This window comes from Nothobranchius furzeri, chromosome 15, assembly GCF_043380555.1.
Source record: "Nothobranchius furzeri strain GRZ-AD chromosome 15, NfurGRZ-RIMD1, whole genome shotgun sequence".
NCBI lineage: Eukaryota > Metazoa > Chordata > Actinopteri > Cyprinodontiformes > Nothobranchiidae > Nothobranchius > Nothobranchius furzeri.
The window spans coordinates 42,971,292-43,043,380 of record NC_091755.1 but is presented as its reverse complement, the minus strand read 5'-3'; the positions used below and the strand labels follow the sequence as shown (position 1 = coordinate 43,043,380).

Sequence of the window (72,089 nt, the reverse complement as noted above, 5' to 3'; positions counted from 1 at the left end):
AAAAATCTAGGTAATGCATTCCATGCAATCATAGCTTTATAGTGAAAAGATGGTTGAATTTGATTTGTTCTACTGCGTGGTAAAACACATTTCATCTCATTTATCTGTCGTGTATTTTAAGTATGATTATCTGAAAAAAACAATAATTTGCCATATATAATTTTTGGTGTTTTTGTAATTATTATTTTCCTCACAGTTGTTACCAAGATGTTTTCAGTCCTTTTTCTTCTCTTAACTCTCACCTATTATTTGCAGCTGTCTCACTCTACGCAGCCTCTCTCCTCCATCGATTATGTGTCAATTGTTTCTTCATCACTTCTCTATTTCCTTTCCTTCTGCCTGCAGACATGCAGCTTATCTGTTCGTCTGACGTCACTCAGAGCCAGCTTTATGAACAATGATCAATCAGAAAGGAAGGTTCTCTCAGGGCAGTTGTTCTCATTTTCTGTTGGAATGAAGAGAAAAAGGCAATAACCACAGTGTTGCTCCTGCAATGTTCAATTATTTCGTATTTCTGCTTCTTAACAAATTTACAACTACGTTTAACATTTTGATATAGAATACAACATGATACCGGTAATAATTGTCTATTGGTTGGATAAAGGTTGAACTATAGAGAAGAAGAAGATATCATTTCTATAGCGCCTCTCAAGCTAAAAATCCTGAGGCGCTTCACAAAAACTAAACATGTAAAAATATAAAAAAGCATTTAGAAAATGTTTTAAAATATATTTTACATGAGCAAAAATAGACGATTGTGATTAAAAATGCAAAGAAAGAGAGAGAGTGAACAGGAAAGAGGGAAACCAGTGGATCCTGAGGAAGGTGGAATAGGTGGGGAGAGCAGAATAAAGAGAGAGAGGTGAAGAAGGTCATACAAAAGCCAGCTTGAACAAGTGAGTCTTCAGCTGCTTTTTAAAGGAGACCACTGAGTCCACTGATCTCAGGCTCAGGGGGAGAGAGGTCCAGAGTCTGGGGGCCACAGCAGCAGATGATCTGTCACCTTTGACCTTTAGCCTGGTGCTGCACAACCAGTAGGCTTTGATCACTGGACCTCAGGGGCCTGCTGGGGGTGTAGGGACTAAGAAGATCACCAATGTAAGATGGTGCTTGTCCATGTAAGGCCCTATAGACCAGAACCAGGACCTTGAAATGAACCCTGAAGTTGACTGGCAGCCAGTGAAGCTGGAGGAGAAGCGGGGGACAGAGGACATTCACTCCCAACTCATTAATACATGCAATGAAACGTTATTTATCCTTGGTAGACCAAGTTTGCAGGGAGAAGCTAGGGAATGTTTTTATGTTGTCTTTAGCTGCAACAATCAAAAAGAAACCATCATTTTAATCTGATTTTTCTAACCTGGCTTGTGAGTGGTAAGCTTCCATTTGCAAGTCATGCTAATTAGAGCTAACGTGTTTTTTTCTAACACAAACTCGGCACACTTTCTCAAAGTAATCCCCTTTTCCCCTAGCAGCCACACGAGGCTGTTTAGCTGCCCTTTGTCACGTTCTGGTTAGGAGGAGTAGGACCCAATATGCAGAGCACCAGACGACATGAGGCAGGAGTTGATATAAAGTAAAAGAATCCTTTTATTGTAGGATGAACAAAAATAAATCCAAAGGCATGGAGCCCAAAATCCAGAAACCCAAAAGCAGGAGAACAAAGCTCAATCAGAGCACAAACTGGGGACTAGACAGGAAGCTCACACAGAGCACCAAAGAACAACGCTGACAAACAACAATGGACCGACAAGAACAATGAGACAAGGAGGGCTTATATAGACAGGGAGGAGCAATTAGGGAAACAGGAAGCAGGTGTGTGGAGTGAGGCTGGAGGGAAGGCAGGTGACAACAATTATCTGGATGGGGAAGAGAACCAGTGGAGGGCAGATAAACCTAACACTATATGAAACACAAAACTTAACCTAAAGACTAAGGGAAGGACTCACACAAACACACACACAAACTCATACACACATACAATGAACCGGGGAACAAGAGGCTGGGGCTACAACTTAAGACACACAACAGAGATGCAGACAAAGGACACATGAGGGCGCTAAGAGAACACAAAAGGAGAACCTGGAGTGGGAACTGGAGGAGCTGGGGAACAAAGGGACACAGAACATGGCACACTTGGGAGTGATGCAAGTCGCCTGAGTGAAATTCACTGTTGAATTCAAGTCAGTTGGTGTAAAAGTGTGTCCAATTCTGACTTAATGTAGACACACAGTTAGGTAACACTAGCATAGCGTATGCAGATGTATGTTTAGGGATTTTACAGGGGCACAAACAGGAACAGGGACCAAGGGTAATCACAAGTCATTCATGGGGATTTTGTACAGGGATGCTTAGAGATACATATGAAGGTAACTCTAGGTAAACCAACACATTCTCACACCCAAAGCATCGAAATATGACGATCAGGGTGCCCCAGCACATCGGGAGAGGACGCGTCCGTGACACGGACATTATTCCTCGAACCTCTCGCGATTTAACCTTCCCCTCACCCCCGTCCTAACCTTAACTCAGTAATTTTCAATTAAGCTTTGCATGCGCAAGCTGGTTAAGGTTAGAATGGGGTTGAGGGGAAGGTTAAGTAGATCACGACTCGGTCAAATGTCCGTGTAACCGCAGGCGTCGGATACCGACACTCTGGGACAGCGCGTCCTCTCCTGACGTGCTGGGGCACCCTGATCGTCATATTTCGACGCTTTGGGTGTGAGAATGTGTTGGGTAAACATAAGTGTGTAAAGGGTGAGAACAGGGTAAATAGGGGGTGTGTTTGAGAACACATACCACCTTCAGGTAATAACCTGAGAAGAATCTAGTCCCACCCTGTAATGGGGTTACTACCTTTCAGATATGAAAATAAGTTTTTTTTTGTTGTTTTTTTTTTATGTTTTATTTTCATTTATTGACATTAAAATGAAAATACAATCAGAACTAAATTGCTGCAAGCCAAAATGAAAAAGGGGACAGAAAGAAGAAAAACTTATGTTGTCTGCCCCTTTTAACTAAAATAATATTAATACAAATGAAATAATCACATGATTCTTAAAGAAATTGAACAATATAGTTCCTGGACCTGTTGGCCGACAAAATCTCAACCCATGAATTTGAGAAAAAAAATAGAAAAAGAAAACAATTTACACAGAAAGAAGCATTAAGTTACAGATCTATATACATACATATGTACACATACGAATACATACTAGTTTTTTTTTTCCTTTCATCCCCCCCACCCCCCTCCCCTCACACATTTATGTAACGGATCTATATAAGTTAATCGTTTTATTTTTTATCTCTTTTTTGAAAGTCAATATTGTTTTTGCATTCTTGAGTTCAGTATTCAATTTATTCCACAGTTTAACTCCATATGTGGAGACACAATGTTCCTTTACGAGTATCCGATGTCTAGGTATGTTAAATAATTCATGTCCCTTTAAATCATATTTGCTATGTCTTTTTGTAAATCGTTTAATTAATCCTGCAGGTACGTTCCTTTTGTTTGCATTATACATAAATTTTAAAATATTGTTGTCCACCAGATCGTAGAATTTTAGTGTTTTTAATTTAATAAATAATGGATTGGACGGATCTCTGTAGTTGCTCCTTGTGATTATTCTGATTGCTTTTTTCTGTAAGATGTAAATGGAATTTGTGTAAGTTTTATATGTTGTTCCCCAGATTTCAATGCAGTAGTTCAGGTACGGTATGATCAGTGAGTTATATAACAAATATAATGAATTATTGTAAAGCTACCCTTTAGCTCTATGTAACAGTGCAACAGTTTTAGATATTTTAGTTTTGACACTGTTTATATGTAGTTTCCATGACATTTTTTCATCAGTGATGACTCCCAGATACTTGACTTCTTTAACTCTTTTAATATTAATCTCATCTATATTTGATAAAATTTCATCATTTGAATGTGTATTACTAAATATCATAAAACAGGATTTATCACTGTTTAATGATAGTTTGTTCCCATCAAAACATAGTTTAATTTTTTCATCTCTGTTTGTATCACTTCTATCATCTGCTCAACATTATCTCCTGAATAGTAGAAAGTTGTATCATCTGCAAATAAGGTGCATTTTAATACTTTGGATGCCTCAACAATGTCATTTATATAAATGATAAATAGTTTAGGGCCCAGTTACCCCACCACAGCCTCTCGGGGCTGTGACCCCCCCCCCCCCCCCCCCCCCCCCCCATCGAGTGCGTGTGCCAAGTCCAAATGTGACTAAGACTACTCTGTGACTGGAAGGTCTGAGCTGTAAACCAGAGAGGCCTAGATACAGGGTGGGAGCGAGCGTAACAGAAACCAGAGAACAGAGACACATACAGGTTGATCGGTGAAGTTTAGTTCTTTGTATTCCCCACAATAATCCACGAGATGGTGATGAAAAAAAAACGTTAGTAAGACTAATATTTGAAACAAATTAAGAAAAGTTTATTTTAAAAGTTAGCATGCAGACAACAAAGAGATCATTTAAAAAAGTCCAAACGAGTCACAAGACCATTCACGTCCTTAATCATGAAGCACCACAGGGAAGGCTCCTCTCGAGGTAACTCTTGTTCCTCCTAGCAGAAGGTCGCAGAAGGAGCTCTCCATCGACACCTTTGGCCGTCTCTCCCTGGCACCCTCCTCCTGCAGCAGTGACTGCGGGTCACAAAACACTGGGTAGAACCTTTGGTCGTGGCAGCAGCCCGTTAAAGATCCTCCACAGGATCTGCCCCTATGGAGCTTCACCCTTCAAGCAGCAGTGGAAGCGTTTACTCACGCAAGTGAGCAGAGGTCCCCCCTCTGTTGTCAATCACACACGTTGCTTCACACACGTCACTGCTCCAGCTGCAGGAATGGGACACTTAAACTCGTCTCAGCATGGGTTGCTCCACTTTTAAAACTCAGCTAATCCTTCTGCCTTCTCACTGGCTTCCTGCAGGCTGCTCTCCCTTTCATGTCCTCCCAGCTCTGTTGGCACCTAATTGGCAGTCTCAGGACAGGTGACTGTCATTTAGCAGAAATGTCCACAAAGTCCACAGTGGATCAAGCGCAAAAACACAGAGAAACAAAATGCAATAAACATCAAGCTCAAAAGCTAAAATCATGCAAATAAAACAAAACTGCTCAAGTAATTACACAGAATATACCATTTTTCCACTGTGTGCCATCCCTCCACGTTTTACCTTGTGACAGTCCCTGGCACATCATTCGGATGACATATACCGTGCTGGTTTCTGGCCAAGGTTAGACCTTGCAGATCGGGTTGCATTGACAATCCAACACAACGGCAGCACATTGAACAAATTTTAAACAAATTTTGTAAGTGGTCAGAAACACAGCATTGTTTTTCTTGTGAAATTCCCAATCAAATCAAATCAAATCAACTTTATTTGTATAGCACTTTTCAAACAAAAAAATGCAACTCAAAGTGCTTCACAGATTAAAATGGCCCCATAGATCCCATATCCCCATCTCAGCCTCCCTCCCCAAGTATAAAACATTTGACAATTACACTTCCCCTCCCGCAGCCAATTTCCAAGGTGTACGTACACTCACCCACACACACACACACACACACATGCACACGCAAACACACCCACACACACACACACACACACACACGCACACACACACACGTGAACAGAGTAAACAATAGGCTGAGTTCAGACGGGTCAGGTAATGGACGACACATCATCAGCAGAGCCATCTGCCTCGACAGCAACAGATCCGTGGCAGCAGCCAAGACACTGGCCCATGACGCCCAGGGAGGGAGGGCGGAGACCCCACCACTGCTCGGGCACTACCCAAGGAGCGCCCCGGTCGCCGCCGCCGACCACCGGCCCCAAGGCAGAGGGCTCCGCAGAGGAAACACTGGAGGATTAAAATATATAACAAGTAAAATAACAAAAGCTAATATGGATAGAAAGTAACTGATAAAAAGTGATTATAAATAAACAAATACGACAAGTGATTCAGTTAAACAGACTAGATAAATAGTAATCAGTTAAAAGCTAAGCTAAAAAGGTGGGTATTCTTAAAAGCGTGGACGTTCCCTTCGGCCCTGAGGTCCTCCGGCAGCCCGCTCCAAAGGCGAGGGCCGTAGTACTTGAAGGGCGCCTTGCCGTGGGTGTGAGTCTTAACTTTAGGGATAACTAGGAGACGGCTGCCAGAGGAGCGCAGAGACCGTGAGGGTTTATATAGTAAAAACAGTTCTGAAAGATAAGAAGGCCCGAGACCATTAAGACACTTAAAAACCATTAAAAGAACCTTAAAATCGATCCTGAAACATACGGGGAGCCAGTGCAGTGATTCTAAAACCGGAGTAATGTGCTCCTGCTTCCTGGTCTTCATCAGGACACGTGCTGCTGAGATTTGTAAAAGTTGTAAACCTGAGATGTTCTTTTTGGGAAGACCAGAAAGCAGGGCATTGCAGTAATCAATTCTACTGGTTACAAAAGCATGCACTAGCGTCTCCGTATTGGCCCGAGAGAGAATGGGCGGACTCTGGCGATATTCTTAAGATGGTAAAAACCTATTTTTGTGACGTTTTAAATGTGGGGAATAAAAGTCAGCTCAGGGTCAAAACTAAGACCCAGATTCTTCACTTGTAGTGATGGAAAAAAAGAGATTGGTTGTAGTTTAGGTAAAAGTTTCTCTCTCTGGGCCTCAGGACCGATGACTAAAACTTCAGTTTTGTCTTGGTTGAGCTGGAGAAAGTTTTAAGTCATCCATGATTTAATATCTAAAATCCAGTTAAAAAGTGTTTCCATTGGCTGTGCGTCATCAGGAGACACAGAGATGTACAACTGTGTATCGTCAGCGTAACTGTGGAAATTCACCCCATGTCTCCTGATGATGCTGCCCAGAGGGAGCATCTAGAGATTAAAAAGCACTGGGCCTAGAATTGAACCCTGAGGCACACCGTATGTGATGCTGTGGACCCCAGAGGAACAGGTATCCAGACTCACCATAAAAGTCCTGTCTGTGAGGTAGGAAGCGAACCAACTGTGAACAGCACCGGAGAGGCCAATCTGTTTTAAACGGGTTAAAAGAATAGTGTGGTCTACTGTATCAAAGGCAGCGCTTAGATCCAGCAGAACCAACACTGTTGCCCTCCAGGCATCATAATTTGTTCTAAAATCATTTAAAATCTTCAGAAGAGCCGTATCAGTGCTGTGGTTCACCCTAAAACCAGACTGCAGTTTCTCTAGGACATGTTGGCGGTTGATAAAATCTTAAGTCAGGGGTCTGACTACCGCCCGTTTAAAAGCAGCAGGAAAGACCCCCGTCTGAAGGGAACAGTTCATCTAAGTTAAAATCTCATCTCTAAATGAGTCATAAAATTGTTTGAAAAACCTAGTGGGATGCAGCGTGGTTAACTACTAGAACGAATGCTGTTTGCTATCAGCTTTGTTAGATTCTGAAGAAAAGATCGGACATTAGCATATGAACTTATATTATGCACAAATATCTAGGATATTAATGCAGTCGATAGAAGTTCATACACTAACTGTCTTGGTCTATATTTTAATCCAAAGATTAATGTTTAATTTAAGATAATTACATTTAATAGCAAAAGTTTATTTATTTAATCAGAAGTTAAAGGAATCTGCTTTTTCAATAACCAAGAATACACCATTCTGTGTTTCATTTCAAAGAAGAGTCAGAGTTTTAAAAAGTTAAGAATTTATTACTAACACTTTTGAAAGAGGGTGCATGACAGTCGCACATTTTGGCTGATTGGCTGCACCTGGCGGTAAGGCGTTTCCTGTTTCCTGTTTTCAGTGTTGCACTCCGTGTAGCTGTTTGGTGTTTGGGGCTCGCTAAAGCTGATTTAATTTCTCTGTACTTGGATATCTCTGAGGTATTGTAGCACAAAAGCACGCTAAAACACACATTTTCTGTTGTTCCACCTAGCTTTTAGGGAACCATTTGAGTTTGCACGCAGTTTATTTGGTGTTGAACAGTTTGCTCGTCCAGTTAGCTTAGCCTCAGCACGGCTATGGCTACTTCTGTCTCTGCTCCTCTGTCTCCTATCGCTTGCTCTCTGTGTCAGATGTTTAGTTACTCCTCTGCCTCCTTTAGTGATAATGGTACGTGTAATAAATGTAGCATTTTTGTAGCTTTGGAGGCGAGGGTGTCGGAATTGGAGTCCCAGCTCTGCGCTGTTGAAAAACCCGTAAACAGCCGTAGCTACTTAGCTAGCGTGGGGCTAACTAGCTCAGAACCACCCCGTAGCTGTCCTCCAGCAGAACCTGAGCAGCCGGGACCTTAGGCCGGCTGGGTGACGGTACGCAGGAAGCATAGAACCCAGCCCGTGGGCCACCACCAACCCGTCCACGTTTCTAATAGATTTTCCCCGCTCAGTGACGCACCCACTGACAAGCCGACTCTGATCATTGGCAGCTCCATAGTCAGAAACGTGGCATTAGAGACCCCAGCAACCATAGTTAAATGTTTACCTGGGGCCAGAGCGGGCGACATTAAATCTTATCATAAACTGCTGGCTAAGGATAAGCGTAAATACAGTAAGATTGTTATTCACGCTGGCAGTAACGACACCCGGTTACGCCAATCGGAGGTCACTAAAATTAATGTTGCTTCGGTGTGTAAGTTTGCCAAAACAATGTCAGACTCCGTAATTTTCTCTGGCCCCCTGCCTGATCGGACCAGTGACGACATGTTTAGCCGCATGCTGTCCTTCAACCGCTGGTTGTCTAGGTGGTGTCCTGAAAACAACGTGGGCTACATTGATAATTGGAAAACTTTTTGGGGAAAACCTGGTCTGATGCGGCGAGACGGCATCCATCCCTCTTTGGATGGTGCAGCTCTTCTTTCTAGGAATATGGCCAGTTTTATTAGTCCTCCATGACAACCCAGGGTCCAGACCAGGAAGCAGAGTCGTAGTTTAACACACCCCTCTGCAGCTTCTGTACTGTTACCCACCCACTACCCCATAGAGACAGTGTCCTGCCCACGGCCAAAATCACACAGATTAAATATCAGGCTTAATAAAGCAAATCATGGAAATCTCATAAATATTAGAACAAATTCAATTGAGCAGAAAATTAGAAAAATTAAATGTGGGTTGTTGAACATTAGATCCATTTTTTCTAAGACTTTGTTAGTTAATGACTTGATTTGTGATAATCAGATCTCTTTGCTCTCTCTCACAGAATCCTGGCTGCAGCAAGAGGACTATGTTAGCTTAAACGAGTCGACTCCTTCAAATTATTTAAATCATCATATTGCTCGAAGTACAGGGCGAGGAGGAGGAGTAGCAACCATTTTTCATTCGGACTTATTAATCAGTCCCTTACAGATTAATAGTTACAGTTCATTTGAACATCTTATTCTTAGTTTTCCTGATCCAGATTGCAAAACTGTAAAACCACTCTTGTTTGTAGTTTTATATCGTCCACCAGGCCCTTACTCTGAGTTTTTGGATCAGATCTCTGATTTTTTATCAGATTTGGTGCTAATTACTGATAAGGTCATTGTAGTGGGGGATTTCAACATTCATGTGGACATTGAAAATGATAGCCTCAATGTAGCCTTTAGTAATATCTTAGACTCAATTTGTTTTACTCAAAGAATACATAGCTCCACCCACTCCTGCCATCATACATTAGACCTTGTGCTGACTTATGGCATAGAGTGTGAGGAAATAACGATCTTTCCACATAATCCAGTCCTCTCGGACCACTTTCTGATAACCTTTGAGTTTTTTATAACTGAGTTCTCGAGACATGAAAGTAAATTTCACTATAGTCGGCCTCTATTTGACAACGGGCTTGAGCACGTTCAACACAGGTCTTAAGACTATGGTGGGCACTTAATGCACTGTGATTTATTATTGTGTGATTGTTCAGTTAAACAATGTTGATTATATATTTCTTCATCAAGTTGACGCAGCGATAGCTTGATCTTGTTGTATTGTTGTTGTGTCCCTTTTGTTGTTGTTTTTGCTTTATTTTTTTATCTCTTTCTGCAGGTCTAGAAGCAGAGTCTTGTTCATTATTGTTCATTTTTGTGGACCCCTCTCTCCCCACCTTTTGTCTTTTCCTTTCTCTTTCACCTCTGTCTCCGTGTCTGGTCGGAATTACAAAGCATTCAAAAACAACAACAATAAAGTTTTAAGTATCAGGCGTGACATTAAAAGCAGACGCTTTGATGCTCCACCTGAGAGTAAATCTGTAAGGCTTGTTACCAGCATTCAGACATCAATTCTGTTTGCTTCACAGCCAGACAGGACACGGAGAAAAAAAAGAGATCAGTAAATGAGCGTAGAAGGGGAGAATCTTAAACAAGGATAGGAGTGATTAAGAATTTTTTTTAATGAGAAAACACCACAAACAAAATAATCCATCTGGTGCCACAGCACTTCTTTTGTTATTGCTTCAATAATGTTTGGTTGATTATTACAACTCAGGCATTTACACTTGCAGATCAATAACAAAATAAGCAGAAGAAGACAGAAAATGCTGGAAATATTCATTTGACCTGCTCTGGGCTTCACGGTTAACTCTACAAGGTTTTAAAATGTCATTTTCTTTCCTCCTCGTTCCAAATCACAAGCACACAAACACACAGGATGTGCTGAGAAATATCATTATCCTGTCACACAACAGAATGTGAAGATGGCAGAGGCTCCTGCTGAGTGTAAGATGGAGACAGACTGACAGGATCACAGGCAGCGTGGTGAACGTGTTCTGACAGAATATCTCACCCAGACTGGGTCTTGTCACCAGGGAGTGAGCTGTTGGCTTCCTATTTCAGACAACTCTTGTGGACTTGTGTTGAGCGGGTCCTTGTATACAGTATGTGTCTGTCCCTCTGGGCCTGGCCTCTTACACCACACACAGCAGCTGTTGGAAAGCCACTCTCAGATCACATCTCTCCTGTGTTGTGTTATAACAACTAAAACCACCAAAACTAGCTTCATATGACAATGCAATCAATCATTGATATGCAAAGGTGCATTTTACCTTTGAAATCAAAATTTAAACCTGGTTTAAAACTTTGAGATCCCCTCAAACTATGACATGGACCAGCGGACACATGCAACACATTTTGAATGGACATTGTGAAGAAAGCTGTTCAGATGATAACGTGATTAAATTGAAGTGATTTTCAAATAAATCAGAACATTGTTGTGTGTAATAAAACATAACTTAGACACGGGGGGGGGGGGGGGTAAACAATGAGATTTGGTTTTGTTTTATATTTTAATGACGGACACATTTGATCTGCATTAATAAAAGGCTTAAGCGTTACCAGTCCCCCCTGCATGGTCAGTGTCTCCCTCCTTCTTCGGCACGATGCCACGCACACTTGCCAGTCCGTGTACTGCTGAGATCCTAACGGCGAGCGGTGGAGGATCAGAGGTGCCAGGGCCTCCTCCAGTGGCAGACACACTCTGGCAGTGGCAAAACATAGTTTTTTTTTTTTTTTTTTTTTGCCTCCACCTTCAGATCGGACCATTTTTTTAAATATCCCCCTCAGGTCTCTCTGAAGAACTCACAACATTGACAGCTTCAGTAACGCTGTGCCACTCCATGGATTTTCTCTTATTTGTTTTGCAAAAGCACTTCCTTTCATTTCTCCACCTCACCCAGAATTTCTGCTTTGGTGAAATTGATCTTCCTTGATCTGCAGTCGCTATCGTTAATGGTGAAATGCTGCAACGAGTCGGCTTATGTAAATGCATGAGATCCACAAGGCCTTTGCATTGACCATTTATGGCAGTAAGTGGGCGTGTTGAGGACGGGATGTGATCCAGAAACACCTGAGAACCTCTCTAGTTAGTCTCTGATTGATTTGGTGATAGACATAAGTTTGATAATTATAGACCAATCTCATTGCTTTCTCGGTTTTCTAAAGTGCTTGATAAATGGTTGTTCAGAAACTAGATAACTTTATTGAGAAGGAAAACCTCCTGAGTGAGAGTCAGTATGGGTTTCGATCACATAAATCTACATCCCTCGCTTTATTGGAATTAAATGAAGAACTTTCATCAGCAATAGAAAAAAATATATACAGTGGGTTTGTTTATTGATTTTAAAAAGGCATTCGACACAATAGATCATAGTATTTTACTCTCCAAGCTGAGGGATTATGGGATACGTGCAATCGCCCATGACTGGTTAAGTAGTTATTTGACCAATAGAAATCAATTTGTACAGTTAGATGATGAAATTTCAGATTCACTAGAGATTATGCACGGTGTCCCACAGGGGTCAGTGTTGGGCCCTAAGCTTTTTATTCTATATATAAATGACATTTGTGATGCGTCCAAAGTATTACAGTTCATATTGTTTGCTGATGACACGAATATATTTTGTTCTGGAAATGATTTAGAAATTATTATTCAAAATATGGTTTGTGAAATGTCTAAACTTAAGAAGTGGTTTAATGACAATAAATTATTTCTCAATTGGAATAAAACAAAATTCATGGTTTTTGGTAACAGAAAAACTAATGATTTAGTTACGTTGTCTATTGATGGTTTTTTAATTGATAGAGTAAATGAAGTCAGATTCTTAGGGTTCTCTTGGACCATAAACTTACTTGGAAATCCCGTATAAAATATATAAAACAAAAAATATCCAAAAGTGTTGGAATTTTAAACAAAGTCAAAGGTTTTCTAGAAATTTCAATGCTTCAGACATTACATTATTCATTTATCTTACCATACTTAACTTATTGTATTGAGGTTTGGGGCAATACATATAAAACAAACACTAATCCTTTGTTTCTGTCACAGAAGAAAGTTTTGCGAATTCTATATAAAGCAAATCCGAGATAACATACTAACAAATATTTTGTTCTATCTAAAATTATGAAATTCAAAGACTTAGTTAACTTGAAAATTTTACTAATTATGTTTAAGGCTAGAAATAATTTACTGCCAATTAATCTACAAAGGTTCTTTGTTTTGATCCCAAAAAATGATAAGAGTAGAAAGAAACCAGAGTTTAAAAGGATATTTGTTCGTACTACATTAAAGCAAATGTGTATTTCAATATATGGTGTGAAATTATGGAATAACCTGGATGATGAATTAAAAAATGTACAACTACTGATCAATTAAAAAAATGTGTAATGATAAAATGCTAAAATCGTATGATTTGGTGAGTTGAGGATGGGGGGTTAATGTTTTAGTAGTGATATTATTTGTGGAAGTAAGAGAGCGGTTTATTTTTTGTGTATAAGGCTACTTTGTACTTTTTGTTATTTATCTTGTCTTAGTTAAAGGGGGTAGGTCATATAAGATTTTTTCTTCTTCCTCCCCGTATTTCACTCAAATGCTTATATTCTAATTTGAAGTTGTATATTTCAACTTTGAGTGAAATAAATTATTGAATTGAAATTTATGAAGCGGAGATTGCGTGCAGCTGTGCGTACTCCATGTTTGATAGATCACAAACCTACTTGGCGTAGTAAAAAAAATTTTTTGCTGAGCTTAAGTACGGTTTTAGTAAAGATTCTACGCAGTGTTTTATAAATGAGACCCCAGCAACTGTATAGCTCCTTTTAGAGTCAGAGAAAGCCAAAGCGCTTTACACTACAGTGAATTATTCATCCATTCACACCATGGACATAGTTTTTTACACGTCCCCCTATACGCTGTATTAAATAGACTCTAGTTGAGCACTAGGACCAAGTGGAAAACAACCCTTTGTGTCTGTTTCCTATTAGAACCGTCCATAAGCTCATCTATTGGCTCTGCTGATACTTCCTAACATGTGATTGGCCGTTCCTGCTGTCACTCCACATTGTAAACAGGACATGCACACCTTTTTCTAGTTTGCCAACTGCCGGGGGAGGGGGGTTCCAGTTCCAGAAAGTGAGTTTGGAACATCGGGGATATCCTGATAAATCTCTGCTTCACAAAGAGAGAATGGCAATGAAAGTAAAGGTCAGTGCCTCGTTCTTCATCCAGAAGGAGCAATAATCATTAGGGCTGGGGTAAACGATTATTTTCAAAACGATTATTCTGACGATTATTTTAACGAATAGTCAACTATTCTAATGACTATTTAGACAATTAATCAAATAATTATTTTTCTATTGCACAGTTAATAAAAACCAAAAAATCTCTAATAAATTCCTCAAAAAAATTGATAAATTGTTACTGTAAGAGAATAAACACTATAGGCCTTCAATTTTGTATAACACTGCTTTTATTGTGTTGGTTGGTTATGTTCTGGTGACGTGTAGAACTTGGGAGAGCAGGCTGCTGCCTGAGAGGTGGTTGGAGACAGGGTGTCTCCATGCTGCTTTGTTTTGGTCACTTATGTGCGTGAGGCGAGTGGTGTTACGGCCCTTCCTGGGGAGTTTGGATGGTGTGTAAAAAGGAAGGGACAATAACGGGGGATTTAAAAGTTAAAATGATGATCAGGTTTATTTACAACTACAAAACAACAATATACTATTTTGGAAGTATTCCCTACCCGTGGATTTATATACAGTTTTGCTCCTGCTTCAAATTATTACCTCCACGTGGATACCTTAATACTCTGCTGACTTGTGTGCTTCCAAAGGGATTATGCGAGGCTGTTGAAACCGTAGACTGTTCTTCGGAGTGGGGTTCGTACCTCACCACTTTGGCCTCTTCCTGGGGAACTGTACCTTCCCCTGTCGTCGGAGTCCCTTTAGGACTCTACCATACCATTGCCATACCAACTTTACTTATAAAGCACATTTAAAAATGGCATGGCAGCCGACCAAAGGGCTGTACAGAATAAAAAGTAAAAACTCAATATAAAACAATACACGGTCAACAATAAAATACACAACAAAGCAGATAATCACAGTCAATAAAAAGACACATAGTAAAATAATAAAAGTCAGGGATTTAAAAATGTCTGGTCGTTAAAGTGAGCCTTAAGTGGCGACTTGAATAGATGGAGGGATGGTGCCAGCCTCACTGAAAGAGGAAGATCATTCCAGAGTGTCAGAGCAGCATAGACAAAAGCACGCTGCCCCCGTGTTTTGTATTTCATTGTTGGAACGCGAAGCAGCAGGCAATCATTAGATCTCAGTGCCCGGTTTGGCACAGAACGAGTGACAAGATCAGACAGGTAATCCAGAGCCAGTCCATTCAGGGCCTTAAAAACAAAAATCTGGATTTTAAACTTGACTCTATAGCCAGTGGAGCCGCGCCAGTACAGGTGTGATATGGTCTCTTCTAGGGGTGTTTGTTAAAAACTTGGCTGCCGCGTTTTGTACGATCTGAAGTCTGTTGAGAGCGGAGGCAGGTAAACCAATTAAAATGAATTTGCGTAATCCAGTCGGGAGATGATAAAAGCATGAATTTTGGATTCCAGGTGTGCTCGTTTCAGGGTCGGTTTTAAGCAAATTAGTCTGCGCAGCTGGTAAAAACACAATCTGACCACTGTGTTAATCTGAGGGCCCATGGAAAAGTGTGTATCCAGTTTCACCCCCAGGTTGGTAACACACTGCTTGAGGTCATATGGGAGAGTGTCCAAATCAGAAGATAAATGTGTGGTTTTGTTAGCGGTCATGAGGAGTGCCTCCGACTTAGAATCCTTCAGCTTAAGGAAATTGTTGGCAAGCCAAACCCTCACTTCAGCCAAACATTGGTCCAGAAGAGAGAGGGAGCCTAGTTTGTTCAAAGCCAGGTAGATCTGGCAATCATCTGCATAAATATGATAGCCCAGGCCACATTTCCTCAGGATGAAACCCAGGGGGAGGATGTAAATTGAAAACAGGAGAGGCCCAAGCACAGATCCCTGTGGGACCCCCCATGAAAGTGGAAGGAATGTAAACTCTGGTTTGTTCAACACCAGGTTGTCTCTGTACAGACCACCGTACCATTGAAAAGGGGGGATATGTAACTGAATGAAATTACTGTTTTCCACCAAAAGTCATTTTCCCCCTCTCCCCTGACACAGAACTAGTCTGCTTAAGATATGGCCTCAAGGTCTCATGCATTTGTTATAAACTGCTTCTTTCCAGCTCAAGAGAAGAATGAAGAAAGGACTCTCTCCTTTTAATAAATCAAGAAACTATTTTTAATAAAGCTTACCAAACAAAGTGTTTGTCGACAATAAGATGTGAGCAGTCTGTGAAATCAAAATATTAATTACTTTATTATAATCCTATAGAACCTTTCAAACCCCCGTATCCACTTTTCCCATTGTTGTGGCGTGGAGAAATCAAACTGTCAGGAAGCTGGATGGTGAATGTAGCATTTGGGAGTAGATTCGCGTTTGCATAGTTGCCGTTTGGTTGCTGGTGGGGCGTTGACGTACGAGGCTGCGTGGCTGCTGCGCTAGCCCCCGCTTCTCCGTCTGACATCCTTATGTCTCGAGAAAACTTTCGATGATTAAGCTCTTACTGCTGATCCCACTTCTGACACCATGTCGTGTGTTCGTGCGTAAGGATTCAGTCGACATGTTGTAGAGCTTCTTAGCTTCCAGCGTTAATCATTTTCCGTTTGTTCCCAAAACCCCTTCAGGGTTGAACCCTTTCACAATAAAACCGGTTACAATACGGTGAACCCACCACAGTGGGAACAACTCTTAGAGGAAGCCTGGGAATGACTCGTCTGGTGGCTGGTGCTCGGACTGAGCCTCTTGGACAGGCTCCTGGAAAACCAGGGTGGTTAGGGTCTCCAACTGGAACTCCTGAAGGCCGATGAGGAGTCGAGGCCAGGCCCATGGGAATGTGAGAAGAGAGTGAGCTCTGTGTGTGTGTGTGTGTGTGTGTGTGTGTGTGTGTGTGTGTGTGTGTGTGTGTGTGTGTGTGTGTGTGTGTGTGTGTCCTCAAAAGGAGAGAAGGAGGTATTCAGTCTCATAACCCCGGGTTTCCACGGGAGCCGTCAGCAGCACGTTACTGCAGCAGCACGTCTTGCTCGCGTAAGCTGCTGCTTGGCCCTTCCCACGAGAAGCGAAGCAGCAGGGGAGCAGCTGTCACCGACCGAGCACGAAGTTACACGAGTGACTTCGTCAGTAAACACAACAACAAGCAGGAGAAAACTACAACATGGTTTGTGTTTTATGTTCTGTCCGTTTTATAATCGCCAATACGGACCTGAAAAACAAAGGAGACCGCTAGCTAGGTGATAACTTCTCACGGGGACGCACAGTTAGTAACTTTTTTTTAAAGTAAAGCAACCGGAAGGCAGTACGTTCTTTATTCTGAAAATCTCGGGAGCTTCTCTCCATTTCCGCGTCCGATTTCCTGTCTTTCCTTCTCCAAAAATGTCGAACTTGACCCGTTTCAGAGGCGTCGCGCGGAGAAAATAGAACCGGCGCGTAAAGGCCGCGACATGCTGCTCCTGAGACGCGGCCGACTCGCGCTGCTGACGGCTCCAGTGGAAAAGGTTCTGTTGACCACAGCGGTTCCTATCAGCAGCTATGACGTGCTGCTGCAGTAATGTGGTGCTGACGGCTCCTGTGGAAAGCCGGGGTAAGCCCTTTTTACGACTCACAATGCCGGCAAATCGGTGTAATATTACTGCAATGGTATGTCTATAAACGCGCCATGCTGGCATGTCATTGCGTGAATTTTGCGGCATTCGTTCCGCCTCGCTTGGTAGTAATATTGCGGTAATTTTGATGCGTGGTTCGTCTCACCACCTCTTATCAGAACAGGACTCAGTAGTGAAAGATAATCAAAAGTAAAGCAACTTGGACTGAGATCAGGAGCAAAAACGTGGTTGTAACATCTCTAGATATAAGTCTGTCATGTTCTAAGTCCCTTTGTTCCCCAGCCCCTCCAGTTCCCACTCCAGGTTCTCCTTTTGTGTATCATAGCGCCCTCATGTGTCCTCTGTCTGCATCTCATTTATGTGTCTCTTTGTGTTCCTCATTTGTCCCCTGGTCTTCAGCCTTCCAAATATAACTCTCGGGTCCCGTGTTCCTTTAGTCTTCTCCAGTCATCCCTCTGCAGTGTTTATAGTTTCAGCTTTTCATTTTATTAGTCTCTTTTATATGTTTTGTCCCACCAGTCTTTGTAGTTCTCCTTCCCTTTAGAATATTAGTTATGTGGTTGCTTTTCTTGTTTTTAGGTTTTTTCTTAGGTCTTGTGAGTTCCCTCCCTGATTAAGTATTGCTTTCACCTGGTCCTCTCCCCACACACCTGCAGCTCATCTGCCTCCCATCATGCCCAAGTTTATTTAAGCCCTGTCTTGTCTCAGTGTCTGGTCGGTCCATTGTTGTTAGTCAGTGTTGTTTTGTGTTTACGTTGGTCTGTCCTGCCCAGAGTTTTGCCCGTCCGTGCTCAGTTTTTGAGCTTCTGTTTTTGTATTTTTTGATCTCCTGATCAGTCCCTGGGTTTGGCTTCCTGCCCTTTGACTTTATGTTTTTTTAGAATCATCCTACTAGTGATGGAATGATGATACCTCAAGGAGTGTATTGACACACTAGACAAACTGTGTCGGCACTGTATTGACAGTGTTGGTCATTCAATAGTGACACCTGCAGTATTTCTAAAATCATTGCAGGTAAATAAGATGGAAAAGCTTACATGCTGCAAACCAACACCAGGTGTGCAACATTTAATTTCCTGTAATCAAAATATCATATCATATCATTATGTAATTTAATTTACTCAATTTGTTAAGTTAAGTTGTTTATGAAAGGAGTTTAACATTTGCTTATAACCTTTGTGTAAATGCTACAATGAGTTGGCATGTTAAATCTTCTGAATGTGTCTAATAAAAATCAGAAGTAAAAGTTTTAACTTCTGTAAATGTGTTACCCTCTGTGTTAGATCATACAAAATAAAAGACTAAATATGGATTCATTTATGCATTTTTATTGAGGAACAAAAGTTTGTGCAGTGTGTTTGCTCCAAGGCCATTTCTCCTCTTAGACACCAGTTCCCCTGCCTTAGAAAACACTCTTTCACAGGGTACAGATGAAGATGGTGTGCATAAGAACTGAAGTGTGAGTTGATAAAGGTGTGGATATAAATTCTGGTTATTTTTCCAATATTGTAATGGGTCTTGTGTTCTTGGTGTGTTTCTTTCAGCCAGGTAGCGTTGGACTTCAATTATGGAATTGGCTGTAGTATTAGAGGTCATCCTGCTCTCCTCAACCTCCGTATCAAGGTGTCTCCAGAGATTGTGTCCTAACAAATAAATTGGAAATAAGTCTGTTAATCATTGGTTTACTATCACATGACAAACTTGCACAGAAATAAACAAATATTCACAAATAAATGTGTTTTCATACCTGAACTGTGTTCAGAGGGTGTGTAATAGACTATTTTTGACAATTCAGATTTTTTTTGGTGATAATTTCAACACACCTGGGGTATCTACCAATTCATCGTTGCCATGCCGAGCTCTATAATTCCTCAGCATTGATGAAGTGCTCTTATTGGAGTAAGACAGCTCTGTGGAGCAGAGCCGACACTTCACCTACAATAAAATAAATAGTTAATTTATCTGAAAACAATTTAAGCCTCTTACCAGAGAAAGACTACAAACACATTTAAAATACAGAAATAACAGTGAACTTTGCCAAATGGAGAAAACAATTTACCTTTTTGGCGTCAACAGATCAAAATTACTCCAGACTGGGGAAAACTTCTTGGAACGATCCATGAAGTCAGCGGAGAAAAGTGAGCGTGAGGGTAAGGAAAAGTCCAAAATCCAACAGCAACACTCTATCCAACAAATCCGCAACATGTCGATACAGTTTGTTTCCTTATAAACACACTTTGGCACGGCGCATCCAAACGACACACTTCCTGTGTCGGTCACGTGATATGTTCTTCCAGCGATGCACGCACCGATACGGGGTTTCACTCTTGTGCAGTCGACACTGTGCTGACGCGCCCGTGTCGTTCGTCCATCACTACATCCTACAAATAAAAGGATTTTTTCTTTACATCTACTCCTGCCTCGTGTCATCCTGGTTTCTGCATTTTGGGTCCAAACCATCCTCTCGACGTGACAAAGTCAGCTTTAAAAACTAAAACAATTATTTATGAACCAACATTAACTTCAATTAATGACACTAAATGAAATCTTTTTTCCTAGTTCATTTTAAACCAAGAGTCTCTTAACATCTGAATTTTTAAACTTGTTGGATCGTGAATCTGTTTAAAATTTTTGCTTTATACGTGCCCCTTTTTAACTTTGAGCCCCCGCCCCTTCATAGGTCTCTGCACGGCCCTGGTGAGCTTGATCTTGTTCTGACTTACGGACTGTCTGTATCCAACTTGGTGGTATCTGACGCAGTGTCTTCTGACCACCCTGTGCACCTGTAATGCAGGGTGTTAAGGTGCAGAGACATAGGATTTGAAACTGAATTATTTTCTACTGAATTTTTAAGTTCCCCTCTGTGTCACAGTGGTGCTGATAGTGGGTGTCTAACTACAGTACTGCTGGACTTGTGAATCAGTTCAGCAAGCTGTGTCATATTGTTTTAGACAAAGTTGCTCTGCTAAAGCTCTGGCGTTGGAGGACTTAAGTGGAGACATAGCTGAATGATGTCACTCGTGCGGCCAGGAGGGATTGTAGAAAGGCTGAGTAGAAATGGAGAAAAGATAAACCGCAGGTGTCTTTTGAAATCTTAAATACCTCCTGGTGTCATTAGGATAGAATAGATCCCGCAGAGTGAAAATTCACTTGTTACAGCAGCAGCAACACTTAGAGAAAAGGAAGATGAAAATAACAACAATACAGGTAAACACAGAAAGCAGGAAGCTATTCCTGTAATCTTCAACCACTAAAAAACAAGTAAAAGGACAACTTGGGTTTCAGAACTATGCAGCAGAAGGGACACAGACATACTATCCAAATTCGGTATTGCATGAGTATTGAACACATACTGAATATTGCATTGAAGTTATTGTGTACCATAATGCCAGTTTTGACATACACAAAATACGGGTATTGGTTGCTGGTCAGAGCAGCTCACCGCTGTTATGGGGTGGGCCTGAGTGCAAATGGGTGCGCCCAGGCCCAGTAGTTGAATTGAATGTGATATTTTGGGAACTGGAACCACACTGGAGATCTTCCACAGGATGGGGATCTGCTCCAGCTGAAAGCTGAAAGTTGGTCAGCACAGTCTTTGAGCAGTCTGGGGCTGTTGAATGGTGCAAAAATTGGAGATAGGGAGAGATTGGCTGGCTCAGTGGAGGTAGTTGGGGGTTGGTGGTGTTGCAGCAGTGGGGGGGGGGGGGGGGGTAGGAGTCAAGTCTGTTAAGGAACAGGTTAAGCTCCTGGGCCCAGTTATGATCCCCTTCAGCAGACTCAATTAATCAATCAATCAATCAATCAATCAATCAAAGCTTTATTTATAAAGCGCCTTCCACAGCCCTGTCAGGAAGCCCAAGGCGCTGAGACTCACTGGTACCACTTCTCCCACTGTGTCTGGTGATGTTTCTGAGGCCTTTCCATGGACCACAAGCATTGTTCTACCCCCGGTGTTTCTCCAGCTTTTTACTGAAGCCATCTTTACCCTGTCTGATCTTATATTTAATTTCTGCTCATCTGTTTCTCCAGTGTTAACAGCTTTCTTCTTATTGTTCAGCAGGGATTTCAGCTCAGAGGTCAACCAGGACTTATGATTTGAGAAACTCGTTGTGTTGGGACAGTGTTCTCTACACAGAAGTTTGCATAACCAGTGACACAGTGGGTCAGGTTATCCAGGTCATCTCCATGAGAACTGCACGGTGTCTCCCAGTTAGTGGTTTGGAAGCAGCAGCTACCTTCAACCACACTTTCACAGATTTCTTCTGGGGAGGCTCTCTGGACTCTGGAATCATGTGGATGAGATTGTGATTAGAGCACCCGAGCGGGGGGACGGGGGTGGCAGTGTATGTGTTTTTTACATTAGCATTCAGCAGTCAATTGTCTTATTTTCTCTGGTGTGGCACTTCACATACTGGATAAAGATGGGGGGAGTGGGGGAGAGCGAAGTGTGATTAAAATCCCAGGGAAATGTTATACATTTCAATTACTGGTAATTATTTTTAATGATAAAATATTAACTAATTAATTAACACATTAACTGAAAGGATTATTTAAATGTTATAACATTTTTTTTTACATTTGTATTTAATGGTAAATCTTAGTTACATTTTATACATTTTATTTTACAGGTAATTAAATTTATTAATTAAAAATTAACTAATTAATTTACACTTTATAAATTGAAAAAAAGTCAAACTCACATATAATTACTTTAATAAACAAATTAGAAAAAAATTCCCACAATACTTGAATAAAATTTTTTTAATCAAAATTGAATCCAAAGAGCTTTTGCAGGTTTACCAGAGCTACACTAAACATGAAATTAAATCTCAATTGTGTAAGAGCGTTTAGCATGCTGCAATACGTTCCCTTTAAATGTAAGTGACTTGCACGAACTATTTCATTTAAAGCCAGTACAGCAGCACCTAACTGTAAACCGATACACTCTGGTCAACAGGCTGCTGTAAACTGGTATTTCAAAACGGGCAAAGCGGTACCGTAGAACAAAACCGTGTACTCAAAATTTGTTTCCACGCTGCTCAACCAATAACTGGACATAGCTGAACAATATTTGTGAGGCTCAGTAAGCCAAAAGAGGGCTTCTGTACTCTTTGTTTAGTTTTCTCTTTCCAAAGGGGTGCAAATTGCATACCAGATGAGCAGGATATTGCCAGCCAACATAACAGAGAATGATTTTAGCCGACCTTAAACCAGCTTTAAAACATTATTCCATTAGCTTGGCTTTGAGGTTCTGAACCTTGTCACTTAACTTAGCACAGTCGAGACACAAGAAGAGTTTCTGGAACACCTCAAAGGTGCATTTCAGTTTTTTGGGATACTCCAGGTTAAGAGCATAGATCAGTCCCATTAAGAATATGCATGCCCTGGTTCTGGATCCACATCCAGTGAGCACTTGGTTGCCCGCCAGCATAATCGCCACGGCTGCATCTTCAGCAGTGGGTATGTGGAAGACAAGCACCTTCAGTGTCTGGTTGCTGAAGTCCTCATGATTATCCTTCATATGAAAAGGAAAGAAACATTTTGAAAACAATTTTTTTTTATTAAAACATCATCAACAGCATCAGTGCTAACTATAAAAAAAGTTTTAACTAGTTATTGTCTTCAGAATTTTCTGTCACAAGACACTTGTGAAAATTACAAATATTACAGTAATACGTATTTTGTGCTGGGTCTCTCCCAGCGCTTTATAAGCCTGGCGGCCCGCCAGGGTAAGCATCATGCCCCGCCCCCCTCCCCTCCCCTCCCCAACCCTACCGTGTCCACTGACACAAACGGTGCAGCGAAACTGGAGCCCTCCATCAGCTGATATTGGTGAGAAACAGCAGCGGAACGTGCGCAACCCCCCCCCCCCCCCCCCCACACACACACACACACACACACTCGCACAGAGGAGCGCTGCGGGACGAATCGGAATGCATCATTTTCACAGATTTACACTCTGCTCACCCCTCCGTCTCCACCTCCTACCAACAATCTATCAGCTGACACCTTTGCTTCATTCTTCACTGACAAAGTGGCAGCTATAAGCAGTTTTCTCAACTGGCCACTCCTGAACATTCGCTACCACAAACTCTGTCTAGCCCAACCATCTCAGGCCCTGCTGCTTCATTTGCCTCTTTTTCCCCTCTCACTGAGAACTGTGTGTCCAAGCTTCTCACGTGCAGCCGCCCTACCAACTCTACCATCATCAGTGCAAGAGCTTGGTGAAACTTTAACGGCAAGGCAGTTTAATTTGTCTGCATAGACGGCATGATGACGGGGGGACTTTACAGTAAGTATACAAAAAATATGTATAAACTACAGCCTAGAGGTTCTTATATGCAATGTCAGGAATCCAGAACTGTCAAGTACACAGGTGGCAGGAATGGCCAGTCACACATTAGCAAGAATCAGCAAAGCCAATAGATGAGCCTATGGACAGTTCTAATAGCAAACAGGCTTTTTAAATTTGATTTTGGATTTAAATGCTACTAGAGCTGGGGCACAACCGTTTGCAGCATAGTAGCTAAAATCATCATCACTGACCCAAGGTTCTACCAGCTGACTGTTTCCTAAGGATCTCAGAGCCCTGCTGGGCGTAGACACCTGAAGGAGTTCGGACATGTATTCTGCCCCATGCCACTGAGGGATTTCTAATCTATTAGAAGTACTTAAAAATGAAGGCAACACTGGATGGAAATAAAACTTGTGACACTGCAGACGGTCCAAAAAATATTTGAGTATGTGTATGTGTGTATATATATATATATATATATATATATATATATATATATATAAATATAAAATATAACAAATGTATAATTCATTGCCTAAGCTTGTGGTTTATTTTTAACCCCCTTTTAGTGTGTAGCAGAAAATACTCCAGGTACTCCGGGTTTTCTGCATGAACGAACATGTGGCTCCGCGCATGCGCTGTGTGGACCGTGCCCGCCAGGGTGGTGATCTCTCTCTCTCTCTCTCTCTCTCTCTCTCTCTCTCTCTCTCTCTCTCTCTCTCTCTCTCTCTCTCTCTCTCTCTCTCTCTCTCTCTCTCTCTCTCTCTCTCTCTCTCTCTCTCTCTCTCTCTCTCTCTCTCTCTCTCTCTCTCTCTCTCTCTCTCTCTCTCTCTCTCTCTCTCTCTCTCTCTCTCTCGCGCGCGCGCGCTCGCGCTCGCTGGGAAAATCCGAGCAGGAGGAGAGCGGCGGAAGGAGGAGGAGGACTCCTTCAGACACATCGACACAGGAAGGTAAATAAAGAAGATAGGACTCCAGGGGCACGTGCCCCGGTTCCCCGGTGCGGGACAGCAGGGCAGAAAGCCGTCTCACAGATGTGTCTCCGACAGCGCAGCGGATCCCGCCCTCCGAACCGTCCTCATGCCCAGATTGTGAGTATCTGCTGCTGAGCGGGCTGGAAGTTGGGAGGGGAGCTGGTTTCAGGTCTCCTTGGTTCCTTTCCTCCTCCCCTCTCTTGCCTCCTTCCTCCGCCGGAGTGCCCTTTCGTTTCTTTTTTTCGCCTCCTTTCTCTTTGCGAGCGGTGAACGGAGCGAGCGAACCCTCCGGTTCGCCGTTTTCCGCCTCACTGATTCGGTTTTCTTCGTGACGTAGAGTCGAACGGGGGCGTTTCTGCCCCCCTGAGCAGAAAAGTAGCGGTTACCTTTGTTTTATGCCTGCTGAGGAGTCACCTGTTCCCGGGCCTCTGGCTCGTGGCACCTGGGTCATTCCAGAATTCAGGGACATTTTCTGTCCCACCCACTATAATCAAACAATCCATGCACAAAACCCTAAAACACATATTTACCTTCTAAATTATTGTTTTTCTTTAAAACAACTGTAAAATATGTTTCTAAATAACTTTGAAAATGCAAATGTCAAAGCTCCCTAAAATGCTGTTTTTCTCTTGTCCCACCGATGTCAAATAAAATGGTTAAAATACGTTTTAAATATACTTTTTTGCCTCATTTTGTTTACATGTGTTTGTAGTAATTGTTAAAACTATTACTATGATCATCAACGCATTTAAATAACACTAAAACAATGATTAATATTGCGATGACGATATTACTTGCGATAAATTAAAACTTAACTCAGGAACAAAAATAATCAAAAACAAAGAAGAAAAAATTCATAAAAATTAGAAAAGCAAAAGATGTGAGGAAAGGGGGGAAAAACGAACAAGAAAAGGGAATCAGTGGATCCCGGGAAAAGCAGAATCAGCAGAAAGAGCAGAACAACGCTAGCTCAGGTGTTTACTGTCAAAATTAAGTGTCGTCCGCCTCGGGGGCGGGACTCTAACCCAAGAGAACCCACCCAATTGGCCAAATGGGTGAAGAGCTCCTTGTTGATTTGTTAAAGAAACATCATGCTTCCTTTTGATAGAATCCATTATGCGTAGCAAACATCTGAGCTGGCCATTCATTGCGATTAGGGCTGCAACTAATGATTATTTTCATAATCGATTAATCTGTCGATTATTTTTTCGATTAATCGGTTTGTTATTGTTTAGCTATTTAACCTATACAAGTGATGAATACATTTCAGTTAAGAAAAAGAAAAACATAAGAGAATTGTGCAGTTGACTGCAATCTATTTTATTGCACATGAACACAGTCAGCGTTGTAAAAGAATAATTTTTTGGCATCAAAATATGAGAGGTAAATTCCATAAAAATAATGTAGAATCTAGAATAGAGTTTGTAAGTGGTATGCATTGCTGGGGGGTGAGTGTCTTGTTCCCCATGTAGTTGTCCATCATTGCTTGTTTTTTTCTGCATAAGAAACACAAATAGACTGAAATAAGTACACATATAAAATAAAGCAGCACACACACTACAACACTCAATCAATATTACATTATTTGAATTAATTAACAATATACAGTGATCATTTATTTTGACAAAAATGTGTTGTGAGGCGTTTTACAGCGTTGGATAGTAAAACAGCCTTTTAATAGTAAAAAAGGACTTTCTGAATTTCTCCTGTATTTAAAAATTGAAAGCGTACAACTATGCCGCGTTATATTCACCTGGACACAGCTCGTCTGTATATTTTTCTCCGCGGAGTTGTCCTTTTTTGAATGAGGAACATAGTTATGGGTTTGTGCCGTTTTTATCTTAACGAGAACATTCTTATAAACAGATGTGCTAAATTTGGCAAGTGCATGATACACAACACGGAGGAGATTCACGATTGCATCTAGCCAATCAGAAGTAGAACACCGTAGACTGACGCGGCAAAAAAACATGTTTAACATCCACTATAACGAACTCAGCTCCCAAATTTGATCTGCGTTAGCTTGTTTATTTTCTGTTACTTACCGGATTTACCGGACTTTCCTCTGCTGCATCAGCCCCCACATGTTTTCGTCTCAAATGTTCACTTTGGGACGTCGTGCTTCCGTGCCATGCTAGATGGTTTTTGCATATTTTGCAGGTCACCCGTCTTTTCAAGGCATCTAGAGTGAAGTGCTCCCATACTTGTGAGGTTTTTGTCCGGGGTTTCTCTTCAGTTTTGTCGCTTCTATTTTTCTTCCGTATTTCTTCTTGTTCCGCCATCTCTCACAGCAAGATGAGCGTCAGTAACGTGATGCGTCGTGAAAACCGAGGGCACTTATTGGCTCATTTCTTCTTCTACGGCTCCACTGGTAGATCAGTGGCTCATTACTGCCACACACTGGCGGCAAATTTAACAGATTGTAACAGATGTCAGATTGTGGTAAAAAAAGACTTTATGCGGTAAAATGTGATTAGTAAACAACTAATCGATGACTAAAAAAGTTGTTAACAATTTTAATAATCGATTATAATCGATTAAATCGATTAGTTGTTTCAGCTCTAATTGCGATGTTTATCTGTTCTTTGCGATATGCGTGTTGCGCATGCTGACATCGAGATAATGATATATTTGCGATATATTGTGCAGCTCTACTAAAAATGCATGGGATTTGTGTCCCACAACATATGTTCAACCCTGTTACCAAAATATTATTAGCGTAGCAGAAAAGGAGGGACAACGGGATGTCACATGACACAAAGATTATTACATCATCAAGCCCTTAGCTAACGCCATGGGTAGACCAAAGGTAAGTCCTCTCCTGTTTTTTAATTGTTTTCAGTCTAACCTGACTGGCCCACACTAACCCAAGCAACCCTGTTACTCTTTTTTTTGGCAATATGACATTTTAAATAAAATGTTTTCTGTAATTAATAATGTAATTAAAAATTTCCTTGATGCTATCAGTAACTTTACATTCCACAGCTAGCATCTATTACAGGAAAAAGCTAACATTAGCATTGAATTTTCAACCCTATTACAGTAATTAGTTTAACAGGGTTGTCTTTCTTTCAGTTAATTCAGAAAGGCCAATCCTTTATCGAGGGTAAAATTACATTATGTATTATTTTGCATTGTTTACTTGTTTAAAATATATTACTATGTTTTCATATATGTTCAGAATTGTACTATAAATTGCTGTTTTTTTCATTTTTGCCATCAGGTAATGTGTATGTCAGTATTGCAACAACCAGCTGGGTGGGATGATCAACTGAATGTTACATAAACAGTTTTTAGGTACATATTTACGTTATTTAAACAAACATTGTGAAAACTTTAAAACTGATTTCTACAGAGTTCTAGCACACCGCTGAGCTCTGCATAAAAACAAAGACGGTAAAGTGGTAGCCGTGATGCTGATGAACAGAGGAGACAGCAGTATTTAGAAAGAAAGAGCTGAAGTGGAAGATGTTGAATCAGGGAAGAAAAAAGGCAAAAAGATCGTAGCGAGAGAGCAGCGGACCTATCAGAGGTGTAATGACAGGAAAAAGTTACTTAAAGGATTCAACAACCCTCCAGTCAGCTCTCAACCTCAGACTTCAAGCTCAGGACCGGTTCAGCTTGTTGAGGAATGATATGTATTGAAGCATAATTCAGTAATGAAAAAACTAATATTGTTACAGTCATACAATAGTGATGACTATTTAGCCACAACTGAAGTGTTTAAGTCACAATGTGTTTATGTTTAGGCAACCTGGTGTCCCTTTGAGGACATGTCGACCCTCGTTGCACCTCCACACATCGTCATCTCACGCCACATGGCCATGCAAGAGAGTTATGGGATACTCTGGCCTGTCATGCAAACTGAACCTGGACAGTTTTCTACAGCAGGAATTCGTTTATGACTATTTTGGATATTCTCATTTTCATTAATGCCAGGTTTTTGGTCTTGTGTGGTTATGCATTTATTTATTTATTTATTGCCTATTGAATTTTTGTTCAGAAAATTTGGTTTCCTACTGATAAGTTCTTTTATCCTCTATCAAAAATGGGTTAAATTGTTCTACAAGAAAACTGTTAGGTATTTTGAATGAATAAACGCACCAATTACAGGTTAATATGCATTGGATGTTAATAAATGAAATATGGTGTTATTAAACAGCATTTGTGTGGTCCTGTCAGTATTTATTTGTCACTTATGTTATGATGTACAATCAAAAGTATTGTGTCCATTCCACCCTGTTACCATATCAGTTTAAATACAATTGTATAAAATTAGTGTCTAAACCAGGCTTTGACCTCTTGACCTTGTAATAGTTTTACAGATGTGATGCATAATAATTTAGAGCAAATCTTTGAAAATTATAACTGAAAAAATGTTTTAAAAAGACGTGAATTTGGAAAAGTTGCTCAAGCTAGATTCCAAAAGTTGCTTAAATGATTTTGGCTTGAGCCTTACTTGAAATTAAATAATTACTCAGTTAGAATTTCACATTATTTACAAACTATGAAGGATTAATCAAACCGTTTTAGAAAAAATATACTTTTTCAGGTTCCCGGGTATCCGTAACAGGGCTGCACTGGGAAGAGCGCCAAACAAATAAAAGATCTTTAAAAAAGTTTGCATAATCTGGACAACTCTAACCATTTGATGGCTTGATACTTGGTTTTTGTAATTACATGACAGAAAAGTTCAAATTAAATGATGCATTTTTTCAATGTTTTGTAACCCAAATTGTCCTCAAATTCTGGAATGACCCACCTATAATTTAAATCCAGATTAAAGTAGATTACATGTGTTCTGACTCTGAAGAGATACCTGTACGAGCAGCAGATCACATCCAACAGTGTTGGTGGTGCACTGACTCTGGTTCAGTATCTCAAAGTACTCTAACAACACAACAGGTTTTATTTTCCTTCAGCCAGTCTCTTATGCTGAGTGGTAGACTGTTCCAGTATTTAGTCCCAGTAATGGGTAGTGTGGTTTTTCCAAAAGCAGTGCACCTGTAAGGCACCTCACAGTCTTCTCTAACTGTGGCCCTGGTGGACATCCACTTGTAGACTGTGATTTAAAGGAACTTTACGGAGTTTTGAATTTTTATGCTTGCGATTGCCCCCTCGGGCCAAAAGCGTAATGGCAGCTTCAATAGTAGGCTCGTGCACGAGGCGCGCATGCTTTGACAGACCCAAGGTGTGAGCAAGTGTGTGTCCCAGTGAGAACTGGAGACCTGTACAGGGTGACCCCATGTCTCTCCTGGTTACTGGAGGAGTTGGACACCATGCTGCTGAGACCATAGTTTATTTATTTGTTTTTATTTCAAACATTTAAACATATAAAACAACATTTTAAACAATACATATACATTTGTTTGAAAAGGAGGTAGGTAGAAGTTTTCACTTAGAAAGGCCCTACCCCTTACCACACTGTGTCATTTTCAAATGGCCCTACCCCTTACAACACTATCGTTTTCAAAAGGCCCTACCCCTTACCACACTGTGTCATTTTCAAATGGCCCTACCCCTTACAACACTATCGTTTTCAAAAGGCCCTATCCCTTACAACACTGTATCGTTTCCAAAAGGGCCTACCCCTTACAAAATGCCCTACTCCTTACAACACTGTATCGTTTTCAAAAGGGCCTACCCCTTACAACATTGTATCATTTTCAAAATGCCCTATTCCTTACAACACTGTATCATTTTCAAATGGCCCTATCCCTACAACACTGTATTGTTTTCAAAATGCCCTACTCCTTACAACACTGTATCGTTTTCAAAAGGGCCTACCCCCTACAACACTGTATCATTTTCAAAATGCCCTGCTCCTTACAACACTGTATCATTTTCAAAATGCCCTATTCCTTACAACACTGTATCATTTTCAAATGGCCCTATCCCTACAACACTGTATTGTTTTCAAAATGCCCTACTCCTTACAACACTGTATCGTTTTCAAAAGGCCCTATTCCTTACAACACTGTATCATTTTCAAATGGCCCTATCCCTACAACACTGTATTGTTTTCAAAATGCCCTACTCCCTACAACACTGTATCGTTTTCAAAAGGCCCTATTCCTTACAACACTGTATCATTTTCAAATGGCCCTATCCCTACAACACTGTATTGTTTTCAAAATGCCCTACTCCTTACAACACTGTATCATTTTCAAAAGGGCCTACCCCCTACAACACTGTATCATTTTCAAAAGGCCCTACTCCTTACAACACTGTATCATTTTCAAAATGCCCTATTCCTTACAACACTGTATCATTTTCAAATGGCCCTATCCCTACAACACTGTATTGTTTTCAAATGGCCCTACTCCTTACAACACTATCGTTTTCAAAGGGGCTTACCCCCTACAACACTGTATCATTTTCAAAAGGCCCTACCCCTTACAACACTGTATCATTTTCAAAAGGCCCTACCCCTTACAACACTGTATCATTTTCAAAATGCCCTATTCCTTACAACACTGTATCATTTTCAAATGGCCCTATCCCTACAACACTGTATCATTTTCAAAATGCCCTACTCCTTACAACACTGTATCGTTTTCAAAAGGGCCTACCCCCTACAACACTGTATCGTTTTCAAAAGGCCCTACCCCTTACAACACTGTATCATTTTCAAAAGGCCCTACCCCTTACAACACTGTATCATTTTCAAAAGGCCCTACCCCTTACAACACTGTATCATTTTCAAAAGGCCCTACCCCTTACAACACTGTATCATTTTCAAATGGCCCTATCCTTACAACACTGTATCGTTTTCAAAAGGTCCTACCCCTTACAACATTGCATCGTTTTCAAAAGGGCCTACCCCTTTGAAAAAGAAAATTTTTTTAAATGTAGCTAAATCATGTTTTACACACCTTCTTCCCATCATCATACAGCGTGATTGGTCTGTCATAACAATAAAATGAAAATGAAAACCCAAACAAACAAAAAACAAACCCAAAAAGAGAAAAATAAACAAGTTGAAACTCATAACAAAGCTAAATCACTTGTCCCTACATTCCCCCTCTAACCCTCCACAGCTACAAACTGCTCATGTTCAGACTTATAATCGAAAAATGTTTTTTCTTTTTGTAGCCTATTTGTACCCTACTTCCCTTTCTTCAAATAGTTTGTTTTATGTGGAAGTTGGTCGTATCTTGCTTTGAAAATGATTTGAGTTGTTTTAAAACAAACCAAGTCTGGACATTTTTATTAATCCTGACTTTATAAATTATTTGTTTATTAAGCAGATTTAATCTACAGTACAGGCCAAAAGTGTGGACACACCTGTCTTATTCACTGTGTTTTGTTTATCTTCATGACCATTTACATATGTAGATTCTCACTGGAGGCATCACAACGATGAATGAACACATGAGAAGTTAAGTACTTAACCACAAAAGGTGAAATAACTGAAAACATGTTTTATATTCTATTTTCTTCTTAATAGCTACGCTTAGTTCTGATTACTGCTTTGCACACTCTTGGCCTTCTCTTGATGAGCTTCCAGAAGTAGTCACCTGAAATGGTTTTCCAACAGTCTTGAAGGACTACCTCTTGGAGCTCATCAAGCTCGAAGCTCATCATGATTGGCTCTGAACCAAAAGCATCAGTTCAGTGGTGAGTCTGTGTAATAATAATAATAATAATAATAATAATTATGATTAGGCTTGATGGTCCTAACCTTTAAACTGAGACTCACGTTACCTCTCAGAAGGTGCCTTCAGGAGTTTTTTTCTGTTCTTCTTCATGCCAGTTGGTTCACACTTCCTCTTCCTGTGTCTTTCCTCATTGCGTCTGTTGCCTACTTCCTCTTTTTGAAGTTGCTCATGTCCTTCCCTTCCCTTACATTTCTATCTTCTCCTTTTTTCTGAACATGTTATCTTTCAGCCTTTAATTTAAATCATTACTTTTAACGGTGGACATGATTGTGTGTGTGTTTTATTATCTAGGATCAGGGCTGTGTGTGTGTGTGTGTGTGTGTGTGTGTGTGTGTGTGTGTGTGTGTGTGTGTGTGTGTGTGTGTGTGTGTGTGTGTGTGTGTGTGTGTGTGTGTGTGTGTGTGTGTGTGTGTGTGTTCCTGTTATATTATCACTGCAATGAGGTTGGGTAAAATTTTAAATATAGTTGCTTGACATTTTAGTTGGGTAATAAAAATAACATAATTAAAGCATTCCACTGCACATCTAGAGCTGGACGATATGGACCAAAACATATATCTTGATATCTTTTAGCTGAATTGCGATATACGATATACATCTCAAAGTCATCCCTCCTGTAAAGTATTTACACGTTAACTCCCTTCAAGCTGTTTTGATAAATTATGTACATAGATTCTTCAGCAGAATAAATGCATAAATTGATTGGGTTCCTGTGTTCTGGGGCAGCTCCTGGATCTCTGGGACTTGGAGCTCCCCCCGTCTCCTACACATCTTTAGGGGGCAGATCTGTGGTCCCTCACACTCTCTGTTGGACGCTCCTATAGAGAAACCTTACGTAAACAAGTGCGTGTACACACACAGGTGCTCACATGGTGCTCTCATAAGTATGGACTTGGGCACGTTCAACACATGTCTTAAGACTATGGTGGGCACTAAATGCACTGTGATTTATTATCGTGATTCTTCAGTTAAACAATGTTGATTTTATATTTCTTCATCAAGTTGACGCAGTGATAGCTAGATCTTGTTGTATTGTTGTTGTGTCCCTTTTTTTTTTGTCTTTCTGCAGGTCTAGAGGCAGATTCTTGTTTATTTTTGTGGAAGCCCCCCCCCCCCCCCCCCTCCCACCTTTTGTCTCTTCCTTTCTCTTTCACCTCTGTCTCCGTGTCTGGTCGGAATTACAAAGCATTCAAAAACAATAACAATAAAGTTTTAAGTATCAGGCGTGACATTAAAAGCCGAAGCTTTGATGCTCCACCTGAGAGTAAATCTGTAAGGCTTGTTACCAGCATTCAGATATAAACTCTGTTTGCTTCACAGCCAGACAGGACACGGTAAAATAAAATAAAATAAATAAATAAAATAAAATAAAAAAGAGACAGATGGAAAAGATGGGGAAAAACCCCGGACCCATCACCTGGCAACTGGGTTACATTTGCGCCATCGCCAGACGCCATTTTTGAATGCAGCTACAAAAAATAAAAAAGCCCCTGGTGGAATGACCCTGTCTACATCATTTGGGCACTAACTGCACATGGTTAGTTCCTCACAGGGAGGTGAGACCATTGAAAGCGCCTCTGTCTTTCGTCAGCTCTTCTCTAGTGAGAGAGAAAGCGATAACAAGTCTGGGCTGGACTGTCTCCGGGTTCAGTGCCAGGTGCAATGCAAAAGCTGGAGCTTTAGCTCATTTTCACTTCTATTCACAATGTTATGACTTGAATAGGTGCATGTAGTAATGGCTGGCAGAGTTGGGTTGGTGTGTGCACGTTTGCTTGTGTGTGGGCATGTATGTGTGTGTGTGTGTGTGTGTGTGTGTGTGTGTGTGTGGGTGCCAAGTCTGATTCATCAAGTTTCATAAAGAAACGTAGAAGTCCTGTGTGTCACAATATGTCTGTTTCCTGCCTCGCTGTCTTTCTCCATCTTTTCCTGTTGCTCTGGGCTGCGGCTCGCCTCGTCCTTCCCTACTGGAGGAAAGACACGTTGTCTGATGGAAACACCATTAGTGAAGGCGTAGAAACCAACCAGGGACGTGCTTGTCTAATTCAGTTGATCCAGAACTGAATCTTCTCATCTCTGGTGAGCTTTGATGCTTAATAGTTCCAGTTTACCTTCTTTTGAATAGTCTGTAGTTATGTGTAGACTGCTAAGCTTGGTGGTGGTGGTGTTTGTGTGCTGATTGGGTGAGAAGTCCATAGGAGTGTCCAGCAAACATGGAGTTGCTTCATCACACATATTTATGTGAATCAATAACCTGTCTGCGGGTAACCAGGCATAATCTTCTTTGTCTTTATAAACGTTATAATTCGTGTCCTCGAGCGTTAGACGGGCTGCCTTCTCACTTCCTGGTTAGCTGGTGTGTAGGGGATGTGGAGCAAAAATTTGACAAGCAACTTCAACATGTTACAGACACTGGCTTTGATTTATTGTATTGTTCATTTGGATCTCCATCAGTTCATGTATGAGTTACTTTAAAACAAAAGTTGTGAAAACAAAAAGCAGAAGTTTCTTGTGTTATGTCCCAAATGAAAGCTGGCGTTTCAGTATTTTTACCGATTTTTACAGTGTTGGTTCTCACAGCTTTTGAGCTGCCTAAAAAGGTCTAACCTTTTGCAAAGAAACTTTTCTTATTGACAGTTGTTTTATTACTTATGTAAATCATACCGACATTAGTTTGTTCTACTTCTCAATACAATCAGGGACAAAGTATTTGCCCTCTTGCTGATTTTCCTAGTTTGCTCCCTTGTGACACCGAGTGTGTCTTATAAAAGGAAAAGCAAGCCTCCTTAGTTATATAAAGTAGATGTCTGAGAACAGTGCATGTGTTCAGGTTCATACTGTAATGTGTGTAAGATTTGTCAGCCACTGTAAGCACAAGTGTAAACATAGGTGCCGCTCAGCATGCACCAGATGTGATTTAGTTGAGCTGCATCAGGTGTGCAGTGACAGGTTCTGTGTGTGCGGTGAGGAGCGCTTCCGGATGTGTCAGCTGCAGCCATATGTCATTACAACCACTAAATATGAAACTTTTAGTCTTCGTTTGTGTGCATGTGTGAGCATGAGGGAGGGAGTGTGTGACTGTCTGTGTATGGCTCTATAGGTCAGGTGGGGTCTTTGACTCCTCCCCTCTCCTCGGACTTCTTGTGCTACTACGCATCTTCGCCTACCCTCCCCCTGCCACATTTGGTGAAGAGTGTGGTGCCTTGTTCTGCCATAAGCCTGAGTCATGCTTCTGCGTCTGCAACAGCGCGGAGACACTCAACAGCTTTATCCGTCCTTGCGAGCCTGCTGGAGAGCCCCCGCAAGGACGGATGGAGTCGAGCTCTCTTTTCTAAACATCCGTCCGTCGAGACTGAGAGCGCAAGCTTGTGATTGGTCAGGGCACCGCTGTAGTCTACACTGCCGCCATTGCGCCCTCTAAAACAAAGAGGGCCGAGGATAACTAGCGGCAGACACGGAGCAGCTTGAAGAATACCTCGCGAAAAAACTCTAAAACCATGAAAGTTTAATCCCCCCGTGACTGGAGGAGTGAAAAGATTCGCAGCAAGTGTTTTATTTGTGGACGGAAATGACAGGAAACGTGGGTTTAGAGGTGGGGAGCGCATGAAGAGCTGGAAGAGAATGAGGGACAAATTTGTCTGTGTTAAAAAGTCTCTTATGTACAAAAAACACAATATAAACACACTAACTTGGACCGGATACAGGACAGGATACCACAGAACAGCGCTACGCCCTCTGGTGTCCTGGCGGGGAATTTCTTTGCAACACTCCCCAGGAAACGGAGAAGTATGAGGGCAAAAATTCTCCATCCGTGCGTGCGTGTCTCTCCCTGTTGGAGCTGACGGAGAAGCATGACTCAGGCTTTAGTGTTTGCAGGTCCCAGGCCAGGGGGTTTAAGATTTTTGGAGTCTGCCTGATTGATCCCAGTGGCTGCCTGGTGGGATCGGAGTTCCTGGGCTCGGTTGAGTCTCCGGTTGGGCTGGTCGCCCCTGGGTCCCGGGTCGCTGGGTTCCGGGCTCGGCCGGCTTGGGGGTGGGAGGCTGCAGGTGGGCCTGTGGACTTACCACTGATATGTCCCGGGACTCTGCCAGCTGCTGGTTGTGACCCCTGGGGCAATCCCCTGCGCCTCTTGAGGGGGGCAGGGGCTTTTCTGTTTGCAGCCTTCTTGGGGTCCCTGCGCTCTGGGGCAGCTCTTGGATCTCTGGGACTTGGAGCTCCTTCCATCTCCTACACATCTTTGGGGGGCAGATCTGTGGCCCCTCACACTCTCTATTGGACGCTCCTATAGAGAAACCTTACATATACAAGCGCGGGTATGCACACAGGTGCTCACATGGTGCTCTCATAAGTATGGGCTTGGGCACGTTGAACACATGTCTTAAGGCTGTGGTTGGCAATAAATGCAATGTGATTTATTATCGTGTGATTGTTCAGTTAAACAATGTTGATTTTATAGTTCATCATCAGGTTGATAGTTTGCTCTTGTTGTATTGTTGTGTGTTGTTTTTGTCTTTCTACAGGTCTAGAAGAAGATTCTTATTCATCATTGGTTGTTTATTTTTGTGTACACAAAATGTTGGTCTGGGAGGTGTAACTTATCATGATACAAGCCATTTAAAACATGTTAAAGTACTACAAGAGGAGATACATGCATGAATTTAAAGTTCATGTTTGGAGACCAACCTTCACAGTGTGGAGGCTCACGCTGGTGAGGAGACACCATTAGTTCTAGTAACACCTGGGCTCCCAAGGCCTGTTCTGACAGGATGGATGTTATGGGACCCTTAAGGATTCCAGTTGGATGATTGGAGGATTATTTAGGAGGATTGGGATGAACAAACTGGTTTCAGTGGTGAAGGGTTAAATGAGTGAGTGAACCCACTACCAAGGAAGAACTCTGCTAACTTTAAACATCAGCTGCTTTAAATAAGCATGAAGGTCAGAGAGGAGCTCTAGGATGGACATGGATAAAGGAACTGTAATGTAGAGGTAAAGTAGGGCAGGGCCAACATTAGCAGCTGTCATACGGTCCATCTGAAATGGTTGACTTTCATTTAGCTTGTTATGTGATGTGCCAGGTTAGAGCACAGCCTCATGTTAGAGTTTTGTCATGAAAACATTGAGATCCCTCACACACTGATGGCGTCTAAAAATTAACATTTTTTTTATCAAAATAAAGAATTTTAATCACAATTGAAACGTAAAATCCTAGAGAAACCTCGTCCAATCAGTGTGCACGTCCTGTTCTCACTGATTGGATAGAAATCCTTCCATCAAACTTTGTGTGTGTGTGTGTGTGTGTGTGTGTGTGTGTGTGTGTGTGTGTGTGTGTGTGTGTGTGTGTGTGTGTGTGTGTGTGTGTGTGTGTGTGTGTGTGTGTGTGTGTGTGTGTGTGTGTGTGTGTGTGTGTGTGTGTACGTCCTGTTCTCACTGATTGGATAGAAATCCTTCCATCAAACTTTGTGTGCGTGTGTGTGTGTGTGTGTGCGCATGCCTCCAATTGAGCGGGAACAAGGAGTAAAATAGTTTACAGTTTTTAAAACAGTTTCCAGCCCAAAACGGAAGAATTAACAGGTGTGAAAGTATTCACTGACAGTTTAACCACACGATCAGGATGACATAACAACTCCACCGCTCCTGGTTTGGGCTCCACTGAGTGACTTGTCTTCTGCACATCTGCACATGCGGGTCGCTTTGGTGCCGCGGAGCGTTCACACTGGAGAGAGTTTGATGTCGCATTTCAGTCACAGTGTGAACGGCCACACAAATAATATGATTTACTCAAAACATCGGAATTGAGCATCAAGGCCTGCAGAGTGAACGGAGCTTTGTGCAGCCCCACTAACAAGTTTGACCAAGCAGTTAAATGACACAGCATACCCCCCCCCTTCCCCCCATTCAACCAGCAAAATAAAATACAGAAATATAATTTTACTTACTAAGAAAAAAGAATTAGAAACTGCTTGGATGGTCTGTTAGTGCAGTCAATATCCACAGCTTTCCCTCTGTGTTCAAATTGTTCCATGACTAACATTCAAACATGAACACAAACACAAACACACACACACACACACACACACACACACACACACAGACAAAACTAAAGTTCAAAATGGCCGAACATCTCTTAACGTGAGGCTGACGCCTTTCTAGCTCTGCTAGCTCTGCAGTCACATGGGTCTGATGCTCATTAATTATTCAGATGTTTAAGCATTAAAATAAACTGAAACAGAAGAGTTATAAAGACATCACCCCCTCAGACTTGTCATGAGAGTAAACTAGATCTATTAAATGTTTTTGAACCAGGCTGTAAACATTACTTCTGCTGTGAAAATGACATTTTTTTAACATGGGAGTCAATGAGGATTTGCTCACTTCTGACACCAGACCCTAGTGGATGAGGGTGGAACTGCAATTGTTGCCACTTCCTTGTTGGCTTCATTTTCATCCCAGCATTGTGGGATTCCTGGAATCAACTGATATCATTAATGTCATTTTAAAAGGAAAACGAGTAGAGACCATCTAGATATCAACCAGGAAAATCAGCCCAAAATATTGGCCATCAGCTGACCATGGCCTTTACCTATCGACACTGGCAATAGAAAAACCAGTATCGTTCGACCGCTCACATACACACACACACACACACACACACACACACACACACACACACACACACACACACACACACACACACACTTGTATTTATGCATTGTGTGGACCAGCAAAATGTCCCCACAATGTGGACATGTCCAGCCACTACAGGTTAAAGTCAACATGTGTCCACTTCAACATATAAATACAAGAACACACACTCACACATACTTGTATTTATGCATTTTGTGGACCAGCAAAATGTCCCCACAATGTGGACATATCCAGCCACTACAGGTTAAAGTCAACATGTGTCCACTTCAACATATAAACACAAGAACACACACTCGCATACATACACACACACACACACACACACACACACACACACACACAAGGCTGAAACACAATACGTCTGCTATATTGTTACATTAGATGTGGTGGGTCATAAAATAAAGGAAGGGTGTCCCACTCTGTGTGTGTGTTTGTGTGTGGTATACAGTCTAAACCTGAAATTTTATTTTATCCTTTTAATTTTTCTGTTTTGTATTTTATTGCTACATTCATGTAATTACTCATTTCTATCTCATCAAATAAATGCATTTAAAAAGAAAACGCCTTTAAACGTGTAATGTTGCAGTTTTATTAACAATGTTTGTCTAAGGTGATTATGTGGCCCTCACACCCTGTATGAATCCATGCAGGACACAGAAAACTACAAACTTTCTGTTGAAACACATGTTGTAGTTGAGCTTGTTGTTATACTTCCTTTATTGACCACAAGTTCCTTTTACTGTGACATCAGCTGTGATTCAACGTGCCCTCTCATTATGCCCTTCCTCAGCAACAGCTACGTTCTGCCCAACACGCTAGCTTCTTTCCCTACAGCTTGTGATGGTGGTTGCTCTTCCAGCTCATGCTTTTAAAGTAGGGGTGGTTTTTGCTGACTGTCATTAAATTTATAAGTATATAACATATATATCAACATATATAAAGTTAAAAGATTTGTAAAACTGTTTAATTTACTGGTCACTAATTTAGCCTTACATGTCATCCTGTGTAGAAATATGGGGATAAACCTTTAAAACACTTTAAAGTAAAATAAACTTTACGAAAAAGCCATTTGAGTTCTAGTGATGGGATTTATGGCTCTTTCATGGGAGCCATTCATTAGTCGGCCGTTTACCTCAAAGAGCCGTGCAAAAGACTGGCTCCTTTGAACAACGTGAAACCAAGAGAGTGGGGGGGGGGCATTTGATCCTTTTCTATATGTATATAAACACATGTTTATATACATATCTATGGTTCCTCCTACGTCCGTCACAGCAGTGGGTGAGGTTTGAGCGGGTGGGTTTGACCGACTTACGGGGAGATTGGTTAAGATGAACGGCTCTCTACGGGGACTCGGCTCTCATCATTCTCTTTGAAAACCCGTTCAAAAGATTCGATTCGTTCGTGAAAGTCACATCACTATTGAGTTGTAACCATGAGTACTCGCTGTGCTCAAACTGATCCGTTGCTTCTAAAACTGCAGTTTATGAAAGGAGAAGATATTACTATAAAATTATGCAAATTATGTTTAGAGCAAATGTGTTGTCACTCCCTGACAAAGTATGTTTTTTCATGAGTGAGAGTTGGTATGATCTGAGAGGTTTTTGTAGGTTTATGGCACCAAAAGCTAAGAAAGGGATTAGAAGGAGATTTATATCACATTTTTAATGATGCTAAACTAGAATTCCAAACAGAAACTTTACTTTTAGTTTTTAGTGTACTTGTCAATAAAAATATCTTTGTAAGGTATTGATTTGTCTCTTGTGTGTGTTTATCATTCGTTTATAGTCACATTGAGGGAAGATAATATTTGATTAGTACATAGATTACTATTATTAATAGTATAAGCTTTTGCTTCCGCCTAAACCAGAGGTCGGCAGCCCGCGGGCGGCTCCTTCATCCATCTGATGCAGCTCCCTGCTTGTGAAACGATGAATGAATATAAAATGGATTTTATTTTACTGCTTGAATTTTTTATCTGTATGCCAATTCTAAATGTAGAGATTATGTGAGAGGTCTCACATGAGACCGGGTTGACGGGTCACCTGTAGGGTTGTCACGGTAACCGGTTTAGCAGTAAACCCCGGTAAAAAAATTGACAAAAATAATAACCGTCTTGTTTTTAAAAAATATATATTATCTCGGTGGATTACTGTGGCTGCGGTGTAGGCGCAGTGACCCTTAAGCTTGGTTTATGCTTGACGCATTCACTTTCCGCGCGGTGATGCGGCTCGCGGCTGGAACGCGCTTCACAACTCGCAGCGTTTATGGTTTGTGCGGCTTGTCTCTGTGGTGAGTCAATATTCTCCCAAACTGTTGGGGGCAGCATGGAGCTCTACAGCATGCATCCAACACTACACAATAGTAGAAGTAGAAATCACTGTTTACAACATGGTATTTCAGCATTTTTAACAGCGTTCTCGTCTTTTCCGACAGTGCGAGCTATTTCTCTCCAAGAATTATTAACAACATGTTGATCACGGTGATCTCTGAGAGCTGAATCATACAAATGTCTGTATTTACGAACCTCTGCCATGCCGGTCCGCCATGTTTTTCCGCGTCCGACCATCCGCGTGGTTAGAAATTTTCCGAGGTGCGCGTTGCGGAAATCTTGGGCCGTGCGGAGACGCGGTGGAGGGGTGTGGTTGTTAAAATGACGCAAAATGACGCAACTTTTCCGCGCGGAGCCGTGCGGACCTCGCGGGCGCGTCAAGCATAAACCAACCTTTACCAGCCACCGTATCATCTGCTGAAGTTGTCGGCAGCACATGCGCACTTTGTTGTTTACAACCAAAACTTTCTTGAAGCTAAAGCTGAAATAATGGCCAAAGGAGGAGACGGCAGCGCTCAGGACATTTATTATCCCTCAAAGAAGACAAAGTGGGAAGTATGGGCATGTTTTGGATATTTGAAGAATGCCGAGGGACAGTTGATAGAAGACGGCTATCCTGTTTGCAGCAGGTGCAGAAAAAGTGTCTGTGAAAGGCAGCAACGCTTCAAATCTCATGACACATCTGTGTGACCATCACCCACAACTCTACAGTCAACGCAAGGCAAGCTAACGTTAGCGTTTTAGCTAAAATGCGTGATCCGAGGATTTGGGTTGAGGGAGAATGCAACGAGTCGCTATATAAAGCAGCCGCAGCGCCGCTACCTGCATATAAACCGTGTCACGGACACCCCCATGTTGAAATGGCGCTATGCATTACGGGGCTCCCAGGGCCAGATAAGAGTTGGTCTCTCTCCGAGAATAATTATGAATTTAACAACGATTACTGCCTGATGACATTTTCCCACATCTGCAAAGCTCACTGGAAGGACACAAACCGAGGACAATATTTTCCTGATATAGGGTTTATTACTCAAGTAAGGGTAAAAAAGTATCTGATTAGAAGGCTACTTGAGTACTGAGTATCATCTGGTCTAATATTTTTAAAATGATGACATCAAACAGACAAAAAATAAGAAGTTATGGGCAAATATTGGTATTTGAAAGACTAAAGGGGAAAAATGTAAACAAATAACATAATTACAAAATAACACATTTTAGGCTAAATTTAGACACAAACTGAGGACAATATTTCCTGACATACAGGGTTTATGTAGTTGTCTGAAAATGTAACACGTTTAAAAAAATACCGCGACAATACCGAAAACCGTGGTAATTTGGGTCACAATAACCGTGAGGTTAAATTTTCACATCGTGACAACCCTAGTCACCTGCTTGTTTGCAATCAGACGTCTCTGCAGGAGCTTTCTGAGCTGAAGAGGATGTGAGATTCTGGACTTTTCCTCTGACACACTCATGGATGTGTCGCCATTAGACAGGAAGAAGCGCTACTCAGCCAAAGTTTCATCATCAGGAACATTTTCTAAGTGACAAGTCTCTGAGAGACCGGGTTTGGACACACTCGCTTCAGTGAGAGGAACCTTCCTGCGTGGTTCTGGTTCTGCTGCTGCCTGTGACCAACGCTCTCCAAGCCCCCCTCCACATCTTCAGATCGCTGTCCACCTTATGTATGCGCTGACAGCGAGCCGCGCTGGGCCCAGTGTCCAGCTCAGATGTTCTGATGGGAAACATCAAACTTGACTGACACCAGAGCCACGTGCACTGTGCCGTTATCTCCGTCTCTGTAAACAAGGGGAAAACTGATCAATCGCATCCTTTTGTTTAATGTAAAGTTTAGTTCTGAACAAAGTTTAGTTGCAACAGTCCAACGAGACAGCCTGGATTTGTGTTCTGAACAGTTTAAACACGTTTTAAAAGGAGACGTGTGTGACGCGGTAAAAAGCTGCACCTGCTTAACTATTAACACCGCTAACAGGGTGAAAATGTCTAAATATTGTAGGATCAGACAGGCATCTTCTTCTTCTGGATCAACTTTACACAGAATTAGTTTCATGAATTATCTTCTGTTGAAAGTTAACTAACATGAGCGACTGGTATTGGTTTCTATCACTTGAACGGTTCAAGCAGCTCTCGGCTGTCTGAGGGTGGGCCCAGGCCCCGTAGGCCCACCCACGACGCCGCGGCCCCCAGGGTTTTCTTTCCTGTGGGAAACGGGTAATAATGGCTCTTTGATGGGAAAAGGTCGCCGACCCCTGGCCTAAACCTGTTCAGTTATGGTATGTTCAGCTGTTCATGTCTATGTAGGTTCATAGTGCATGCTCATATGTGGATGAGATGGATGTAGATGCTTGTGTGGGTATGACGTATCTACAGTGGGGCAAAAATATTTAGTCAGCCTCCAGTCGTGCAAGTTCTCCTACCTAAGGAGATGACATTTTCTCCTGGTTCTTTTTCTTACTGGCACCTTTGTGTCTCGTGGGTCTGGTTCTAAAAGCTTTATGACGAGTGGGCAATCCTGGTCCTCGAGGGCCTTTATCCCACATGTTTTACTGTTTTCCCTGTTTCAACACACCTGATTTCAATCAGCAGGAGATTAGCTGGCTTCTGCAGCTTGATGAGCTGCTGAATCAACTGTGTTGGAACTGGGAAATAACAAAAAGATGGAGGATACCAGCCCTCGAGGACTGGAGTTGCCCGCCCCTGCTTTATGAGTGAAACTGAAGTTTAGCGTTTAATAGTCTGAAGCTAGAGCAGGAGGGGTTCTGAAGGAGCCTCTGCTTCTGTCCAGTACACAGGTCCGATTCCTGCCGCGCGGGCCGGCGAGTTGACCATGGGGGGAGGTCGCAGCGAGACCTCGGCACTGAGTGGGACCGGAGAGGGGTGGGGCTTTATCACTACCCAGAATTCCCAACGGCCCAATGCTTGCTGTTTCTGCTGGTGCTGCTGTTGCAGCTGTTCATGGTAAGACACACACACACACACACACACACACACACACACACACACACTTTCTATATCTGTAGTAGTTGTCCAGCTGAAGCTTATTTCTAACAGAGCTGAGCTGTGGGAGAAAATATTCAGGCTGATTTGATCTGATTTTCCTTCACCTGTGGGTTTAGTGCATTCACGTCATATTAATTATAATACTGTAAGTAACAGGTCACTACAGTCTGGGCTAGAGCGTGTTTCTAGGAACAGAAGCTGGTTGGGTTAGGGTTGGCAGCAGCTCACTGGTCCTGACAGGAGAACTCCTCTCATCAGCAGCAGGTGATCTACAGAGCAACACCGGTCCGAAAGAACCAAAAAGCACCGAGCTCAGATAGGGCCACCGGGCATTTCCCCAGCTGGTCCTGGTTCCGCCCGCCTTCGCCGAGCGTTTCGCTGCTATGAGAGCGAGGACGGGGGTAATAGCAGCGTCACACCTGAGGCTATGTAGGGGAAACACTGCCACACATCTAAATCCACGTTCTGTCATTGTGTGGACCAGCCAGCTGTCCCTACAATGTGGAAATGTCCCCTCACTACGGGTTTCAAGTTAAAATTGGTCCACTTAAGCATATAAAGACAAGTACACACACACACACACACACACACACACACACACACATTTATATCATGTAACTGTTGAAGGGAAACATTTGATCACATTCAGTTCTAAAATATCAGAATCATACTGATTTATTAATTGTATATTTATCTTGTGTGTGTGTGTGTGTGTGTGTGTGTGTGTGTGTGTGCAGCCTTTCATTAGAAAAATTTCATGCCACACAAATGTTTCCTTCTTCAGTAGCTTTTCTAACCAGCCCTTTCCACAGCCTAGACCAGGGCTATTCAATCCTGGTCCTGGAGGGCCGGTGTCCACGTTTTAGTTTTAACCCGCTTCAACACACCTGATTTCAATCAGCAGGTGATTAACAGGCTTCTGCAGAGCCTGATGAGCTGCTGCACATGCCACTCAACCACTGAATCTAGTGTGTTGGAGCAGAGAAACCACTAAAACATGCTGGATACCGGCCCTCGAGGACCAAACTTGAACAGCCCTGGCCTAGAACATTTAAAATCTTTACTCTTTGAGCTGACTTGACCAAATTTTGCTGATCCACCTGTGTGTTGTGTTATGGGTTTTTATATTCCAAGTGTTACTACACCATTTATGCCATTCATTTTGCTTTTATTCAAATTCAAAAATAATTTATTAATCCCAGAGGGAAATTGATTAAATGCTTATGTTAATTGCATGTTCTGTGGTGTGGTCAACGCAACTGTAAAGTGCTCTTAAAATAGACTTGAACCTTTCCACACGATGCATAAGCGCAGTGTGACGTCTGCTAAATGCAGTACTGGTGTTATAGTGGGTCGTGGTCCCACCAACAGCCAACTGTAGTCATTTGGAATTGTCCCAGTGGCATAGGGATGTGTGTTTGACCCCGTCAGTCTATTTTGTTGGCGCTACCCTTGTGGAACGCGTCAAACTTGGGAAGGATTTTGCTGCCGATCACCGATCACATGGATTGGCCTTAATCCACTGATTAACTGACCTGTATAAAATTAGGAAAAAATGTTTTTAGTTTTTTAAGACAACTAAAAGACTTACAGGACAATCAGTGTGTTTGTTTTTGACCACAACTTGTTAGCCTCCTGCTCACAACCCAAGGTCTAAAGCTGAAAATGTCTCTTGGATGAGAGGTAATGACCAGAAAAGTCCAGCTGTTTCCAGTTAAGTCTCTGAAGGTGACCATGTCACTAATAATTCCGCTGTGTTGACGTGTTTTAGCGAGCTTCCCGCGAGTTTGCATCACTCACAGAGTTAAACTTGCCGCTGTGCACATGCGGATGAGTGAGTGAGACGCGATGCTGCAGCTACACACAAGGTCTCTGTCGGCTGCAGTGACAGGACTGGCTCTAAGAGGAGTAGATCGGGAATCGGCCGATTACGTGTTTTTCACAGAAATTGTCCGATTTTGATTAGTGGTTGATCAGTTGGAACATCCCTACATCACACTCCTCAGGTCCGATTGAGACAGACAGGAAGTCAAACACAAAAGCTGTCAAACATCCAGAAACGTAAAGAAAAAAAAAGTCACATGCACATTTCCGGTTTCCAGTCGCCTCACTAGTAAAACACGTATGTAGTTTCCTGTCAAACCTCCGTATCCGAGACAAACAGGTCAGGATACACGCTGTGGTCTTTGCCTGCTTGTTGTGGTGTGACCTGCAGACATGGAGGGATGTTTGGCCTCGTGGGACCAGCAGCGGGTAAAACACCACTATTACGTTACGCTCCACTTACGTTTGGTGGAAAGGCTGGGTAACTATTAAACGTCTGCTTGATGCTTGAGGCTCAAACTCAGACTGACCTTCGACTCCTGAGTCGTGGAGACAGCAGGAGAAAGGAGGTTCAGCAGAGACGTCTCCATCTGCTCTGATTAAAACAGACGTATCACACAATACTTGAATTGTTTGGCCTTTTTGCTACGTCTCCACACTAAACCACGTTTTAATCGACTCAGCCGTAAGCTGTGGAGGTGAGAGGTGCTGAAGAGCATCAAGTCTGGCTTTAGTCAGAAGAACCAGCTTCCTATATCTGTTCTGATGTTTGGCACCAGAACTTGCGGTTCTATTATAGACGCTGTTCATGTCTGTGCAGTAGCTGGTTGTGTCTGTCTCCCACGTCTGAAGCCGGGCGGTCATGGTGCGACTTTTTCACGCTTTGAGCCGATTTTCCACTCGTGTGAGAATCCACGAGATGGGGGCGAGTTTTGCGCCGAGCGTCGTGTAGTTTACGGGGGGTTACGAGAGGCGAGTAACACCACATGACCAGCTACCGATCAGCAGTCGTGAGCTCGCACGGACTTCTGGCTTGTTTGATATTTTGCTCGTCCCTCGTGAGGGTTGAAGTGGCGCTGCGAGCTGCTGCGACCCAATGAGCACCAGAACCGCTCACGGCGCATGTGCAGACATGTGTCAACACCCCTCGCCAGCTATTTCCTACCAACACACGTCGTTTGTTTTCATTTGAGGGGCGACGGCAACACAGGAGTTAATCGGAAGGTTGCAGGTTGGTCGCTGTCGTTGTGTCCTTGGGCAAGACACTTAACCCACCTTGCCTGCTGGTGGTGGTCAGAGGGACCGGTGGTGCCGGCGTACGGCAGACTCGCCTCTGCCAGTGCGCCTCAGGGCGGCTGTGGCTACAAGGTAGCTCATCACCACCAGGGTGTGAATGGATGAATGACTGATTGTGTTGTAAAGCGCCTTGGGGGGTTCCAGGACTCTAGAGGGCGCTATATCAAATGCAGCTTTTTTACATACACACACACACACACACACACACACACACTGACAAGGATTACCAAGAGTGTGTGTTTGTATCAAGTGGAAGAGATCACAAAGCACTGATTTATTTTTTCCTTTTCCTCCTCCAACCTCCATAAATCCCTGAGTGTCCTCCTGCAGCTCTCCCGAAGGACAACAGACATCAAGAGCAGCACAAAGGCCGACGTGTTGTGTAAAAACGGTTGTTTTTGGCGTATTTGTAGGTCCGACGTGTTCCTACCTGATGTGCAGTGTGAGCACACGACTCGTGAGATTTGCTCTGCGAGGACGTCACCTTGTTAGCGTGCGAAGGTATCTTCAGACGGCCCGTAACGCTCCGCTTCAAACGGGTTCCTTTGTGATGAAGTGTCAGCGACGAACACATGACCAGGTACCGAGTGAGGTCATTCAGCCCCGGAAAATCTCCGTGGGTCTGGCCAAACGCATCGGGGGTCAGCTTCTGGTTCTGAACCGTTGCCTCCTGTTCAGTCCACACACCACCTTTAGAAGTTGGGTGGCTTTGTGAACGTGCACATGACCAGACCAGGCAGTCAGGGTTCGGTGGTGAACCAGTGAGCCCATTTTAATGATGCAGGTGTTGATTCTGGTCCAGGCCAGGTCTCGACAGTCCAGATCTGTTGTGGGGGACATGTCTTACACCTCCGTTTCTCACTCTGTACTTGGAGTTCTGGCGGGCTGATTTCTGCTGCACGCTGTTTTCTCTCCCACCGCCAGCGCCTGTGTCTCAAGAGAACACGCTAATAGTCACATGTGCCTCCATTACCACCCCTGATGCACCAGGTAATAGTATTACTCACCTATTGTGTATACCCGGTTTCTCACTTCTGCACGCTTATCACCCTCCCCCTGTGGAGCAGTGATCGTTACCCTACTGGGATGGTTAGGTCACCCGTTCCGCTGATGGGCTGCTTTTGTCGCCAGCTGTTCTCCTGCAGTGCTCATAGACATTGTGACCATCACTCTTCACTCCCTTGCCTCGCTGGCTTCTTTTTTCCTTTTTCCGCCCACAGATTTCTGTGCGTTTTGGCAACCGGAGGTAACTTCTAGGGTTTGATCTGAACCAGCTTGGTCTGTGACCCAGTAGAAAGCCCTAACCCTCCCGTGTTCCAAATGGGGTCAGATGGACCCCCGAGTCTTTTTCAGTGAGGACATAAGCAGCAAGTGGAGACTGCCAGCTCAGTGGCCTAGTGGCCTGCCCTGGGAGTGGGAGAGCAGGATTCAAATCATGGTTGGGTCATATCAAAGACTGAAAGAAAATGGGACCCAATCCCTCCTTGAGGGGTTAAACCACCGACGGGCTCCAGAACCCGGCTGTGTCTGCAGCTCACCACTCCCCCAGAGGATAAGTGAAGTGGACAGAAACTAGTGTTTCTGTAGTGAACATGTCTATGAAGGCTAGGACGTGAGCAGTGTTCTGCAGCTACAATCTCTATATTTGGAAGAAAATCTTATGCAGCACAGCAGGGCCCGTGCAGGACCCGCCTGTCGGACCCTGCTCGACAGCTGCCTTCGCTCCGAACAGGAGTGTGGCAGCAGCAGCGTTCTCCGCCTGCCGTGCGGTCACACAACAGCCCTTCTCCCTAACCCTGACTCCAGCCGTTCAACAGAATATTCTTGAGTATCTAAACCCAAACACAAACCTGTCCTGGGTCTACAGTGAATACAAGTCACCGTGAGCGTGCTAACTTCTGCACACTTAAGCTAAATACGCAATATTTAGTGGTTCACTCTGTTACCTCTAACATCTCATTTCCTGTTCATCACTCAAATGATAAATTAGTAAATTAATGTCTGTAATAACTTATTAAACCTTCATCAGGTACTGGAGGCCACTGTCTAACATTATCATTCCATATTTTCATGATTAGAGTTGGGCATTGTTTGATTTTGAATGATTCCGATTCTGATTCCAATTCCTCGTTTCGATTCCGGTTCCTATCAATTCCCGATTCCGATTCTTTCAATACATTCCATGTTTTACATGAGCCAGCTAACCACAGGTCCTACTGGATGAACTAATCTTAACTTCAACATGAATTTTAACTCTATGAACAACAACATCACCTTCATGTAGACACAAACATGTTTTGGAGACAAAAGAAGACGACTTGCAGCACAACCAGTGTGTTTGTTTCTGACCACAACCAAAGTGTGGAAGCAGCCTCTGGGATGAGAGGCTAAATGTCTCCAACATATCCAGAAACGTCCAGCTGTCTTCAGCTACAACTCTCAGGATGATCATTATTTATGGTGGCAGAAGCTGGTGTGGTCCACCACAGAGAAGCTGCTCTAGCATGATGACTTTAATTATTCTACAGGTTATTGTTCAGCCTTCTGACGCTCACGTGTCTGACTACTGACGCTCCGTGTGTGTTGTTATTTCTGCAGTGAGACAAACTCACCCCACACCGTCCAGAGTTTGTTCTTTAAAGCTTCTATTAAATCCACCGTGTTGACGTATTTAACACGTTTCCTCTACGCTGCAGGAGTTAAAGTTTACGTTACGGAGTGAAAGTTCGGCAGACGTGTTTGTTTACATCTGGGTGGGGGGAGGGGGGTGCTGCACACACAGCTGGTGTGATCAGCTCTGAAAAGCGTTGATCACAATTTGCAGATCACGTTTATTTTTCATGGAGATCAGCCGCGAATTCCTCTTCCGTCGGCATTCTAGGAATTGAAATAAAAATCTTTGAACGATTCCGGGGAAAGCTAACAGTTGGAACCGGTTCCTGTCGATGCTCAACCCTAGGGTCAGTTTACAATGACAGATTAATGAATGAATCATTGACACGTGACACTGCAGCAATGGCGGCGCAGCAAGATGGCGACCTCCACAAAGTGGGGCAACCCTTTAAGGCGGCGGGCCTCACTGGTTCTACGTGGCGTAGTAACCTTTAGAAATGGTTTGCTGTCCTCAATCCATCTTCTACCTGACCGGGCCCGTCCAGTAGGCGGGCGCACCTTCAAAGCTCTTTGGTGGATGGCTCTAATTCGGAGAGTTAGACCCAGTAGAAGCTTTAAAGGGCTGCATCTACATCTTAGGGTTACAACACATAGCCATGGTTTTAGCACCAGCTGGCCAGTGACGGGAGCTCTTCACGGTCATTGTTGTCCGTTACGGTGTCCACACATTTCCTGTCTGCAAATGTAGTTGTGTGTTTGATGATGCTGGGTTGTGTATGAGCTGGTTCAGGCTCTCTAAAGCCGGGCGTACACTGTGCAACTTTTTCACTTTTTTGAGCCGATTTTCCACTCGTGCGAGAATCCACCAGATCGGGGCGAGTTCAGCGCCGAGCGTGGTGTAGTGTACAGGGGGTCACGAGAGGCGATTAACACCACGTGACCAGCTACCGATCAGCAATCGTGAGGTCGCACGGACTTCTGGCGTGTTTAATATTTTGCTCGTCCCTCGTGAGGGTATCGCACTGTTGAAGCGGCGCTGCGAGCAGCTGCGACCCAAAAAGTATCAGAACCGCTCACGGCGCATGCACGCGCAATCCTGCATCAACACCGCTCGCCCGCTATTTCCCTAATAACACACGCTGTTCGTTTTTATTTCTACACGTTTTTTTACTCACAAAGATTGTCAAGAAAGCGTGTTTGTCGTGTTCATGTCAAATTAAACTGATCACTAAACACAGATTTACTTTCTTTATTTCGTTTTCCTCATCCAACCCCCATAAATCCCTGTGTGTCCTCCTGCAGCACTCCCGAAGGACAACAGGCAAAACAAGACAAAACAGTCTGACGTGTTGAGTAAAAACGGCTATTTTTAACATATTTTTAGGGCCGACGTGTTGCTACCAGACGTACAGTGTGAGCAGTCAGATTGCATCCGAGAACTGGGTCGTACAGTGTGAGCGCCTGGCTCGTGAGGTCTGCCCTGCGAGGAAGTCGTACAGTTGGAGCTGAAGCTGAACGCTACGAGTGAAAAAGTCGCCCAGCTTAATGGTGGGAACTGACCTGCTTGTATGAAGATGGATGCACCAGTATCGTCTGTGTATTCGTACTGGTTTACAGCAGAGTGATGCTGCGCTGAGCTGCAGCAGGAGACCTCTGGAGTAGATGAAACATGTCTGAGTACTATTTCAGCAGTACATGTACCATTGCTTGGTTTGGGTACACACAGGAACGAGTCACTGCTGGTTTCACCTCCTTTTAGCCACATTTGGCCAAAGCAGCAGGAAGGCACCAAAGGAAGTCAGCAACCTGTTTCTTGCTACTGGCACCTGCTAGTATGGCAAGCTGTTTTATTATATAGTCAACTGCACGTTGTAAAAGTTAGTGCAGGTAATTAGTGTATTTACTGGTTTTTATGAAACTCATTTTTCAGTCATTGGACTAAGAAGTTTGGTGTTTCGTTTATTTAGTTTTTTCACAGATTTTTTTCATTTTAGTTTTCTTTTCAATTTTGCATCAATTCCAGCAGAAAGCACTCAGGTGTGGATCAGTTTTGCTTGATTTTTCTGTGTTTCCATATTAGTACTCGGCACTGGAATGAACTTATCGGAGAGCATTCACACGCGGTTTGGAGAAGTGTGCTGCTGCTGTGGAAACGTGTTCAATGAGTGATGAAACCACTTCTGACCTTTGGTCACGCAGTCAGGGAGTGATTATGTCTCCGTATTTATAGCTCGCTGCTATCTGTCTCCCTCACACACACACACACACACACACACACACACACACACACACACACACACACACACACACACACACACACACACACACACCTGTGGATGTTAACACAACAGGTGTTGTCATTGTCAATGTAGCAACAGCATTGAGTGTGACTGAAACTTGTGGTGCAATGTGTGTGTGTGTGTGTGTGTGTGTGTGTGTGTGTGTGTGTGTGTGTGTGTGTGTGTGTGTGTGTGTGTGTGTGTTACTGGCTGAGAGCAGTTTTATGATGTCAGTTTTACTGTCAGGAATGAAGAGGAGAGACGGAAGCGCAGGAGGAGGAAGAAAATATCCCTGGACTCCAAGATGGAAACAATACCAAGATGTGAATCTTGGTTAGTGTGTAACACACACACACACACACACACACACACACACACACACACACACACTGAAATGGGTCTCTCTCTCATTTTTTCGTTTAAATTTTGAAGACATGTAGAGGTTGTGAGACCAGGTCACCTGATGGTCTCAGGTCTGGATCCAGACGGGTTCAGTTCACAAGTTTGTTGAGATTTTTGCTGCAGATCAGAAGCATTTTTCCTGCTATTAAACAATGTCAGCACAAGTCAAGACTCAAAAAAAAAAAACTCAGAGTAAATGACCCGAGATTCTTTGTGACTAAAAGCAGCAACCGTTTTTCCATTTTTTTTTCAATTCCCAAGCAATTTCCTTGTAAAATCCTACTTGAATTTGGACCTCCGGGCTGCCGTAGCAGCTATTTTCTGCTCTTCTAGCAGCAGCTATCCATGTTTTCCATTTGTGAATGATCAGTCAAGCAGCATGTTTAAGTTACACTGAGCAAAAATATAAACTCAGCATTTTTGTTGTTGATCCCGTCTTTCCTGAGCTGAACTCAAACATCTGAAACTGTGTCTACACACACAAAACACCCATGACTCTCACGTATTCTTCTGAAATCTGTCTACGTGTGTGTTAGTGAGCACTCTTCCTTTACCAAGACAATCCATCCCACCTCACAGGTGTGGCATTTCAAGGGACTGATCAGAAGCATGAATAATGTACAGGTGTGCCTCAGACGGCCCACAATAAAAGGCCATGTCATGGGTGTTTTGTGCCTGTAGAAAAAGTTTCAGATGTTCGAGTTCAGCTCATGAAAAATGGGAGCAAAACCAAAAATGTTGCGTTGATATTTTTGCTCAGTGTAGAAGGCTCGGCGGGCCTGTGGGCTTGCCGCTGATGTCTCCCGGGATTCTGCCGGCTGCTGATTGTAGCTCCCCAGGACAATCCTCTGCGCCGCTCGAGGGGGGCGGGGGCTTTTCTGGTTGCAGTCTCCCTGGGGTCCCTGTGCTCTGGGGCAGCTCCTGGATCTCTGGGACTTGGAGCTCCCTCCATCTCCTACACATCTTTGGGGGGCGGATCTGTGGTCCCTCACACTCTCTATTGGACGCTCCTATAGAGAAACCTTACATAAACAAGCGCGTGTACACACACAGGTGCTCACATGGTGCTCTCATAAGTATGGGCTTGGGCACGTTCAACACATGTCTTAAGGCTGTGGTTGGCACTAAATGCACTGTGATTTATTATCGTGTGATTGTTCAGTTAAACAATGTTTTTATATTTCCTCATCAGGTTGATGCAGTGATAGCTTGCTCCTGATGTATTGTTGTTGTGTCCCTTTTCTGCAGGTCTAGAAGCAGATTCCTGTTCATCATTGATTGTTTATTTTTGTGGAACCCCCCCACCGCCCCCATTCCTCTCTTCCTTTTGTCTTTTCCGTTCTCTTTCACCTCTGACTCGGGTCTGGTCGGAATTACAAAGCATTCAACAACAACAACAATAAAGTTTTAAGTATCAGGCGTGACATTAAAAGCAAACGCTTTGATGCTCCACCTGAGAGTAAATCTGAAAGGCTTGTCACCAGCATTCAGACATCAGTTCTGTTTGCTTCACAGCCAGACAGGACACGGGGAAAGAAGGTGTCTACATGTCGTTTAAGTCGTCATACACTGCTATGACATGGGGAAACCACCTGCCCCGTATAGAGCAGAGCTGGTGGAGAAGAGCAGTATTTGTTTTATTCCTTAGAATTCCTTGAACATAGTCATGGTCAACTTACAGGGACACGCTGGTCCTGTGCGTGCACTCTGAAGACATGAAATCACATTTCCAGGTGGTGCCATGTGTTTGTGGCTGGGTGCTTCTGATCCAGAGAGCATCGTGGGGTTTTCAGACGTCTGATAACTTATAACACAAATGCTGAACCAAGGTTTTCAGGGTTGGACCTGTCGCTGACTCTCAGGCTGAGTTAGTGGGTGCTGAGGTCAGCACATCCATCCAGCTGGTGACTGCTCCACCTCTGCATACAAAACACCAATCCTGAAGTTTATGATTGATCATTTTATTTTATTGAAGCATCAAAGTGGCTGAATTACAAAGTGAACGCAGTAACGATGGCTGAGGCATCAGGTGAACACTAACAGAACCTTTCACCCATCCTATCTCAGCACCAAACCCTCGCCAGAGGAGATCGGGCTTTGGTCTCAGTCGTTCGACAAGCTGATGAGGAATCCTGCAGGTCGCAATGTTTTCCGAGAGTTCCTGCGGACGGAGTACAGCGAGGAGAACATGCAGTTCTGGTTGGCCTGTGAAGACCTGAAACGAGAGATCAACAAGAGCGCCATCGAAGAGAAAGCACGGGTCATCTACGAGGACTATATTTCTATATTATCACCCAAAGAGGTACACACACACACACTCTCTAGTCTAGCATTTGTTGTGAGGACCGTCATTGACTTCCATTCATGTTAGTGACTGGATTGTGTCTAACCCTAACCAGTGCAACCTCACCCCTGAGCCTAAAACAGTGAGCATTAGGACCGGGTCTGGCCCTAGCTGTACAAGTACACACACACACACACACACACACATCTTAGGTGTGTTCTTGCTGTGTCGTTCTAATTCCATGTTGTCGTTCTTTATAAAACACAGAAACAGTTTTGTTTACCTGTTTTGTCGCTACGTTTCGCCGGCAGCTGCATGCTTCTTCAGGCTGACGCTGATGGTGGCGCGTCACTTCCTACTCCGTTTATCCGCGGGCAGCAGAGGACGTTGTCGCCCTCTGCTGCCCGCTAACGCGCTGTGCCAGAGCGTCGGTACTGACACGCGATCGTTCATGTCGGCTCATTTCCTTTTATGTTTTCTGTCTTTTATTTGTGCCTGATGCGTTTCGCTGCATGCTGTGGAGCGGGGCGCATCACCTTGTCCTCCGACGCACCAATCACTGATGCGGCCACCAAGCAGGGAGCGCTCCTCTGTTTTAGCGGTCGGTAGATCTTTTAGAACTGCAGTTCAAAGGTAACTCATGAGGTGAATATATATGAACCCAGCCAGGTAGCAGTTTTTCTTTAGGATTGAGAGGAGATGCAGGAAGATAATAAACAGGCAGGACAGAAAAATAGTCAAATAAAAACAAGTTAGTTGTTGTACCTGCTGGTTGCAACAAACAGACACCATTGAAGGTAATCAGAAGTGAGGAACAGAAAATGAAATAATTATTTTAATGTTTAGAGCAGCAGGAACTCCGAGAGGCTGCAGGCGCATCAGTGAGTTTGCGCTGCTGCACAGGGGGAGGGGGGGGAGGGCTGAAGCAGGGGGAGGGGGGGAGGGCTGAAGCAGGGGGAGGGGGTAGAGGGCTGAAGCAGGGGGAGGGGGGAGAGGGCTGAAGCAGAAACTACTGTTGTTAAAAGAAATGTGTTTAACTTTGAAAATGTGGGCGCACTTTTAATTGTCAATAACTCCAGCGAACCATTAGTTCATTTTGCTCAAATAGAAATTGAGGCCTGCCTCTAATTCTGGCCCTCCTTCCAATAAAGGCCTGGAGCTTGATGAGCTTGAGTCAAATACAGGCCCGGGCCTGTATTAGAGGATTTACGGTATATATATATATATATATATATATATATATATATATATATATATATATATATATATATTTTTTTTTTTTTTTTTTTTTTTTCTCCCTTCGAATCTGGGAGGGTGGGACTCCAGCTATGGACGAGCCCCCAGGGGGCCCAACTTGATATTTTTTCATGGGGCCCAAAATCTCTGGCAGCCCTGCGTGTGTGTGTGTGTGTGTGTGTGTGTGCGTGCGTGCGTGCGTGTGTGTGTGTGTGTGTGTGTGTGGTGAAAACACACCTGGTCTGCTGAGTGACGTTCAGTTTGCTTCCAGGTGAGTCTGGATGCTCGTGTTCGAGAGATGATCAACAAGAAGATGCAGGAGCCGACGCCTCACACCTTTGAAGATGCTCAGCTGCAGATCTACATGCTGATGCACAGGGACTCGTACCCACGCTTCCTCTCCTCCAGCAACTACAAGGCCCTGGTTCTCGGCGGCTCTCAGCCCTCCTCAGACTCCTAGTCCTCCTCCTCCTCCTCCAGGAGCAGCTCCTCTCCTGTCTTCTGTCTCCAGTGTCTCCGTATCATCTCCAACTAAACTTTAAGCACCTTTAAGAGCCTTGAACATCAGGCTTGTAAAAACGATCACCTCTGATTTCATTTCCCACAAAAAAACACGGAATTAGGACGTCAAAACAAGGAAAACTACTAATGAATGTTTCTGGTGGGAACATTTAGTTTGGTAGTGTTTTACTCATCTGTTTACTAAGATCCAGTCTCACAGAAAACTTTAACCTTTGACCTTTCCCTCTGGATTTGCTTCTCGCTCTCTGATTCTTTAAGGGAGACGGAGGAGTTTCGGGGTCAACGCTCTGCTGCGTACTCGACTACTTTAGAACAGAAGCATCCGTTTGTGTCATGGGCCCTCACCGGCTAGCTGAAGGAGAACCTCTCAGACCTCCAACAGCTGCCTCTTCAGAAAAGATGGAGGTAGCTCCTCCCATCTGAACGGGTCAGGATGACCGTTCCTCCCTCTGGTTCCTCCTGTTGGGAGCAAGCGGACGGAGGATGGCCTCATTTCTACAAAAACGAAGGAGCCAGGATCTCTGACTTGTTCTGTTATCTCCTTTCCTGGTTTTTATTACTTTTTCAAGAAGAGAAGAATTCCTCTGAACGTGCTGATCTCCACCCAACACACACACACGCACACACAGCAATAAAACACTGGCGTCTACACCACGCTGTGTTACTACACTTACGGACGCCGGTGACCGATCCTTCTAAATGAACCTTTAGAAGAAACTTGGATAAGTTGAAAGTATTTCTGTTTAAAAGGATGAAGGACTTCTGTCCATAGCTTCCTGAAAGGCCTCAGCTTGTAGAAATAGAGATTCCGTTTTCAGACTGGCCCCATTCTTCTGTCTAAACAGGAAGTTTCATTTTCAAAGCACAAACATGTCTGTTAGGGGTTAAAAGGCTCAGATCAGCTTCCTTTTTACAGGTTTTCCATTCTTCTAGAGCTTTATTACCGTATTACCCTGAATATAGGACCACCCCCTTTCCAAGACTAATCTTCAGAAAAAGACAAAAAAAATCACTTTTTAAATAAACTATCTTTATTGACATTTGAGAACTAATACTGGGCTGTGCAGTGGCCCAGTGGTTAGAGCTGCTGTCTTGCAGCGAGAAGGTCCCGGGTTCGCTTCCCGGCCTGGGATCTTTCTGCATGGAGTTAGCATGTTCTCCCTGTGCATGCGTGGGTTCTCTTCGGGTTCTCCGGCTTCCTCCCACAGGTTGATTGGTCTGTCTAAATTGTCCTTAGGTGTGTGTGTGTGTGTGTGTGTGTGTGTGTGTGTTGCCCTGCGATGGACTGGCTCTCTGTCCAGCGTGTACCCGCCTGATTGCCCGTTGACCGCTGGAGATGGGCACCAGCCTGTGCCTCACCCTCTCTCTCGTGCTTCTGCAGTCCCGGCTCCCCCCATAGAACGCCATCCTCGCTGCCATCCATGCATTAGATATGCAGCACGGTCCCTTTGGGTATTTTACACTCCAGACCGCCATATTTTATTTCCTGGCTGTTGTTTGACACCTCTGCTGTCATAACTCTGCCTTAGTAACTTGCCCCACTTTGGATCCACTCCGCTCCGGACCGCTCTTCTCCATGTTTTCCTCCTGTTGATAACCAAGTAATATAATTCTCAGCTCACCATCAAATGTGGATGTAAGAAGTCTGACCTCTGATGAACGCATCATAAAACATCCTCAGGTTTTTGTTCATGTTTGAAAAGAAATAGTCAACTGTGGCTCCGTAAGTATAGTAAAACACACACACACACACACACACACTCCAGGGTGGCTTACCTGGGCACTGCTGCTACTGATCTCTGTAATCTCTCACCTTTGACCTCATCACTGTCCACACGGATGCCTGCCACTGACTGGCTGCAGGAGGCCACAGGGCTGATCTGTGGTTGGTCAATTGTGTGTGTGTGTGGGGGGGGGGGATTCCAGGTGCAAAAACAACAGACCAACAGAGAGCTGTTCTGTTATGCGAGGCGGCACGCTCGCCCCAGAGCTCCATGTGAGATGCCGAGTGAACACGGGCGAGCTTCAACACAAGCAGAAGAAGCCTCCGTCTCTTCACTTGACCGGTCCCTCAGAAAGCATTTATCTCAGTAGTGTTAAATGTTATTTATTTTATATTTTGTTAAAACTGTGATTTTATTTGTACAGATATAAATAGAAACCTTGGAAAAGCAGCGTCGCCTGTTCTGTTTTTCTTCTTTTATCACAAACAAACAAACATCTGTGGTAAACCAACCACCGCACGGCTGTTAGAGCCACAGCTGGAACTGCCTCTGCGACTCACCAGAGTGTGACATCAACAACATCTCAGCTGCAGTCGTAAAAATGTGAAACCTTACAACTGAAGCTGAACATCGTCGTGTCTGTATCACTTTACTGGTAACGTCTTCCCGTTGGAATGACCAGAAACAAAACATCTTCAAGACATGAAAGAAGTCCAGTCGCCTTCATTTGAACCTAACGGGGTCCTGACCATGACCCGGATGACTGAGAACCTTCACCAGAGCACCTGGACACGACTGTTTATGTGCCTTCAGACCGGACACGACCAATGGAAATGTGCCCTTTGATTCTAATCGAATGTTTATTAATACACACCATCTCTGAAAGTTATGTATATAAATTTGAATGAGTGATTACAGGGGAACTAGGCAGTTCTGGCTTGCTTTTAGCACCCCCTAGTGTTCGTTTGTAGAACCAAATCACCAGGCTGAAGTTGCAACTGGAACATTTTGGCGATGGGGCGGAGTGGCCTAACCCTGACCCTGACCAGGGTCATTTTAGCACATACTGGCTCCTGAAAATGATTTTAAAATATGAAAGAGTTGCTAAGTATTCTTTCAATACCACATCTATGTACATCAAACTCAGCTCACCACGCAGGTGGTAATAAGATCCTTGTTACTGGGATCGGATGGAGCCTCTCCCAGTTTGAGGGTCACAGCCCTCTGTTGCCCAGGGGAACATTAAACTTCCACAACTTCTCTTTGTTCTACTTCAACCCTTGTTTGCACCCATCCTGTTCCTGGTGTCACGGTCATGTGGGATCTCTATCATCTCTGGCTTTTCTGCAGTTCGTAGATCACCAAGATGCCTGGTTGGTGGAAGTCCCACAGTGTCTTAGCTCTAGTATTCACTATTAAACACGCTGAACAAAGCTCTTCCTGCACTATTCCATCTACTACGGTGTTCCATGTGACTTGCCTACACCCAGAGGTGTAAATGGTACTAAAATGTTAAAGTAAAGTTAAAGTACAAATACAGGTCCTTCTCAAAAATTAGCATATTATGATGAAGTTCATTATTGTCTGTAATGTACTGATAAACATTAGACTTTCATATATATTAGATTCATTACACACAACTGAAGTAGTTCAAGCCTTTTATTGTTTCTAATATTGATGATTTTGGCGTACAGCTCATGAAAACCCAAAATTCCTATCTCAAATAATTAGCATATCATGAAAAGGTTCTCTAAACGAGCTATTAACCTCATCATCTGAATCAACTAATTAACACTAAACACCTGCAAAAGATTCCTGAGGCTTTTAAAAACTCCCAGCCTGGTTCATTACTCAAAACCGCAATCATGGGTAAGACTGCCGTCCAGAAGGCCATCATTGACACCCTCAAGCAAGAGGGTAAGACACAGAAAGACATTTCTGAACAAATAGGCTGTTCCCAGAGTGCTGCATCAAGGCACCTCAGTGGGAAGGAAAAGGTGTGGCAGAAAACGCTGCACAACCAGAAGAGGTGACCGGACCCTGAGGAAGATTGTGGAGAAGGACCGATTCCAGACCTTGGGGGACCTGCGGAAGCAGTGGACTGAGTCTGGAGTAGAAACATCCAGAGCCACCGTGTACAGGCGTGTGCAGGAAATGGGCTACAGGTGCCGCGTTCCCCAGGTCAAGCCACTTTTGAACCAGAAACAGTGGCAGAAGCGCCTGACCTGAGCTACAGAGAAGCAGCACTGGACTGTTGCTCAGTGGTCCAAAGTACTTTTTTCAGACGAAAGCTAATTTTGCACGTCATTCAGAAACCAAGGTGCCAGAGTCTGGAGGAAGACTGGGCAGAGGGAAATGCCAACATGCCTGAAGTCCAGTGTCAAGTACCCACAGTCAGTGATGGTCTGGGGTGCCATGTCAGCTGCTGGTGTTGGTCCACTGTGTTTTATCAAGGGCAGGGTCCATGCAGCTAGCTATCAGGAGATGTTGGAGCACTTCATGCTTCCATCTGCTGAAAAGCTTTATGGAGATGAAGATTTCATTTTTCAGCACAACCTGGCACCTGCTCACAGTGCCAACACCACTGCTAAATGGTTTACTGACCATGGTATTACTGTGCTCAACTGGCCTGCCAACTCTCCTGACCTGAACCCCGTAGAGAACCTGTGGGATATTGTGAAGAGAAAGTTGAGAGACGCCAGACCCAACACTCTGGATGAGCTTAAGGCCGCTATCGAAGCGTCCTGGGCCTCCATAACACCTCAGCAGTGCCACAGGCTGATTGCCTCCATGCCACGCCGCATTGAAGCAGTCATTTCTGCTAAAGGATCCCCGACCAAGTATTGAGTGCATAACTGAACATAATTATTAGAAGGTTGACTTTTTTTGTATTAAAAACACTTTTCTTTTATTGGTCGGATGAAATATGCTAATTATTTGAGATAGGAGTTTTGGGTTTTCATGAGCTGTACGCCAAAATCATCAATATTAGAAACAATAAAAGGCTTGAACTACTTCAGTTGTGTGTAATGAATCTAATATATATGAAAGTCTAATGCAGGGGAGTGGCCTGGGGTAGCACATGCCACCCTTGGAATCTGATTGGCCACCCCAGGTGCCACCACTCTAATTTACCTTTAAATAGGCTTTTCATTGTCCACAAAAGGCTTCGGGGTAAAACAAAAAAAGCATAACCATTGGTGCCACCCATGCACAAAGTTGTGCCTCAACTGGGCCACCCCATTTTAATAGATCTAGACACGCCACTGGTTTAATGTTTATCAGTACATTACAGACAATAATGAACTTTATCACAATATGCTGATTTTTTACGCAGGACCGGTACACGAACAAAACGAAACCTGTCAGACAGAACCCAGCACTGTTGCTTTGATCCCTACAACATGTTCAAGACTTTCTGAGAGAATATTGTGATCAGAACATCAGTCTGTTTCTGATGGTTTTCTGGGAGAAAAGCGGCTTCTTTGCCATCTTCATAGCAGCAAAGGTGGAGCCCCAATTCCACAGGAGACGCCATCTTCACAAATACATCAAACCTGATGCGTTTGTTTTTATTTGCATAATATTTACTCCACCTTGTGTTCACATTGGTCATTTCTGCTTAAAGGGACTATAAGGAAGTGTGACAGCCAAAGCATGTATAGAAATAATAAATGTCTTCTTCATACATTCTCCTGCAATGCCCTGGTCCTGTAGAATGAGCCCTGGCATTTTTACTGTGATTGCCTGTTTTTCTGTAAAATCACAGAAAAAGAGAGATGCTCGGGTCGAGCAGGCTGCTTCATGCGCGTTCACGCTCAGGCATCGCCCGTAGCATTTGCTATCCGTAGCTTTAGCAGCAGAGAGAGAGGCAGTGCCACTTTGTCGCTGTTCCTAACGCCTAGTGACAAAGCTAGCTACATTTCTGAGGACCCTTAGCTACTTTCTGTAGAACTTTCTTCTAGATATTTCCTGCTAATTAGCAACAAAATAGCCATTTTCACTCCGAACCGTTCTTTGGTTTGAACGTTGTTTCAGCTGTCATCAAGGATATAAATGTTACAGATACAAAAGATGTCACTGGTGCTTTGGCTCACATAGTAAGATGTTGGATTCATGCAGAAGACCTGGGTTTGATTCTGGATGTGAACATAGTTTATTTAGAGTTCATTTTTTACATTAATGGTATATTTTTTACAGTAAGATGCCCAAATTTTTATTTGAGACTCGCCGAACGGCATTGAATTCACAGATAAAAAAGATGTGGGTTCAACTTTTATTTTGGAACAATTTTTCAAGCAAGGGAAGGGAATGATCTGAGCATGCAGGAGGACTGACCCATCATAAACCTTTGTCGGCTGTGCTGAAGAGAAAGGTACAGAACCACATTATTTCATTAATTAGCTGCGAGTTCTCCTGTCCTCTGTCCTCCAGGCCACACACACACACACACACACACACACACACACACACACACACACACACACACAATCACAACACAAGGGACTGTCTCAGCTGTTATTTTCGTTAAGGAGTGTGCACGTACAGCATGCGCGCCTCGTGCACGAGCCTACTATTGAAGCTGCCGTTATGCTTTTGGCCTGAGGGGGCGATGGCGAGCAAAAAAATTCAAAACTCTGTAAAGTCCCTTTAAGTTTAGCAACTTGTGATTTCTGTCTTGAACGATACTTTATAGAGGATAAGTCTGATCATCATTTGACGTCAATGTCAACTAAATTTGGATCTAATTTTATTCCGTAAAAACACCAAACATGAATAGAGAGAACCACAGACAGCGAATCGGTTCAATCTGTGAACAACTTTAATGTGTCAGAAGAAAATCATGTGGCAGCATAACAAGGCAAAGAAAGGCACATCAATCATCTTCACAGGTAGAACTGTGAAAACAAGCTTCAGGTGCTTCATACAAAACTAAACCGATAGACACCATCAACATTTTAGTTTTCTTCTACATATATTACATTTGTTAGCATTAAATATAAAAGGAAACATTAAATAAAATCAAAAAATCTAAATGCTAAATTCAATCACTTCAACAAGTTTGCATTTTGATTGAAGAAACAAGTCTTCAGCAGAACTGTAAAGATGAGAAGAACGATTAGAGCAGCTGCCCGGTGTCATCAGCACAAGCCTTAAACAGTCCTGTTTCACATGCAAAGTTACTGCTGAAGGTTCAAATTTACATCAAAGTAAAGACTCCAGCTCAAGATCAGCTGTGAGCTTCAGTCTGGTCCATCAGGAACGATGATCCACAAAGTTCTCAGGGAACCACGATTCGCTAGAGGTGTTTGGATATCTCGTATACACAAAATGAGGGACAGGGACAGAATATTTTAAAAGAATAATGAAGAGTAGATGTAAACTAAAAGATGAGCTTCTTCTGCCATCTTGTGATAGAACAAGAAACGTGTCTGAGAGTCAGAGAGGCTGATGTTTCTACAAGTCAAGAGTCTAAAAAACTACTGCAATGTCTCCAACCCTGGTGCTAGAGGGCCACGACCCAACATGTTTTAGCTATTTCTCTGCTCCAACACGGCTGGTTTTGATAGATCACCTGTTCATCAGCTAATTCATGTCTGCAGAAGACGTAATCAGGTGTGCTGGAGTAGAGCAACTTCTAGAGGCCCTGGTGCACCGAGGGGGGACACCACTGTGATCATTTCACCTACAGTCATCCACTCACCAGCGTGAGGTTTGTTTGTTTGTTTGTTTGTTTGTTGAACTGAACCCTTTTTTATGGTCCGAGGAGATAAAGATGCAGCTTTTTGGCCACAATCAATGCAGTTTCACGTGCATCTACGATGAGCTACGGCAATAATCGAGCTAAAAAATAAGTCTACGATACATCCTAAATTAATTTGGACATCTGACTTCTACTTTTAAAAATGACTAAAGTTGCAAAATCATTCCTTCCTGGAAAAAGAAGAATTCATATCAACCATTAAATCCCCCCAAATGATCTGTTAGGACTAATAAAACGTTTGAGATAAACTTCTGTTGTAGCATCTAACGGTGGTTCCTCACCTTCCATCGGTTGCCACAGCTGTTGCACACAACAAACGTAGTCATGGGCTCATCAGCGCTGCGGGTCTGCACCTGCAACACACTGGTGATTAGCCGTTTATGGAGTAAGAGAAGCAGCGCAGCCTCGGTCAGCCGGACCTGTGTGTACGTGCAGTTCTTCCCACGACACTTGCTGCAGACAAACATGTCGGTCTCAGTTCCTCCAACCTTGGACAGCTGGTGTTCTCTGATGGACTCTTTGGTGAGAGCCTCTCTGATCTGCTTCAGCTCGGCACTTGCCATCTCCTGCATTCACACACAACACACACTCACCAGCCTCTCTTCAACTAGTTAGTAATACAAAGGTCTAATCAGCCAATCACGTGGCAGCAACTAGACACGGGAAAGACGACCTGCTCGAGTTCAGACTGCGAGTGCAGAGCACCAACACGCTGCAGGACACTGGTTCCTTCACCATCATGAGAATATTATAAATGGGGTGTTTGACATAATCAGCAGATATCAGTGTTAAAAATTTATATTGGAGAATATCGGTTTTGTTTTTTAATGACGACTTCTACACACCACGCACATCTTATACACGAGGCGTTCACTCCTGCCAGAGACCACTGCTAAACGAGTGTTCAGCACCTTTAGTTGATCTCCTTTATCTTTTGGATTCTTGTGTTTTTCAGCGACACCGTGGCTGAATAATGGAGCAGTTCGCATAAAACTAAACTCACCTTCTCAGAACCAGAAGCAAACAACTTACCTCCGCAGTCATGCAGGCGATGCGTTGTGACGAGATGTTTCCACACAGGACGTTACGACGCAGATCTGGATTCTTCTGGTCTTTCAGGTTAGAGATGCGACTTCGGAGTCGGCTTTTGTATTTCATGTCTGTTGACTTAAACTCCTGAAATATCTGTGAGAACCTACAGTTAAGAAGCACAACTAGTGATCTCTAGAAGGGGATCAATCAGGAAGGAAGACCTAAACGTCTTCTGCTTCGTCCACATACAGGATTACTGGTTAGGGTTAGGGTTAGGGTCATGTTGGCCTCTAGAAACTTCATCTAAACATTTATCACAACAAAAATAAACATGAAAACACCCAGAGGTTTATTTTGCAACACGTCTCTATACATACATCATCTAGCATGACATGCAATTAGCTGGAAGTTTTCATTTACCAAGCCACGTAATCTTTGCTCAAATGTGATAATCTGTTCCAGTCACCCTGTTTTTAAATGAAGTTGCTGTAAAATCAGTGTGTTATCAGCAAATACCAGAAACCTTAATGCATCTGGGATTTTATTTATGTCATCTGTGAACATTATGATCAATTTTGGACCTTGAACCAAACCCGGAGCTGGGTGTACAAACGTGAACATTGTGAGTTCCCTTCAGTCAATGAAAGAAAAACCCACATTGGTCACATAAATAACTTGAATCTGAAAATTTTAATAAATAAAATTCTATGAAATTTAACCAATTAAACTCAGACATTGTTTTTCAACCATGCTTAGACAATTATTTAAAAAAAGGGACATGTTCATTCAATGTGTGTCCACTAATTACCATGACAGATGTCTACAATCGTGTAATCAGTCAGTGAGCCTATATATAGGGCTCCAGGTAGTCACTGTGTTGTTGGGACACATGGTGTGTACCACCACTCAACATGGAGCAGAGGAAGTGACATTATTCAGAAACTTCAGATCCATGGGGCCGTGGCCAACCTCCCTGGATGTGGCTGCAGGAGGAAAATCGATGACAAATCAAAGAGATGGATAATCCGAATGGTAACGAACAAGCCCAGAAAAACTTCTGAAGAGGTCCAAGATGTACTTCAAGCTCAATGAACATCAGTGGCAGATCGCACCATCCGCCATTGTTTGAGTCAAGGTGGACTACATGGGAGACGACCAAGGAGGACACCACTGTTGAAAACAAATCATAAAAAGACAGAATGGAATATGCCAAACTACATGTTGACAAGCCACAGAGCTTCTGGAGGAATGTCCTCTGGACAGATGAGACAAAGTTGGAACTTCTGCTGAGGCATATTAACTTTATGTCAGCGCTTGGTCTGCATTGCCAGCAGTAAGTCGAGCTTGTTTCCAGTGAGAGTTGGACTCCACCAAGGCTGGCCTTTGTCACGGATTCTGTTCAGAACTTCTATGGACAGGATTTCTAGGTGCAGCCAAGGTTTTGAGGGGATCAGTTCTGGTAGCCTAAGGATCAGGTCTCTGCTTTTTGCAGATGATGTGGTCCTGTTGGCTTCACTGGACGGTGATCTCCAACTTTCACTGGAGCGGTTTGCAGCCGAGTGTGAAGCAGCTGGGATGAGAATCAGCTCCTCTAAATCTGAGACCATGGTCTTGACTTGGAAAAGGGTAGAATGCCTTCTCCGGGTCAGGGATGAGGTCCTGCCTCAAGTGGAGGAGTTTAAGTATCTCGGGGTCTTGTTCACGAGTGAGGGAAAGCTGGAGCGTGAGATCGACAGGCGGATTGGTGCTGCGTCTGCGGTGATGCGGGCGTTGTACCGGTCTGTCGTGGTGAAGAGGAAGTTGAGGCAGAAGGCAAAGCTCTTGATTTACCAGTCGATCTACGTTCCTACCCTCACCTATGGTCATGAGCTTTGGGTAGTGACCGAAAGAACAAGATCGCGGACACAAGTGGCCGAAATGACTTCTCCGCAGGATGGCTGGGCTCTCCCTTAGAGATAGGGAGAGAAGCTTGATCATCCACGAGGGGCTCTGAGTAGATCCGCTGCTCCACCACGTCGAGAGACGCCAATTGAGGGGGGGGGGGTGCTCATGCCTATCTCCAGCGGTCAATGGGCAATCAGGCAGGGTACCCTGCCAGGACAGAGCCAGTCCATCGCAGGACAACACAGAGACACACAGGACAAACAATCATACACACACATTCACACCTAAGGACAATTTAGACAGACCAATCAACCTAACAATCATGTTTTTGGACTGTGGGAGGAAGCCGGAGAACCCGGAGAGAACTCACGCATGCACAGGGAGAACATGCTAACTCCATGCAGAAAGATCCCAGGCTGGGAAGTGAACCCAGGACCTTCTTGCTGCAAGGCAACAGCTCTAACCACTGCACCACTGCGCAGCCCGGAGCTAAAACCTGCCATCTGGAAAAAGCACCCTTCAAACCCGAGACAACTGGAGCGGTTTGCTCATGAGGAGTGCGCCATTAAGGTGCAGAAGTCTCATTGACAGTTACAGGCATCGTTTGATTGCTGTGATCGCCTCAAAAAGTTGTGCAACAGAATATTAAGTTAGTGGTACCATCATTGGGCCATGAGTTTATTCTTTTTAACTATTCTGTTGACGCATGGTTTAACAGCAATGTCCGACCTTCATTGGTTAAATTTGATAGTTTTTATTTGTTAATGCTTGGACCTCTTCAGAAGTTTTTCTGGGCTCGTTAGTTACCATTCGGATTATCCATCTCTTTGATTTGTCATCGGTTTTCCTCCTGCAGCCACATCCAGGGAGGTTGGCCACGGCCCCATGGATCTGAAGTTTCTGAATAATGTCACTTCCTCTGCTCCATGTTGAGTGGTGGTACACACCATGTGTCCCAACAACACAGTGACTACCTGGAGCCCTATATATAGGCTCACTGACTGATTACACGATTGTAGACATCCGTTGTGGTAATTAGTGGACACACATTGAATGAACATGTCCCTTTTTTTAAATAATTGTCTAAGCATGGTTGAAAAGCAATGTCTGAGTTTAATTGGTTAAATTTCATAGAATTTTATGTATTATAACTTTTTTCAGATTCAAGTTATTTATGTGACCAATGTGGGTTTTTCAGCCCAGATTAGTCCAACAACATTGCTGCTATGTACTTCTACCTTACTGAATAATGTTATAGTCGGTGGTATACAGAGAGTTTGTATATCTTCTATTGGCTTTAGATTGTCTGAATTCGTATTCCATTTAGAGACTCATTAGCTTCACAAACAGTGGCTCAAGTCAAGAATGAAAGCAGCAACAATCCTTTAATCCCTCAGATGTGTGACTGAGAAAAAAGTTCAGGAGATATTTAAAGATGGAGACACCAGGCTCCGGTGGCTCCATCCGCCATGAAGCCTTCTCAAACCGAGAGGGCTTGGACTACCTTCTATTTTGGAGACAGACTGTCTAACAAACATCCTGTTAGATATGTCTGTGTTGCTGCACAGATCATGCCAAGGATATGCTCTTCGATCTGCGCTGCCAGGTTCTCACAGTCCACTCCTATGGCTTTGTGGTCATCTGGAACACAAGAGACCTCTGATTATCACTGGCTAAGTTTACTACAATAGAAGAGTTGCCTTTTTATTGATGTTCGTCTGTTCAACATGTAGAAGCTGGAGGAGGTGGGGCATTTGTTGGAGTAAAGAGTTTGTGTGACATCATCGCATTCAGGTGACTGTGTGACATCATCGCATTCAGGTGACTGTGTGACATCATCGCATTCAGGTGACTGTGTGACATCATCGCATTCAGGTGACTGTGTGACATCATCGCATTCAGGTGACTGTGTGACATCATCGCATTCAGGTGACTGTGTGACATCATCGCATTCAGGTGACTGTGTGACATCATCGCATTCAGGTGACTGTGTGACATCATCGCATTCAGGTGACTGTATATCACCAATCTTAAACTGATTAAATAAAAAGTAGAGCTTCACTTAATCAGAGAACACTGACTTTCCTCTAACCCTGTGATACACACATAGTAATATTAAAACCCAGCAGGACTTTTCTGCACTCCTGCTGGGTTGTTATCGTTCTGCGTACCACATGATGTAAATTTCTTTTTTGGTCAAATTAGCTTTTTTGTAATAAATGATGAACCAAATGATGGAACTCTACCAAACGTAAAGCACCATTTGAAGCTGCTTTCGAGCTGACATTTTTAATCTGGTGGATACATTTGAAAAATTGATTGATCATGCGCCCTGGCTGCTTGGACAAGGGAGATCTTTGTTTGGCTGACTGGTTAGCGCACGTGACTTTCACCCGGGAGTCTGGGGATCGAATCTGGGGACATGTAGCGTCCAGAAACGGTCCGTTTTTCATCTATATATTTGACCTACATCATCGGCGAGAACAGCTCAAACTATCTGCTGGATTCTGCTAGTCTGAAGTCCAGAACTCTGCAGCTTTGCACACAGGATAACATATCGTCAACAAACTGTTCCCGTTTGAAGGCCTTAAGCTTTCTTCTTATCGCTCCTGCAGGATTCCTCCTGCCTCTGAATAAAAGTTAACATTTTCAGCTCATGAGTTAATTAATCACACAATGAATGGACAATGTGTTAAATGAAATGTTTTGAGTAATCTGTGCCTAAGTTAATAAGGTTGAAATGAATATTGTCCTACAATGATGCATTTGACTGATAATCAGTCTATGTGACGAGCTCATCAGCCGTCCTCTCATGCACACGTGCATATGACACAAGGTTAAAGTCATTTCATGCACATAGAGATTTTCTTATCCACAAATCAGAGCACGTTCGATCTAAAAGAAGGTGTGATGTTCTGAGGGTTGTTTGTTAACACCTCTTAACATGGCACGTCTGATTGGCCACAAATCTTAATATGAGAATTATTAAAACAGAACTCACTTCCTGAGTGGTTCAGTTCAAGCTCAGTTCGAGTTCAACTAGACCTTTGGAGTGGCCAATCCTGAAGGGACTCTTTGAACCATCAAAGCTTTCGACCAGCCAAAAGCTGCCTGCAGCGACACAGAAGCTTGCTCCTTCAGCTATTCAGAAACAGCGGTTCTAGACGCAAACGATTTCCTCCATCGTTGTGACCCGGAGGCATCCGAGGACTGACTTGGTCGCATCGAGGTTTTCCTACGAGCCACGTGCAGTGAGGTCACCGACTCCTTGACATCTCCAATCCGAACGGGGGTCTCCAGAAACGGGTACGCAGGCATGACATGAAATGCATCTGATGCCGTTTTGAAAAATCAAATCTTCAGCTTCTAACAACACAAACTCTTCCACCCAGAATTCATCATTTCTTTCAGATACAAAGGTTCTGGTAAACATCACGCACCATTCCATCCACTTATATTCATCCATCACAAAGTTGTTTATAGCTTGTCATGTATATAATTAGTCTAGAAAATAAAGTCTATTTTTAATTATATCCTTGACTGTCTGAATTAATATGAAGTGGACCATGATCACTGAAAAAGCAAAGAAACCCAAATTCTTCTGATTAAACATTCAAAGATCAATCAGGTACCTGGTATCCTATATTTATATAGAATATCACATCTTATTGGCCATAAGTAAAGGTGGTATATTAAGCTTAAAAGCAACATATCACTCTACACTTCCATGGTTCTCTTATTTAAAACATTGCACAGATACTGTTACAACAAAAAAAATCTGCACCTTCCCCAACAGCAAGCCATGGATGACCAAAGACGTCAGGTTCCTTCTCAAGGCCCAAGACGAAGCTTTCAAGTATCAACAACAAAGCTCTGCCAGGTCAGAGCTGAAGAGGGGCATCAGAGAGGTCAAGGTGGCTTACAGGAGAAAGATTGAGAGCCACGTTGACAACTCAGACCCGTGACATGAGGCACATCAAAAATCAGACCAGCGCCAGCTCACCATCCAACAACAATGCCAAACTGGCTGAAGAGCTCAACAGCTTCTTTGGCTACCATGAGGTAACGATTGCTGGAACCATGACTCAAGCTCCAGCACCAACGAGCAACAGCCAGATGCTCATCCTGCAGACCGCTGGGGTACAATGTAAACTCAGAGCAAGGTTCCCACTCTTCTTTTGACATGATATTCCAGGACTTTTCCTGAACATTTAAGACTTCTTCAGCTGCTGCAGAACGGGTCGTTGTTACAACTTGGGCTGGGTGATAATATTTTCATTTCAGGATGTATTTTGAAACAGATATGATACTGTACCTATACCAGAGAGCTGGTATAGGTACAGTACTACCAGAGGGCTGTAGTTCCCCGGTGCAACGAACCAACTGGAACAGGGTCGAGCTGCAGCAAGAGTGTTCTATGTTATGGAAACACATATTACACAAACTGATAGGGAATCGATGGGAATACCAACAACATTACACGTAGGTTGACGTAAACTGCAACGGACCACAATAAAAATTCAGTACGCTAAAACAAAGTTAGACCACCAGCGGATCTCACTGATCTCACAGGGTTAGACCGGACTTCCAGAGTGTAGGGCCAGCTACTGAGAAGGTTCTGTCAGCTCCAGTTTTTGTTTAGTTCTTGGAACTTCCAGAAGTAGCTGAAACTTCTGGGTCACTAAAATCTCAGTGGGATGAACCATTGATGGATTTAAAAGCAAACAGTAAAATCTTACTCCTATAAGAACCAAAGCTAATGATGTGACTTTAAAACTGATGTAATGCGTTCTCTCCTCCATGTGCCGGTCAGTAGATGAGCTGCTGCGTTCC

General features: G+C 43.2%; 3 protein-coding genes across 5 annotated transcripts in view; 2 read left to right on the top strand and 1 right to left on the bottom strand.

Moving 5' to 3' along the window:
* Positions 1–4,033, top strand: part of LOC107372668 (Ig-like V-type domain-containing protein FAM187A) — a 9,096-nt gene extending 5,063 nt beyond the window's left edge. Inside the window, exon 5 of the mRNA XM_015940881.3 lies at positions 1–4,033. This exon is cut by the window's left edge and continues 1,436 nt beyond it. The gene's annotated coding sequence lies outside the window, so the exon portion shown is untranslated.
* A 20,557-nt stretch (positions 4,034–24,590) lies between these two features.
* Positions 24,591–59,026, top strand: rgs19 (regulator of G protein signaling 19). Of its 2 annotated transcripts, none has more exons than XM_015975062.3 (5): positions 24,591–24,857; positions 44,182–44,354; positions 52,655–52,741; positions 54,878–55,112; positions 56,602–59,026. In XM_015975062.3, the coding sequence occupies exons 1-5, from the start codon at positions 24,801–24,803 to the stop codon at positions 56,788–56,790; spliced, it is 741 nt and encodes a 246-aa protein (XP_015830548.1). In that variant the 5' UTR covers positions 24,591–24,800; the 3' UTR covers positions 56,791–59,026. The 2 variants fall into 2 exon arrangements, with proteins under 2 accessions (XP_015830548.1, XP_015830549.1); XM_015975063.3 differs by lacking the exon at positions 24,591–24,857 and adding an exon at positions 34,272–34,477.
* Positions 59,027–63,380: 4,354 nt separating this feature from the next.
* tcea2 (transcription elongation factor A (SII), 2) overlaps positions 63,381–72,089 on the bottom strand; it is a 20,761-nt gene continuing 12,052 nt past the window's right edge. The window contains exons 6-10 of one of the 2 annotated variants that reach the window (XM_054737991.2): positions 68,842–68,897; positions 65,373–65,528; positions 64,760–64,906; positions 64,622–64,693; positions 63,381–63,674 (exon numbers count right to left, since the gene is read on the bottom strand). In XM_054737991.2, coding sequence (XP_054593966.1) covers positions 63,666–63,674; positions 64,622–64,693; positions 64,760–64,906; positions 65,373–65,528; positions 68,842–68,897 — 440 coding nt within the window. In that variant the 3' untranslated portion in view covers positions 63,381–63,665. Of the gene's footprint in view, positions 63,675–64,458; positions 64,694–64,759; positions 64,907–65,372; positions 65,529–68,841; positions 68,898–72,089 lie in introns of those variants that run through there. The other variant, XM_054737990.2, reaches the window with a different exon arrangement.

What these genes read in the sequence shown, in the direction of transcription:
- rgs19 (XM_015975062.3), top strand. Translation starts at nt 24,801, where the DNA reads ATGTGTCTCCGACAGCGCAGCGGATCCCGCCCTCCGAACCGTCCTCAT. An exon ending in TGCTGTTGCAGCTGTTCATG is followed by an intron (nt 44,355 to 52,654) that starts GTAAGACACACA and finishes TTTTACTGTCAG; the next exon opens with GAATGAAGAGGAGAGACGGA. An exon ending in CTATATTATCACCCAAAGAG is followed by an intron (nt 55,113 to 56,601) that starts GTACACACACAC and finishes GTTTGCTTCCAG; the next exon opens with GTGAGTCTGGATGCTCGTGT.